The sequence below is a fragment of the Rousettus aegyptiacus genome, unplaced genomic scaffold (genome assembly GCF_014176215.1).
Source record: "Rousettus aegyptiacus isolate mRouAeg1 unplaced genomic scaffold, mRouAeg1.p scaffold_m13_p_14, whole genome shotgun sequence".
NCBI lineage: Eukaryota > Metazoa > Chordata > Mammalia > Chiroptera > Pteropodidae > Rousettus > Rousettus aegyptiacus.
In genome coordinates, this window is record NW_023416289.1 from 1,630,817 (window position 1) to 1,700,116 (window position 69,300).

The 69,300-nt window shown below is 59.3% G+C and overlaps 1 protein-coding gene and 2 long non-coding RNA genes across 3 annotated transcripts; 2 read left to right on the forward strand and 1 right to left on the reverse strand.

Annotated features, from left to right (window-relative positions):
• The first annotated feature begins 6,251 nt into the window (after positions 1–6,251).
• LOC107515880 (cytochrome b-c1 complex subunit Rieske, mitochondrial) lies at positions 6,252–11,335 on the forward strand. Its single transcript, XM_016155118.2, has 2 exons — positions 6,252–6,550; positions 10,443–11,335. The coding sequence occupies exons 1-2, from the start codon at positions 6,337–6,339 to the stop codon at positions 11,051–11,053; spliced, it is 825 nt and encodes a 274-aa protein (XP_016010604.2). The 5' UTR covers positions 6,252–6,336; the 3' UTR covers positions 11,054–11,335.
• Positions 11,336–28,348: 17,013 nt separating this feature from the next.
• Positions 28,349–31,767, forward strand: LOC118611322. Its single transcript, XR_004954177.1, has 3 exons — positions 28,349–28,416; positions 30,076–30,440; positions 31,713–31,767. It is a non-coding gene; the product is annotated as an uncharacterized LOC118611322 (long non-coding RNA).
• Positions 31,768–52,303: 20,536 nt separating this feature from the next.
• Positions 52,304–53,854, reverse strand: LOC107515825. Its single transcript, XR_001598130.2, has 3 exons — positions 53,638–53,854; positions 53,153–53,361; positions 52,304–52,753 (listed from the first exon to the last, which is right to left on the reverse strand). It is a non-coding gene; the product is annotated as an uncharacterized LOC107515825 (long non-coding RNA).
• Between the last annotated feature and the right edge of the window lie 15,446 nt (positions 53,855–69,300).

Sequence of the window (69,300 nt, forward strand, 5' to 3'; positions counted from 1 at the left end):
CATCTTTTTGCTCTCCGTCCATTTTTGTATCTGAATTTAAGGTGAGCCTGTTTAGACGGCAGACCCTGGGTCTCGCTTTTTATCTGAAAATCTCGGCCCCGGATGGGAGTGCGTTGTCGTCCTGCATTCGATGTCACTATCAGCACGCACTCGGGTCTGCCATGTCGCTATTTGTTTCCCATTTGCCTCTTTTTTCTTGTTCCTGTTGTTGTTCCTCTGTTCCTACTTTCTTGCTTTCTTTTGTGTTAATAAAATATTTTAGTGTGTATGTATATACAGTGTGCTGTGTAAAGTGGGCATTAGCGAAAGGTGTTGAACCTGAGACCCGCGTGGCAGGAAGGCCCCAGCTGTCAACGACCTGGGCAGTGGTGAGCACCAGGCACGGTGACAGCTGGAGCCGGGCCCAGGGCCGCTGGCCGCCACGCACAGTCGGCGGGGCCCGGGGGGCGGGGCGGAGGGCTTGGCTGGAACCCCGCGTAGCTTCCCGCTCTGGACCCCGGAGTCTGTCCCCGCTCTGGACCCCGGGGTCTGTCCCCGGGAGCGACTCCCGTCTTCCTCACGCGGTCACTGTAGAAGCAAGAGAGGTTCGCTTTCCACCACCTCACAAACAGAGGCGGATTTATCTACGTACATTTTAGTTGTAAAAATCATAGTATAAACTCAGTGTCAAAAAGTCAGATAATAAAGAAAAATATGAAAGAGGAAGCAAAAATATATAAAATATGATACAAAGATAATTCTGTTGTCCGATGATGTTAACTAACATTTGATGCGCATCTTACTTACATCTTTCTGTTGGCAAAAAACAGATGTGTGTAGACACACGGACACCTGTAACAAGCGCCTTTTCATGAATGCTGATCTCTAAGCTGCTTTTTGCATTTGATACATTGAGTATCACTTACCTTGTCGTTAAACATAGATCTACAATGTAACGTACCTCAATCTAACCAATGCCCGTTAAGCCTGGGGATCGTCTTCGTCTGTTACGAACAGCGCTGCAGTGACCCTCTTTGCACATTCCTCTTCACACACCTGTCTGACGGTTCGTTGGGCACACGTCCCCACAGCTGGTGGGGACGGAGCCAAGGCTTTGGGCAGTCGCAGAGCCCTGTCTCAGAGAACACAAGAGCCCCTGAGCAGGTGTCGCATGGGGACAAGAGGGCTGGCCCGCCCCCCCCCCCCCAGGTGGCGGCCCCCCAGGGCCTGATCTGCTGTCCCCAGATCCACCCACCTGGACGGAAGCCCAGACGCTTGTGGCCCCCGTTTCCTGGTGTCACTGGCAAGTCAGGCCGGGCTCCCTTGTGATCTGGAGACAGGTTAGCGTCTGGTGGGTTACCTGGCTTCACCGTGAGGCAGAGCTACAGGGGCGAGGGGTGGAGAGCCCGTCGGGGTCTGGGCGGAGAGGGCAGGTGAGGCGCGGCCTCCAGAACCTCCGGATGTCCACTTCCGGCTCCCTCCCAGGAAGAGGCCTACAGGTGGCCTCTTCCGGGGGGCCCGGAGACGCCCCTCGTGCAGGAGCCGGTGGAGGAACCGGTCTCGGGTGCAGCGGCGGCTGCCGGGGGCCGGGCGCTTACCCTCCCGGCCAGCGACGCTGACCGCGGTGCCTGGCTCCTCCCGCGTGCGCGCACGTGGGGTCTCGTGCTCCTTCCCTTCGCTGCCACCCCCAGCCCAGGCCATGCCGGGGACCCTCCGCCCCCACCCCGGGGCCAGGCTCCGCCTCCCACGGCGTAACCGCTCCTGCCCTCCGCGTGTCCCGAGCGGATGCCACGTGCGCACGCGCCGCCTTTCCCGGCCCCCGTGCGGGCCCAGGACGCGCCCTCGCGGGTAGCGTGGGAGGAATCCGGCCCCGCCGCCCCGCTGCGGACGCAGCGTCTGTGGGGCGCGACTGGCCCCCTCGTGGGGGGTTTACCCAGCGGCGACGCAGCGGGGAGTGTGGGGTGCTGCCCTGGACCCCCACGAGGCCATCGGCCGTGCACCCTGCAGGCGTTCAGCGGGGCACTGATAGCGACAACGCGTGGGCGACATGCTCCCCAGCGCCCGGCCCGCACCGCCGCGTGGGCGTCGCCGCGTCTTCCCGCCATGTGCACCCGCTTGGACCCCCGCCGGCCGCGGGGAAACCGCCCAGGGCACGCGCAGTGAGAGGCGGAAGCTGGACAGGACACTTCCGCAGGTCTGCCGAGTCCTCCTGGGCGCGGGGGGCCGTGCTGGACCTCAGCGCGGGGGGATCGGGGAAAAGGGGGCGCTGCGGCCGGGCGCCAGCGCCCCGGGAGCCGAGCAGCGCGGGCCTCGCGCAGCCCCAGCCCTGCCCCTGGCCTCAGCCTTCGTCTGCCATCGTTCCCATCCTTCCGGCTCTGCCATTAATAGGACACGTCATCGGTTATTTGGACTCAAATTTGACAAATTAAATTGAAGAAAATTAAATAAGTTGTAGATCAGTGTTATCAGAGTGATCGATTAATTATTCCTTCTAATTAAAATGACCAGTGCCTAATGCCTGTCACTTATATTTTATGGCCCAATTTCTAATTCAGAGCTTTTAGGCGATTGCATTGACCGCAGGTACATGTGCACCTTGGAACCAAATAATTTATTAATCAGCACAGCTCATTATGGAGGGTCTGATTTAATAACCATCACCCAGATGCAGGAGGTGGGTTTAATTCAGCCCGGGCTTTTCTCAAGATGCCGGAGGTTGGTCATTTCACTCTGTGTTGTGTCAAAAAGAATCGTAAGAAAAAAATAGGCATGTGTACTTGTGAAACAGGTAAACAGACTAACTCAAGTGGTTCTTCAAAATGATGTTTTACCTTTAATCTTTTCCCAGAAGGGTTTGTGACTTAATGTTTTGCCGGTATGCCTGGAAAAGTGCTTTCAAGATTCGGGGATGAAAGGGCCTTCGGACGCTTGAACAGGTGCCACCTTCGCGGTGACAGGTGCCACCTTGGCGGTGACCCCGGAATACCAACTAAATAGCAAGTACTTTCGCGAGCTGCTTCCCTGCCTCCAGCAGCTTTAAAATGCATACAAACAAAATTTCTTATTGAACCCAGGACTTTATTGTTCCACGGGCCGTGCTGGACAACTGGCCGGGGTCCGAGGAGGAAACCGGAGCTCAGAGAGGTTTCGTAACTTGCCCAAGTGACTCAGGCAGTGAGTGGAGGAGTTGGGGAGTTGGGACCAAGCCTGGGCGCTGACTCGGGAGCCCAGGCTCTTAGCAACTGTTCTATACCAATGAGTTCAATTAACTCGATGCACTCTTCAGGGGGCACCTAATACAATACAAGTGTAAAAAAAGTGGGAGGTTTTGGTGCCGCGGCTGGCAGCGTGCTTGGCAAGAGATGGATGTGTGGCTGATAGGGAAACTGATATGGTTTTCAACAAAGCTGCAAATTAATCACACTTAATGAATGTGACTAATGTGTTAAAGGAACGAGCGATTAAATTATTAGCATTCTGAACTTCTCCTGCCTGGCTAATTTCTCCTCCTCCCCTGGGTCACCATCTTTCAAAGAGGTAGGGACGCAGAATTACTGATACGGATTTTATGGAACAGAAATGCATTTTAAATGGCTTAAACTGGGGACAGTCTGTGCAGCTCTCAAGTGGCTGTCAGTCTTCACGTCTCGCTGCTCAAGCAAGGGGTGTGGGCTGAGGCAAGAGGCTGAAACTGTCACAGAGACTGGAAGTGGAAACGGGAGGCCAGGCATTTCCCGGAACAGCTTGGAAACAGGAGACAGCGTGGGGGCCCCTGCGGGGAGGTGAACTGCCTTTCTGTTTGAGCAGGAGGAGGGGGGGGAGTGGCCGAGGAGGCACGTCCCCTGCGGTGCCGCAGGGCTCTGTGCTTTACCCGGGATCACGCAGGACTGCTGCGTCGCTGATGCATTTCGAGGACGATCTTTGGAGAATCCTGGCATGGTCTCCCCAGAGCACACTCTGCTCCCTGACTCTGTACACAGCCCATTGCCGGATGGGAGCACCAGGTGTATAGGGCAGGGGTCCCCAAGCCCAGGTCCACAGACCGCTTAGGAACCAGGCTGCACAGCAGGAGGTGAGCATTGGGCCAGTGAGCGAAGCTTCCTCTGTACCTGCAGCCGCTCCCCAGCGCCGGCATCACCGCCTCAGCTCTGCCTCAGGTCATCAGGCGTTAGATGCTCACAGGAGCGCCGGGCTCTGGTGCCAGAAAGGTTGGGGACCGCTGCTTAAGGAGCGAGGAGTGTCTCAGAATACAACTCACAGCCTTGGGGCTGGGAGATGCCACCGCCGATGGCATTCCACGACTTTTGGCAACCAATCAGGTTTGTTCACGGTGTTGTGTGAACCGGGGGTCAGAGACCTCAGAGGACAGGTGAGTAAGGTAACCGAAGTGGACGAGACGGGAAGGAACCCAGACCAGGAAGCGAGTACTCACCCCAGTCTTGTTCCACGTGACGGCCCAGGACCAACGTTGTTAGATCTTCCAGTTTGAGGAAAAAGACGTGCGTGCATGAGCATTTCTTTTTGCTGCTGTAATGAATCACCATGAATTTAGTGGCTTAAAACAACACAAATTGGTTATTTTTCAGTTCTAGAGATCAGAAATCTCCAGGGGGTCTGCAGGGCTGTGTTCCTTCCGGGGGCTGCAGGGTGAATTGCTGTCCTCGCCTTCTGCAGGCTCGCGAGGCCGCCCGCCTTCCCAGGCTCCAGGCTCTGCTCCTCCAGCCTCAGTCAGCAGCGTAGCACCTTCTCTCCAATCCGATGTCCTGCTTCTCCCTGACAAGTACTCCGTGATTTCATCGGGTCCCCCGGGACAATCAAAGATAACCCCCCGGTCTCAACATCCTTGCCAATGTAGTCCTTGGGGCAATTAGTACAGCCAAGACCCAGGTCCTGAGAAGGGTCCAGGAGGAAGTAAGTGGTCAGTGTGCCGTGGACCTAGAGAGAGGAACACAGACGAGTCAGCAGGAATCAAAGGAAATCTCAGAGGAGGTGGGCGGTGCGTCAGGGGAAAACAAGCCCCTCATAGTTTGCAGGTGAGGAGACAAGGCGTGGAGGGGGAGGGAGACTTGCCCAGGGCACAGAGCCCACGCACAGCACAGAGCAAGGAACTTTGTCAGTGTATACGCCTCCCAGTATCATGGTCCTGCCAAATTTGTACGCTGCTTGTATTAATCTTTCCTTAATATTCAAATTAACTCATTCTTGATCTAAATAAATGTAAAACAAACTTTATCTCACTACAGTCATTGGAAAATCAGTATGGATAGAAAATAAACACTATAAAAATAAACGATGTTATTAAGTCCTCTCTAGATTCAACTTCCTGCTAAGGGCTTGGAATTCAAGGCGTATTCATTTAAAGAGTAGATTAGCAAATGTTACAGAGGAATTAAGATGTGTTAGCACCAAACGGTGACTTTCTCATTAGTATAATCAGAAGCATAGGAAGAAAAGTGAAAAGGGAATTCCTCACCATGTGATGGGAAGTGATTTAAAGCCGTTCCGCTGCCTCCTCTAAAATCTGACTTAGGGAGAGCGGCAGTGGTCACGGGCAGACTCAGGAGGCAGAACCCCCACTTCTGGGCGCGCTGCCCAACCTGCCCTGGGCACAGGACCTCGGTTTCCTCGTCAGTAAAACAGCTGTTACTTCCTGAGGATCTTGACTATAAACGGAAGAATGAAGGTAAAGCACAGAACCTAACACACAGTAAATGCTTAAACATAAGCCATTATCATTATCATTTTTACTGAGCTTTGCACACAAGCCCTTAGCCTTTTCAAAAACTTTTTAGATAATGACAATAATTATTAAGCACATAGCAGTTACTATGCACTGGCCTCTTCTATGTATAACATACAAATCCTATTTTACATATATTAGGATATATCTATTAAGATAGATATATGCATATTAGAATATATATGCACATATATTAAGAACTATTATCTTATTATCCCTGTTTAAACTGTGATAATTTATTCCTATCCCTAGGTCCCTATACATGTAGGTTTTGCCCCAAGGGACCGCTGAGTCGGCCCACGCGACGTTCCTGGCATCCTTTGCCAACTTTCTTCTGGGAAGGTCGCGTACACAGATCAGCGTCGCCGAGGCTGATTGACGGCGAGCCGCTCCCATGGCCCCGCCTCTCCCCCGCCCGGCCCCGCCCGGCCCCCGCCCCCGCCCGCCCCCGCCCCACCCCGAGCGTGGGCTCGTAGCCCCGCCCCTCACGCACGCCTCTGCGGGCCGGCGCTCTTCGGGCGGCGCGCTGACGTCATGGGTCCTGCGCCGCCTGGCGCCTGCACTGCTCGGGGAAGGTCGTCCCAGTGACCGGCCCGGTGTTTTGAGCAGGTGTCGCCATGTTGTCGGTCGCCGCCCGCTCGGGCCCGTTCGCGCCCGTCCTGTCGGCCACGTCCCGCGCGGTGGCCGGCGCGCTGCGGCCCCTGGTGCAGGCCGCGGTGCCCGCCACCGCGGAGCCGCCGGTGCTGGACGTGAAGCGGCCCTTCCTCTGCCGGGAGTCGCTGAGCGGCCAGGCCGCCAGCCGGGCTCTGGTCGCCGTCGTAGGCCTCAATGGTGAGCCGGGCTGACGGGAACGGCCGGGGCCTGCGGGGCTCCCCCATCTCTCGCACTCTCCGGCCCCGGACCCAGCGGGCAGCGGAAGAGGGCGGGGGTCTGCGGGAAAACGCGGCGGAGCCCCGTGCGGTATCGGGTTGCCGGGCCGGGTGCACCTTGGGCGGGCTTCTGCACCTCTTCGGGCCTCAGCGTCCCCACCTTGCGAGGACACCGCCGGCTTGGGCAGTATCAAGTGATCCCCCAGCTCTGGCGTTCCAGGCCTCTGTGCGAGTCTTGCCGTTGGCGGCCAGTCTGGGCTGGACTCCAGACACCGGCCAAAATTTGCACTTGTGTCAGTTAAGTTCAAGAACTCTGGAGTCCAGCTGCTTCCAGCAAAGTTAGAGATTTTACTGCTTACATGTCGTTTGACTTGGGGCAAATTTCTAAATGTTTTTCTCACTGGTGAAATGAGTGATTATACCAACTTCGTAGGTTATCTAGTGAGATTCAGATGGAAAGATTCTATATAAAGTCATTAGTACGTTTTGGGGCACTTTATAAATCCTCAATAATAGGAACTGCTATTGCCGTTTGGGAGATTGCCTCATTCGCCACCCGTCCCGTTTCAGACCCACCCGTCCCGTTTCAGACTCCCCTCTCCCCACCCCCCCCACCACACAGGGAGGTCCAAACACCCACAACAGTCACACAAGTCTCAGGGTCACTTACAGTGAAGAATGTGAGCAGTGTTTTCAGACACAGGCCCAAACTGTTTTCACAGCGTAGTCAGTCTCAAGAACAGGCGGAGGTTGATACTCCCATGTGACAGATGAGAAAGCGAGCTGCAAGAGGCAGGGACTCGCACGAGGACACGCGCCGTGTACGAGATAGAGCGTGGCTCTGAAAGACCAATTTGCCCGTGAGCTCCCAGCGGGACTGTCAGCAGATTCTAGTTTCTCTTCTGAGCCTTGTTTTCCGTTGTCCTTCACGGGCTGTCCTGGAGACCCTGAATTGGCAACCCCTGGGCAAATGCGCCCTTGGGCCGCCCCCTGTGCACGGTTTTAAAGAGCTGGGAAGATTTCTGGAGTCTCTTGAAGTGTTGGAAGCTGGCGATACTGGGCTGTAGTTTCCACACGGGAAAAGCAGAGTGCAGTGCCCTGGCCACCCCCTTAGGTAGAGCAAATGCTGTCGCATTTTCCACCGCCCTGCTCGATTCACTGTGTCACCTGCCTGGCCCCTTCACAGGGGAGTTGCTGGCTCCCGACCTGCGTGCCAAGTCCCCCTGCTCTATTCTGCTTTCACTCCCCATGTCCTCGACTTCCAGTAACACTCCTGCTCAGTTTTCCATGTTTATGAGACTGGCTCATCCTCTCAATCTCAATTCAGGACGAGGCCGATAACATCTTAGATCTGCCGATTCCTTTATGTTTTAGAGCCCATAACACTTTCCACTGGGTGTGTGTTTCCTCTGACCTTGAACTTGAGGGCGTAGAAACTGTCTCCTTTATTCTTCCTCTCACAACCTTGGATTTTGCATACGGTGGTGTAAAATGTTAATGAATGGTAGTTTCTATGTTTGGCGGCACCCTTGGGTTTTGGAGAAACTGTTCAAGGTAAGAACAGTACCATCCCAAGCCTGTTTGGACCTGGAGGTTGGAAACAGTAGCGGAGGAGAAAATTTCAACAGCAAAGGCTAAAAGCACTTTTGGAATTTGTCAAATTGGCTAAAGGATTTCTTCTAAAAACTGGAGGCTTACCTGTCTTTTCCAAGAACTGGTAAATAATGTAGAACTGTAAGGTAAACCTCTTCTGTAATCATGAGCATGCAGCTTAAGTTCGCGTTAAAATCAGCTGCCTAGATGTTTTGTTGAAAGGTGGTCAGTGCAGGGTGTGGGGTGGGAGGTGTTGGGTCAGGAGAAGACCCCTGGGTTGGCAAGGAAGATTCCAAGGCACAGCAGTGCTCACCTTAAAAAAATAAAAACAAAAAACCTGTCTTGTTATAATGCCTTATGTTTTCTCTGTTTAGATGATGTTTCTGTAAGTATTTTGCTTTAGTTTAGAACTATAGCTAGCATCTTTGCTATGAAAAGTCACACTTAATACAGTTCACGTAAATCATCGAGCATGTTTTGCAGTGCGCAGTGTAACTTCCCAAAGCTTCCTCCATGGTGTAGCTCAGCATCAAGTGTAGCCTGCCAGGTAGAATGGGAGTGGACGACTGGATTTCCTTTGCCCACAAGTCTGACCTGGAGGTGGAGGCCATTCTGTTGCCTGTTCTGTGCGTTTCCTGTGCATTTCCTGTATGTTTCATGTACGTTTCCTGTACACCCCTTGATGGTTAAGGGTTGTGGATGCGTTTTTAATGTGAAAGCGGGAGCCGTGGTGCCTTCATCTTGTAGGTGTGATACACACCTTTCCTGCGTAACCTCAGACCGAGCTGCGGGGAAGCCATTCATTCATGCTTGATCCCAGCCCCAGGCTACACCGACAGGTTAGGATTAGGTGGAAGTCACGCAGTCCATCACGTACTGTCTCTTGGCCATAGTCGGGAATCTCAGGCGGTTACTACCTGTGTCCCAGTTCCTGGTTCCCTCCTACAGATGTGTTTGCCAGAAAAGCACACAGAGGGGTTTTGACAGGTTCGCCACGGTTTATGCACACCACGGCTTCACAGAGTTGGTGACCTTGTGTGTGGGGGGGCAGTGTTCTTTCCTGTAATGCTCAGCTGCTCAAGGAAGCCTCTTAGGACGGGACAGCCTGGTGGACTAAGTAGAGTGGCAGCTCGTATGAAAATGTGTTTTATAAGCACATATTTCTTTTGGAAACAACGTATTTTCTAAAAGTGAGGCATTTTTAGCATCCCCTTTCTGAAAAGGAGGACATCTAGCAACTGTCCTAAAATGAATATACAAAGATATTTGCTTCCTGAAACATACTTAAAAGTGAGACCAGTAAGTTATTTTTTTTGTCAGACATTTAAAAATGGTATGGGACAGGATAAAATCTTTTTTTTTTAAACTACCCCTAAAGTATCACATAAACAGTCATTGTTGGTTTATTTATTTATTTATTTATTTAACATTCATGTGGGACAAATATGGGGCCTATTTTGTGCCAACAGAGCAGTGAAAAGAAAGACAACGCCCCTACTCTGTGGAAGCTGTCGCCCCTCGCTGGAGGGGTTGCGTGTGACAGTTGGCTCTTTGTCCATACTAAATTGAAATAATTCGTTCTTTTGGAGGTTCGATGTGCTAGCTGCTTATTCTGATAAGGGAGTTCTTTTCTGCCCATTAAGAGTTTTAGTTGAAGTTAAGGTCATCCTAATTTGTATCCCAAAGTATAAAATAGAAATCTCTAAAGTTTCTGCTAACAGTTCATAGAATGTTTATTATCTTGTAATTAGTATTTCATGAATTTTTGGTAGTTCTTTCAGAGAACAGGTAGATAGGAATATAAAGTTAGACATTTGGTTTATAAGATGATCACACACATCACTTATTGGGTGGACTAGATTAATTTTAGGGTCCCTTCCAATCAGGAGAATATGGGCAGTATTTCACGTAACATGTCTTGGCACGTTGAATTGTGGGGGACTTCACCGTATTGCTGTTCACACTGCGATGTGACTTTTCAGAATCGAGGCCCTGAACTGTCACGGATCCTGACCGGCGTGTTCGGTGGGGAGGAACCCGGCTGCACGTGGCGCCTCGCGCTTTCCTGCCGGTGTGGTGGTGGTGGTGGTTGGCTTCGTCGTGCTTTTAGAATTTAAACGCCGGCGCTGCCAGTGTGACCATTTCTGAGGCCAGCGGGTGCCATTTCTCGCAGTCGTATCACCCCCTTTCCGTCCGCTCCCCGGCGGGCGCCCCCGCAGGGCGCGGTCTCACTGTGTTGTCGCCTCCCGTCTGTCTTGCAGTCCCTGCGTCTGCCCGCTGTTCGCACACAGACGTCAAGGTGCCCGACTTCTCCGACTACCGGCGCGCCGACGTGGCCGACAGCACGAAGCCTTCCAGAGAGAGCACCGAGGCCAGGAAGGGCTTCTCCTACCTGGTCACCGCCACGACGACCGTGGCCGTCGCCTACGCCGCCAAGAACGTCGTCTCCCAGTTCGTCTCCAGCATGAGTGCTTCGGCCGACGTGTTGGCCATGTCAAAAATCGAGATCAAGCTATCCGACATTCCGGAAGGCAAGAACATGGCTTTCAAGTGGAGGGGCAAACCCCTGTTCGTGCGCCACAGAACCAAGAAGGAGATCGACCAGGAGGCCGCCGTGGAGGTGTCGCAGCTCAGGGACCCGCAGCACGACCTGGAGCGCGTCAAGAAGCCCGAGTGGGTGATCCTGATCGGCGTCTGCACCCACCTGGGCTGCGTGCCCATCGCCAATGCAGGCGACTTCGGCGGCTACTACTGCCCGTGCCACGGCTCGCACTATGACGCGTCCGGCAGGATCAGGAAGGGGCCTGCCCCTCTCAACCTGGAAGTCCCCACGTACGAGTTCACCGGCGACGACCTGGTGATTGTCGGCTAGACCCCCGGCCCCGAGGAGTCTTCATGCCCCTGGAAGACTGATTCGCGAGCTCCCTTCTGCACCTCAGTGCCAAGTCGGTCGATTGAAAAGGTTTAAACATGGCTGACAGTGTACTTGCGAACGTCACTGCGAAGTGGGGTCTGACGCGGGGTGCTGTCAGGCAGTCACCTGATGAAGGCACCGTTCACAGCGGGCTCAGCGACTGGGGAGCTGCAGTGTCTTTGATGGTTAATTGTAATTAAAATCACAGGCTGGCGTACAAGAGTCTTGTGACGTCTGTAATCGACTCGTTCTCTTCTTTGTGTTGGGGACACATTCTGCAGAGCTCATGGCCAGGGTGAGGTTGACGTAGGCGCCATCTCCCAGTGCGGCAGGGCCAGGGGGCTCCCCCCACACACACATGCACTAACCCCGTGGCGATGCTGAGTGTGGTCGGTGCGGGACAGCCCTGGGACCCGTGTCAGGGCTCTGAGGGTTAGCCCGGCCCCAACCCCCGGCTTCCTGCCTGTGTGACAGGCCCGGAGGTTTTATTTGTCACCTACAGGAGTAAGTAAGTAGAATTCTTCACTTTCAAGGGGTCGCGATGGGATGTTGTCTGAGAGAAGCGATCCAGATGGGAGTCCGCCCTGCCGCGTCCTGCCTCCAGCGTGGGCAGCCCCTTTGCGGTTCTGCCGTGAACACGCCGGGACCGATCGCCGGGACCGGGGGCGGGCATGCTCCGTGCTGACTGCCTCAGCTGCTTCGATGCGGCCATCGGCTCAGCGTGCGCTTCACTGGGTCCATCTGTGACCTCAGGTGCATTTATTATGCACCGAGCTAGGGCGAGTGACTTGGGGCGGGGGTAGGGCGCAGCAGCAGCAGGAGACGGGGTGTGGCTGTCCCCTGCAGAGTGAGCAGGACCGTGCCCAGGAGGTGACTGCTTTGGGGGAGGAAGGGGAAGAGGCGAGGGGTGTGGGCGGGAAGGTGAGAACTCCCAGCAGGAGGTGCTGTGGGCGCAGGTCGGCCACCAACCTCTGGGGGCGTCCTTGCGGCCACCGAATTCAGGAGGGGGATCGGGATCCATGTTTGTTTGACTGACTTGAGGGTGGGACAGAGGGAGGTCCTTAGGAGCTGAGAGTTTTCTTTTGTTGATAAACACTTGATGGGGAAGCAGACAGTTAAGATATAGATAAGGTAAGGTGTAAACTGTTCTTACTACTTGAGAAGTTAAAGACAGCATTTCACTTAACTGCAAGCTTTTCTAATACAAAATAAAAGCTTGAGAGCACAGACAAGCCTGGCGCGGACATACAAAATCACCAAATCTCACTCAGAGACAAAGCCTCTTAATAAATGCGGGTATATTATTTGAGCGCCTTTTCATACAAATGAGTCTGTGCTTTTCCCAATATGAATTATGTCTCCTGTACAACGTAACTCACGTGAGAATGTTCTTGACCTACTGCGGGGGAGAGCTGCCTACAAAGCAGCCTGCACCGTCCACCCCGGGCAGAGCTCAGCCGGTCGGCCGGTGGCATCTCCCAGGCGTCTGATGTCGGAGGGGAGACTTCAATGTGACCAGCAGAGAACAGCCAGGCTTGGTCCTGGAAAACCCTGCGGGTAGATTCTGAGTCCACAAGTTCCAGCGCTTGCCATTGGCCAGGCCTCCGGGTGTGGAATGAGAAGGGGTGGCCGAAGGCCGCTCTGCATCCCGTCCCCACGACCCCGGGGTCTGGTCCCGACACCACCCTGCCCTGTGTACCGCTGTTTTTAAGCCGGCCGTCAAGTTAGCTTAAGGGCAGGACTCCGAGCGACAGTCGTGTGACTCGATGGACGCTCGGAAGGCGTCACTGGCATACGTGAACCAGCAGCAGGCGTCACGGGCGCGCGCCTCTGCTCTGTGCCTACGAGCCGCTCAGCACGGTTTCGTCCCGGGACGACCGCCTGGCGGCGTTACAACCTCACCCCGCTGCCCGTCCGTTGCTGTCGGGCGGCCCCGTCGCTCCGGAAGTCTCCATTTTGGTCACACTTCTCAGAACTGTGACTGCATTACTGACAGTCTTGCCGAAGGTTTCTGTCTTATTTCTGATCTCAAAACAAAGGACGCCACCAGGCGATGTCACCTGCCCCAGCCCTCCGTCTTCAGCTGCCCCTCAGACCCGCCCAGGGCAGCTGCAGCCGTTGACTTTGGAGTCAGGTGCTGCTGAGACGCTGCCTCGCCGGCGACAGGTGCAGCAGGTGTGCGTGCAGGCTCCCTCTTGGCTGGAGGTCACAAACCCGGGCACCGCGAAATGTGGGTGACTGGTCAAGCTCAGCTTTCTGGTCGCCTGATGGGAGCTACTTAGTGGAGGCCTCACTGAAGTCAGCCATTGGGCCGGAGCTCTGAGCTGCTCCTCTGGGTGTGAGCGTGCCATGGGCGTGACCATGCCGTGGGCGTGAGTGTGCCCCGGGTGTGAGCGCCCCGGGTGTGAATGTGCCCCGGGTGTGAGCGTGCCCTGGGTGTGAGGGTGCCCCGGGTGTGAGTGTGCCCCGGGTGTGCGCACCCCGGGTGTGAGCGTTCCCCATGTGTGATCACCCTGGGTGTGAGCGTTCCCCAGGTGTGAGTACCCTGGGTGTGAGCCCCCTGGGCGTGAGCGTGCCCCGGGTGTGAGCGTGACCTGGTGTGACCGGGCTGGCTGGCAGCCACCGCCGAGGGCCTCGTGTCAGCGGCTCGAGCGCGAGGGGCAGGCCCAGCCGCGGTGGCCCTCCTGACTCCCGGCTCAGAAGGTGGCCGCCCCGCAGCCAAGTTGGTCGTGAAAGCACTCGGGACGCTCACATCGGGCGTCACACCCGCTGCACGCTTCCTCTTGCGAGAGAAAGGACAACCACGCCACTTGCGCGAACACGCGACGTCTGGTTTACGACATGGCCGAGTCCAGCGATGGGCAGGTCCGCCGGACGCAGTGGCTCTGGGTCGTCCTGACCTGCTTCCCCCGCGGGTCCTCGGCTGCCGCTCCTCAGCCCGGGTCCAGGCGGCTTCTCCCCACCAGGTGTGCAGATGGCGGCAGCTCAGCTCTCCGCTTCACACCTGGAGAAGAGTGAGAGTTCGTGTGCCAGCGTGCCCCGCGAGAGGGGCTGCTGGGGAAACAAAACCCTCCCGTCACCCCCCCCCCCCGCCCCGCCCATGGAGCGGAGGGAGCCACCTCGCCCCCGGCGACAGGTCCGGCCGCCTTTCCCTGTCTCGGGAGGCGCCGTCAGGGCAGGAGGGCAGCTGCTGCCTCTCGTCAAACAGAATGGCATCTATGTGCCTGCGAGCGCCGGCACACGACGCGGGTCCTGGTGGGCGGCGAGCCCACGGCTGGACGAACGTCCGCGGCCAGGGAAAGGCCGTGCTGATCGGATCGGGCCCGGTTTACGGGGGGGGGGGGGGTTTCCGGGAGCACAAGTGGGGAGCAACGGAAGGACAACGATGCTCTGAGAACCCCGGCCCCTCGGGGGCCTGGGGCGGGCGGCCGGGCGCCGCCGGCCCACCTCGCAGGTGACTTCGTTCGGCTGGCGGGAGCTGGCGTATCACTGTGCTGCCAATTTTCAAACCCTTTTTATAACCACAGGACTTGAGTAGAGAGAAGAATGAACAACTGCAGGCTTTTCGAGAGTAATTGCCACGGATTTGAGAGCCCACAGCGGGAGAGCCAGAGCCCAGGCTGAGAGCCAGCTCTGAGCTGCGGCTGTCATCTTGCTGCAGGACGTCTGGGGAGGGAGGTTCGGAGTCTGCGGCTGCCCCGAGCCGGTCCAGGTGGGACGTGCGACTCCGAGCCGATGACCGACTACCAAATCAGTGGCCAGAGGCGACTGGTTTAGGGGTTGCCCGCGGCGTCTCCCCGCGCGGCTCGTTTCTGGAGTAAGGGGAGCGAGACCAACAGCGAGTGCCGAGTACCGGTGCGTTTGGACGCCCCCCGTCCCCCCCGTCCCCCCCGTCCCTGCCCGTCCCCCCCCCGTCCCCCCCGTCCCCGCCCGTCCCTGACCGTCCCTGGACATTTCTGTGCGTCCGGCCTTCTCCCTCGGCGCGGAGCTTCTGGGGCCCGCCCCCGTCGATGGCACGCGCCCGCAGCGTTTCTGACGGCCCACGAACGGCCATGGTTCTCCTCGCGACGGGCTGTTTCCGGTCTGCGGTCATCGTGAATGCGGTTCCTGCGAACACCTGTTTACGGGCTTTTTGGGTATGCGTATCTTTACTTCTCTTGGATAGACACCTTGGTGTGGACGTCCTGCATCACCAGATGTATCTTTAACGTTCCTAAGAGGTGACGAACCGCTCGAACTGTTTCTGAAGTAATCACGCCGCTTACCCTCCACGAGCGGCCCGCGGGAGCCCCACCTCCTCCAGGCGGGGCTGTTCGCCGTGGCCTGGGCCCTTCCGCTGGGTGTGGTGGTGTCTCGTTGTTCCAAGTTAAAGTGGGTTCCACTTTCGTTTCTCCGATGACAAGTAGTGTCGAGCGTTGGCCATTTGTACATCGTCATCTGCGACATATCTATTCTCGGTTTTGCTTTATTTTAAAACATTTGTTCTTTTATGGTTGAGCTGTAGAGTGTATATATATTCAGATAGATGTGTTACGAGTGTTTTTCCCAGCCTATGTCTTGTCTGTTTATGTTCTTAATGGTGTTTTCCGATGAGAGGATGGCTTTTATTTTGATGAAATCCAATTTTTTAGGAGCCAGGGCTTTTTGTGCACTAACGGTCTCTGCCTACACCGGGATCGTGGAGATGTTCTTCTGTGTCTTGTCCTAAAAGCGTTGTAGTTTAAGTCTGAGATTCATTTTGAATTAATCTGCGTGTGGCATAGCGTGGCACCCACGGGTTTTTCTCACTCTTCAGATAGATCTCCATTTGGCTTAGAAAAGTTATTGGAGAAATTTCCTTTTTTTGTTGTTGAATTGGTTTGGCATCCTCGTCGAAATCATTTGCTTTTGTCTGTATGGATCTATGTTTGGACCTTCAGCTATATTCCATCAATTTATCTATTCTGTCACCAAAAACACATTTCTTTAACAATGGTATCCTTATAAGTCTCAAAGTCAAGTTGAGTTCTCTGTTTGTTCTTTTTTTTTTTTTTTCCCAAGATTGCTTTGGTTATTCTTGATCCTTTGCATTTCCAAATAAAATTTAAAATCAGCTACCCTCCCCGCCTTCAAAGCAGCCTGCTGGAAGTTCATTTGGGATTACACCGAATCTATCGATCAAGTTTGGGAGAACTGACGTTTTAACAATCTCGAGTTTTACAGTCCATGAAGAAAGTATCTCTCTCCACTTATTTAGGAGTGTGTTCATTTCTGTCAGCAATGTTTTAGTTTTCAGTGTAGAAGTCTCGCCCCTATTCGTTAAATTTGTTCCAAGTGTTTTATGTTTTTAACATAATTCGGAATGGAATTTTTAAATAGGATCTTCAAACCTGGAACATTTTGAAATCATAAGATTGCTCTGAACGTTTAGTTTGGACCTGAGCACGTACAGTGAGTGTTCTGGGTCTCCGTCACTATTTACGTAGTTATGTTTACGTGATGATTCCATGCCTACCTCTGCCCTTCCCTCTTCCCTGTGTTTGACAAAACACTGTCGTTCCATCACGCCTGTCCTCCTGTAGGGAGACACTCGGAAGGCTAGGCCTCGCAGGCCCCCACCACTGAGCTGGAGAGTAAACCAGGCGCGGCCTGTCCTCAGGAATTTAAGAGCCGGGGGGGAGGCACACGTGTGGACAAACGCCCTGTGGAAACCAGACGGCGTCATCTGAGGGCGGGTGGTAAGAGGAAAGGCAGACTTGGCTGGGGCGAGAGGCGAGGTCAGGGAGGTCGCCTGGCAGGCATGGGGGCTGTGCCGTCTCGGGGGCCTGTGGCACATGAGGGGCTGTTAAGCACTGTGGGAGGCTGAAGTCCCGGGACGGGCTGCATGCCGGACGGGGGGCCACACCGCGTATTTGCTGGCGTCCAAGGCGGCAGCACCTGCCACACTTTAACGCGCCCGACAGTCACTGCGGACGCGCTGCTCACGGGCCGTGAGCCCAGCCCCGCCCACACGGGTTTGGCTTCGGCGGGCCGCGCAAGGGCTCAGGGCCGTGTCCCTAGCGAGTGCCCCTGGTGACACCCGCAGAGGGTCTGCCGAGGAACCGTCGCTGGTGGCGGCGTCTTCTTAGGAAAACACCCTTGGAGAGGGTCGTACACCGGCCGATGAGTAGATCTGACTGGCTTTATGGTGATGCAAGAGAGACAAGAAACAGTAAGAATCTTGCGCCAGCTTTTGAAACCACGCCAGAACTGCTTGCGGCAAGCATCCCTGACGGAGCCTCTGTTCCCTGTTTGACTCTCTTTTTTTTTTTCTCTCTCTCTTTTTTTTCTTTCTCTCCTGTCACTGTTTACTGTGAAATGATCTTACAGATTCCGCTTCTGCGAAATACTGTCCCTCTTGGACATTGCCCCCCCCCCCAGCCCCCTGCGCCTGTCCCTGTCGAGTGCTACAAACACCAGCTTTCATGCCCCTGGCCACCCCAGACGGGGGCTGCCTCTGCCCTAGCTGCTCCCCGCATCGTTCACCTAGGAGGAAATCCATCTTCACAGCGGGAGAAAACACCTTACCTGCGTTTCTCCTGACGGTCCCCAGCTGTCGCCCTGACTGGGGGAAGCCACACCTCAGACTTCCCGGGTGCCCTATAACTCAAGCGGACCAGTTGTTATGACAACCGTATTTTGTTTCATACCAGGCTTTCTCCTGGAAGTCTTTACAAAGACTAATTTTGCACTGTGCTCTACACTCTAAAATATAGTATATAGCATGCTGTAGTTCCCCAAGACACCTCAGATCAAGGGTCTTGAATTTCAATGATAATGGCTTCTTCAGAGCCAAGCGAATTGCAGTTCAACTATATAGCTGCCGTTTAATCTCCCAAACGAGACAGGAAGAGGCCAGGGAGGACATTTGTCATAAGCGAGAGGGTTTTAAACCTTGAATGTAGACTTTAAAAACTTGCATATATTTCAGGTAACTGGTACTTGGCTGCTTTATAGTGAGAGGGCTTCTCCATAAATATCCCGGCAGCAGCTCACACTCATCTTAGGGGGGGAGGGGACATGCCACTCAACCCCGAGGAGTTCGTTCTGGCCAAGCGACGGGTCAGCGCAGGCTCGGCCACCGGAACTGGCCTGCTTGTGTGTGCTGGGCTGTGTCATACTCTTCATGTTCAGTCTAGCAGGGTGTTTCCCAGGGCACCCGAGGGAATGGATTGTGACTACGTAAACAAGGTGGCCGAGCAGTGATGCACAGATGCCCTGGCCGCCAGACCCATCCACGCACACACCTCTCCTGTGACCCCTGCCACTGATGTATAACTCCGAGCTGCGGCTGGAGGAGGCTGGACAGAGACAAGCCTGGGAACGCCATCGTGAGGTGCCCGTCGGCGAGAATCGTCGACAGGTGGCTGGTCTAAATCAGGCCTAAAACGTTATCTCCCCTGGCCAGAGGCTGTTGACCCACTGAGCTTTTACCTCCGTGTGTGTGTGTGTGTGTGTGTGTGTGTGTGTGTGTGACTTTGTGAGCCTGCTTTTTTGTTTTGTTTTGTTTTGTTTTTTAATTGAGATCGTAATGCGTATGAGCCTAGGAGTCAACCGGCCTGAGGGTCCGATGCTTGTTCTGCCACTTAACCGTTGTGGCACTTCCAGCGAATTACTCTGGAGTCTCCGAACCTCGGTTTTCTCATCAGTGAAATGGGAAGCGTAACACTTTCCTTCAGCTTCTGCGGTGGGACTGTTGGAGGAATCGCGTGAGCTGTTCGCATAGCGTCCACCGAGGACCTGCTGACCGTGAACGCTCATCGAATGTCTCTTAGTGTCGTTACTGTATTCACTTGTCCGTTGAGCAGAACTGCGCCCGGCACGATGATGCGGGTGCAGAGCTGAGAGGTCCTTGTGCGGAGGGAACGCGCAGCCCACCGGCAAGGGACACAGGAGGCCAACGTGCTGTGCACCGCAGACCGAGGCGGTAGATGTGGCGGGGGAGGCGGGATCTCGAGGGGCCGTCCAGGGCGGAACTGCCCCCCCTCACGCATCCTGCCCTGGGCCTGGGCCTGTCTGTCGGCACCACCGGCCGGCAGGGGCCCGAAGGACAGGGCCGGTCTTTTTCTCATTCGATTTTCCCCGGTCCTTGGCAAATGGTGATGAAATGAACTTACAGCTACTTACTGAGTTCAGAACACAGCTGGGCTTTTCCTCATCTCCCCGTGTCTCCGCCAGGGCCCACCTGGCTTTTCTTCCTCGAGCCGCAGGTAGCACCAGGTACGTTCTGAGAGAGACACCTGCAGTGAGGATGGGGTCTTCACGTTCTGGGCGGTCCTGAGCACGAGGCCGTGCTGGGTGGCGTGGAGGTCCCCGGCGGGTGCTGTGCCGAGTCAGAGTTGACTCACTGCCACCTCTGCCAAGGTCAGCACAGTGGGCAAGTGCTTTCTGGGCGGGGAGTTCTCCAGAGGGGCAGGGGCGGGGCGCGGAGCCCTCGCCCTTGTTACTTGGGGTCCACCAAGCATCGCCTGGGCAATTAGCTTCTACAGGACAGCAGTTCTCCCGGCGAGGCTGTGACATTGGACGCACCTGTGTTATTTGGTCCTTACAAGAAACGATTAACTGAAATTCACACTCCGCAAAATAACGATCCAGGAACAGCGACTCTACATTATACAGTCATTTTGGGGAAAAGGTCTCTTAGATTGCAACCTGAAACTTTGAATAATTTTTGGAGACTAGCTTTGGCGTTTAGAGAGATTATAATAAAAGCAAATTATTGTATAGTTTAATAACTGGCTTCTTTGAAAAAGAGGTCAGATGCGAGGCTGATGGCCGTGATGTATCTCATAAAAGCTAATTGACAATCTAGCTCTTTAAATACCACAAGGATCCATCATAGTTAACATTACTACGATGAGTTCCACAGGAATTAAAGATGATTTACCAGCCACTGGGACATTTCGCTAATATTATACATACCGGAGGAAGCAGTAAAGGAGATGAACACTTCGAGCCACCTCCAACTGCCTGATTTGTAAACAGCTGCCGTCCTCGACCCCGGCAGTTCAAGGGCGCGTGCCTGGCCGGGCCGGACGCGGCATCCGTCACGCGGACGGCGTATCCCGTCTCTGCCGTCCTCTCTGGATTCTACGGCCCCACTGGGATGCGGCGATTTTGTTCCTTCGCTCGGCACATTCTCTCTTTCCTGCGCCTCTCCTAAGACACTCCGCCACACCGGGCGTGCCGCGGTCCACGGGCCCCGCCTGCAAACACTTCGAGAGGCCGTCCACGCTTCCTGACTTCACGGACTGCCCAGCGGGACGGTGCGAGGAGAGACGGGACCTGTCAGTCAAAGCGTGCCCCTCCGAAGGGCACTAGAGAGGGGCCCCTGGCCGAGGCGGCTCAGGCCGCAACCTGGTCGGCCCAGGGCGCCGCATCTGTCCTCAAAGGGTCAGGGGGCGCTCCGAGTCGGCGTTTTGAAAGCTGGGTTTTCTTCCGCCACACTGGCGCTCACTTCGGGGACCCCTGCACCGCCCCCAGGGCATCTTCCTACATCTCTGTCATGCAGACGGTCTCTCCCTCAGTGATGGCGTTTCGTCTCCTGGCTTCAAATGTACTCTGTGCTGTGACAGATTCCCAGCCGTCACCCCCGCCGCAGAGCTGCAGAGTCGTGTCTCCAGGTTCACGCAGGTGTCTGACAGCACCTCACCATGTCCAAAGGGCGCCCCGCCTGCTCCCTCCACGGCCTCCCCGCAGCCCCGGCTGGCAGCTTTCTGCCTTCATTCCTCAGGCCGAGCGCCCCGATTCCGCTTCGGCCGCTCCCTTTGTGGGTACCCCAGTACCCCAGGCTTTTCGGCAGATCCTGTCCCTTCACCTTTAAAACAGACCGGAAGTCTCCTACCCCTGTTCGCCTCCCGCCGAGGTTGCTGCACACGGCTCCTGACTGGGGTCCTGTTTCTGCCCCTTCTCCCTGAGGTCTGCCCGGCTGATGATTTTTCGGGGGAAGTCACGTGGTGCCCTCCTGTGTGCAAGATGCCCAGTGCTCCCCGTCCATTGGGGGGACAAGCGGAAGTGCTTACGGTAGCTCGGTGCCCACCCGCGCCCCTCCTCTCTGCCGTCTCTGCCCTCCTGCCCGGCGGCGCCTGCCCCGGGGCCTTCGCACTGACCGCCCACGGGGCCTGGAGTGTTCTTCCTTCAAACACCCGAGGCCCGCTCTCTGGCCTTCCTCGCATTCTCTTTTCAAATCCTTCCTGCAACCTCGTGACCACTCACGACCACGCCTTCACTGGGGTCGCGTCTTTCCCTCCTCCCCTGGCTTGTCGTTCCCCAAACCCTCCTCTGACCCCCCCCCCCCCCCCCGTGTACCCCACGCTGCTGCTCTGCTTCCTGTCCGTGGGCACTGGCTGGACCGCAAGGCCCCCGGGGCCAGGGATCGGGTGCGTGTTTCACACAGCTTGCGGCACCTGGGCGCGCCCAGCTCCTCGCGTTGGGGCGGGAGCCGCCCTCGCGGGGTGCCAGGTGCGCGCGACGCCCGCTCCCGCTCGCTGCGCGCAGGCCCGAGGCTCCGGCGTCGCTCGGTGTCGCGCTGCGCGGTGGCGCTGCAGGTAGGACGCGGCCCCGACGCCCCCGCCCGCCTGCCCTCCGCCCCGGGGCGTCCCTGCTGCCCCCGGGGGTGCCGGCCCCCCATTCTCCGCTCCGGTCTCGTGCGGTTTGTCGTCCTCCGTGCTCGGTGCTCGGCGGGCCCCCCGGGTCCCTGCGGCTTTGAATGTGCTCGCGGGCGGGGCTGGTCCGCGTCCTCCTGTGCCATGGCCATCGCGGATGTGTCTCTATTTAGTGCGGTTGTTAAAAGGCACTTTTGGAAATGAGTTTCTGGATGTCTTCTGGAGCTAAGGATTTCAAGCTCAAAACTTCACTGCGAGTGGGAAACCCATGCCGGGTAATAGAGGCCCTGGGACTCGGGTCAGCTGCTTAAGAAGAGCTGAACGTGGGGGGATGGGGACCACGACCAAGGCGGGGGCGGGTGGGGTGCAGGTGGGGCCGCAGGTGGGGGGCGGGGCGGGGCGTGCTGCCGGCTCATAGGGCTCGCTTTGGGTTCCCCCGACTATCAGAGCTCGTGGGGCTCTAGCTGTTGCGGGTCAGATGGCACAATGATCTGATAATTATCTACACGTCGTGTTAGTTGGCTTCAAATGAAAGACTTTTTTTTTTTTTTAGTTTTCTCGTATTTGAGAGTGCATAACGGCCCCCAGATCGTTCCTTCACGATTTGTGGGCGTGTGTATGTGTGTGAATTTACGATTATGGTAAAATGTCTTCGAACTACTGCTTGAATGCAATTACTTCACATTGTTTTGCATGCTAAAATGGAATTTTAGATATCTCCTTCAAAGGCTTAATTTATTCTTCAGACTCCATTAAATCCCTGTTTTCATGTTAAGTTAATCTTAACTGACTTTCGAACACCGCGGAAGAGCGCCAGCCCGGAGCCGGCGATAAACTCGCTCTGCGCTGCCCGTTGCCTCGGAAGCTCCTCTCGGTTCCGGCGCTTCCGCTGCCAGGAAACTGCGAGCGTGGATTTTCCCTCGCGGGCGGACCCTCCGCTCGGTCTCCGTCTCCTCGGCCTGGTGGCGTCTGGCTGTAAAGGGGCAGGTTCCCGGGGGTCCAGGCGGGGAGAAAGCATCCCGCGGGTCGGGACACGCGGAAGAGCCCGGCTGCTGCCCCCAGCCCCAGGTCGGGGAGGCTGGCCGGGGGATCGTTTGTGCTGCTTGGTCCCCATCTCAGGCTCGGCGTGCGGTCACCTGAGCCCCAGGAGAGAGTGCCCGAGGTCGGGGTTCCCGGCCATGCGGCCTTGTGGCCTGGAGGTGTCTTAGCTTCCAGTCTGGTCAGGAAGTCCAGCCCAAGCATCCCAAGGCTCTCTGTCCAGGCCCTGACCAGGCCCTGACCGGTGCTGGTCCGGTCCGTGGCCTGTCAGGAACCGGGCCGCACAGCAGGAGGTGAGCGGCGGGCGAGCGAAGCTCCATCTGCACCTGCAGCCGCCCCCAGCGCCGGCATCACCGCCTCAGCTCCGCCTCAGGTCGTCGGGCGTTAGGTTCTTGTATAAGCACCGGTCCCTGGTGCCATGAAGGTTGGGGACCGCTGAATTAAGGGACCCCAGCGGCTCTGGCTCCTGAGTGAGCCTGGGAACAACAGCTCTCTCACGGGGCCAAGACACGTTTCTCTCCCAGGAGCAAAGCCTGCCAGATGACCTTCTTCCTCAGCTCAGAGCTGCCTTGTACCCCCGGAAGGTGACAGACACTTCGGTTACTCTGGAGACACCGAGGGTGTGTCATCATCCTGTGCCCAAAAAACCCAGTCGTTCCAATCACCCCGGGCACCGTGCATTAGGGAGTCTAGCCTAACAGCCAGTCTGCAGCAAACCGATTCAGGAGTCATTTCATTTGCATAACGTTTGCATTCACATTTAAATTCTCCACTATTTGAAGAAGAAATAGTCATTAGCCGCAGATGGGAGTCTCCTTGCTTCCCCAGCGGGCCACCTCTTTCTTCCCCTCACGCCCAGGGCTGAGCCTCAGAGGCCGTGGTGGTGAATGGGACTGTCCTGGCGACAGCTCGAGGGCGCGGTTGTCTTGGGCGGTCAGTGTGTCTGTCCCCTCCATGCCTGACTGCTCGGTGACAGGCGGGAAGGCTGTGTTTTCAGAAGCCTGTCCTCTGAAACGTCCAGAGTCACTAAGACGCCCGTGGAAAGCAGCAGGGAGACAAAGCGTCTTTTCTCTCCTGTCGCCCGTCGGGGGTGGCGGCGCTGCGGGCGGGCTGGGGGCGGTGCTTCCCAGGGCCGGACAGGCCCGTGTAGGACCGGAGCAGGCCGGACGGCAGGGGAAGGCTGGGGACGCGCTTTGTCTAGGAGAGGCAGAGGGCGCCGAAGGGCCAGGTGTCACGTCCTCTGAATTTTTTCAAGAGACCCGGCATCTTGATTTTCTGTGGGATCTCTACGTTTTGAAAATGTGGGTTAACACTCAACTTCGGAACGCACTCTGGGGCCGTTGCGGGCTGGATTAGGACATGCGCCGGCGTGTGTGGCTGGGACCAGCTCACCGCAGAGGCCGTCCTGGGCACCGTCTGCAGTGGCGCCCAGTGGGACCCGTGGCAGGGGTCCCCGGGGGTGAGCTGCGTGAGGGACCCTGAGGGCAAACAGGAATGTCACTGCGTCCTGCGAAACACCGTCCACTGAGGTGTCGGACAGACACATGGTGCGGGCGGTGGTGGTGGCCGGTGTCGCTGGGTCCGCAGGGCCTCGGGCTTGGAAGTGCTGGAGTCTCCCGTCAAGACGCTGTGACTGTCAAACCCCGGATACCCCGAGCCATTTCTGAGCTATGATTCAATGACCTTGGAGTCCAGAAAAGGCCCTGGATTTTCCTCACAGGCAAACCAGCCCAAAGGACCAGGCCTGGCCCGCTCCGGAGGGTCACCCCAAAGAGGCATCGCTTCCCGGTCCGTTTCTGGGGACCCAGAGCTTAGGAGCGCTCCGCGGTCCCGCCCTCCTGTCTCGATCATGAATCGCCGTGTTGGGGACGGCATGGCGGGGCAGTGGGGACGTTCCTGGCAGGGGCCCAGCGAGGGGCGGGCACCGGGCTGCTGGCAGGGGCCCGGTGGCAGCTCCAATGCCCAGTAGGGTGCGGCTGGTTCTCCTCGAGCGTCAGGCCCTGGAGCCAGACCTCTGGTCCCCTGGCCGTGGACCAGGCCCCATCGGGCCCGTGGGCTCCGGGCCGTGAAGTTCTCGCCGGCAGGGCAGGTTCTGACCGGAGGGCGGCCGCGCGAGCTGGCATGTAGAGGGGACGTGGCGCAGAGCTGCCCGCGTCCCAGGCTCCCGTCCCCGTTTTAGCCGCTGCTCCCTGAGGGAAATGTGTTCTGCGCTCGTGAGTCCTTAAGTGTCGGGGAGGTCGCGGGGCCGACGACATGCCAGCCCGGGGCACGTGCCGGACGGGCGACAGCCTCCCGGACGCGGGGCCTCGGCGTCGCTCTAATTGTTTCTGAGTCTCACCGCGGACACAGATGCGTCTCGGCCACGAGGCAAGCGATGGGAGCCGTGGGCACTGCCGCCCCCCGCGTGCGGGCAGAGAGGGCGTCTGCCGATTTCGCGGGGTTCGAGGGGCTCTCGGTTCTTGGGCGACGTGAGAGGACGAGGCTGCGGGCCCACAGACGCCGCGGGGCGGGCGCCCGGAGCCGGGTGGTCTGCCCGGAGCCCGGGCCACTGCGGTTCCTCGTCCCCGTGTGTGACCTTGGCAGGTCTCCTCCTCCCTGAGCCTCGGTTTTCCTCGTGTGCAGAATGGGGTCCGGTGTGGAGCAGAGGGCGTTTGATGTGGTCGGCACATCAAGTCCGTTAATGAAATGTCGGTTGCCACACACTCGGCGCCTGCGTGAGCGCACGCCGGGCTCCCGCAAGGTCGCAAGTTCAGAGCCACACGGTTGACCTTGCAGTGAAGTGAACTTAAACCGGGCAGCGCAGGGCGCCATCCTGCTGCGTGCAGGGCCCTGGAGAGCCCGCTCCGCGTTGCGACGTTCAAGGTCAGGCTCAGCCCTCCGAGGCACCTGCACCCCGCCCCCCCTGCCTCGCCGACGTGTCCCCCAGGAAGCTTTGCATGTTCGTCAGATTTTTCTTTCTACTTCGCTTGCAAACTGAATGTGAAGGCAATGTTTGTGGAAATGTCACGTCTGGGTTCAGCAGGACTTCAACGTCGACACCCGTGACTGCTGCCGCCCGGCGGGGCCCAGGCAGGCCGAGGGGTGCGGGAGATGGGGCGCTCGGCAGAACCCGAGCCCCCACCCTGCTCTCTCGCTCCTGGGCTGCGGCGGGCGCTCAGCTTTCTGAAGTGCCGGCCGGGCTGGGGATGAAGGAAGAGCTGGGAACACACGCCCTTCTGAACGACCGTGGCGGAGGGGAGGCCGGGCTGCAGGCGGCTGCGGGGGGCCACGTCGCCAGGGCGGAGGGGGCCGGACACTTGGCCCAGAGCACCAGGCCGATGCAGACCGCCGAGCCCGCCTCCGCGTCTGGCCGGTCAGGACCCTGAGCCGCAGGAAAGGGGAAGAGACTCCTCATCCAAGGTCACGGGTACGCCGTGGGGTCAACCCGGCAGCTTCCGGCTCTGTGGTTTGATTTTTGCAACTTGCTGTGAAAAGTCATTGTACCGCCAATGGGAAACTTTCTCGCGGGCCCTCAGCAGCGAAGCCGCCTTCGGGAGAGTCCCCACCCCCGACGTCGCGCCCAGGGCCCCTCGCTCTGCTGCTCTGCTCGTTGGCGTGAATCCCACCTGGCCTCGCGTTGGGAGCTGAGCCCGAGTTCTCCGCCCCCCGCCGTTGTCTCGACGCCCGTCACAGTCACGGTCTGCGCAGCTTTTCCCCTCGCACCTCCCTCCCCACGAGGCTCACGTGAGATCACTCCCGCCTGCGGCTCCTTCCAGGCCGCACTTTAAGGGGACGGGACGTAGCACGGAAGCCAAGCGGCAGCCTTGCTCCCTGGTGGCGCTGGCTGGGGGGGGACGCGGCTGCAGGCCCCCCGGGAAGCCGTGGCAAGGCCATCGCAGGTGGGAGCCATTGGTGGCGAAGTCCACAAAGAAGGGGCAGGGCACAGACAGCCAGAAAAGGGGGTTCGAGGGGACCCACGGTTTCCGATGCCGTTGCCCTCACAGGGCAGGGGCACCGGGCTGCGGAGAACTCTGAGAAGCAGGGATCTGGAGTTGGTACCGGCCACAGGGGACTCTCACGAGCAGCCAGCAGGCGGGTGCTTATCAAGTCGTTGCAACTTATGTGACAAGAAGTAGCGAATCCAGTACTTCTAATCCTTGTGGTTCCCCCTTCCCGGTGTTTATATACATGCGCATTAGTTTAAACTTTCTGACCTCATTTGCATTCCAAAATTACAGCACCGTAATTTCCTTTTCCCAGACGCATTCGCTCTTAATTAATCTTAACCACTCTTGAGCTTTTCTGATTTCTATTATCACTATTTAAAGTTGAGAAGACTTTTAATGGATCTAAATCACATATTCAAATTAGCTTCTTTTTCTAAAGTTATAATGACTTGAAATTTGATTTGGGCCCCAAGTATTACCTGAAAAGTAATTTGATTGTTTTACAATTTAAATCAGCTGTGTGGAATAAAATTCGTTAATCTTATTTACATGTGTGTAAGAATTATGACACTAACCAATTAACGTTTTTCAGAAGTGCACGGTGTTTGCCGCGTGAAGTTCTTCCTGCAGGCCCGTCACCGGCAGGCCCGTCACCCGCAGGCCCGTCACCCGCAGGCCGGTCACCCGCAGGCCCGTCACCCGCGTCTCTGAACCCGTCGAGGGCCGGACGCCCGGGGCAGGTGTGGATTTTCAGCTCTGGCTGGAACGCGAGTGATTGAGTTGTCACCCCAGACAGTGTTTATGTGGGAACCGCGAGCTCGCGTCCGGGGACTGAGGGAGCGCTGGCTCACCCAGGCCCACTCGTCTGGGACGGTGGGGGGCGGGGGAGCCCCCCCACCCCGGGCCGGGTATGGAGGCCATGGCTGGGGCGTGAGTCCTGCCTCCTCTTCCCGAGCCTCTCTCTGGACAGACGCACACTTGCCAACGGACAGGGCGGGTCGTGGAGGGGCTGAGACGTGACCCCTGCCCAGCTCGGCCTTGGGTTCGAGCCCCGCCTTTGCCACTTGCTTGGCCCGGCAGGATGGCATCTCCCTGCTGGAGCCGCTGCACGGGCCCCTTGTAAACACGTGCTGTCCAGAGCTCCCGGGCGTCAGCGGAGGTGGGTCAGGCACCGCGGCCCGGGCTCCCCGCAGCTGCCGGCGTGTGTCCTCGGCCGGGCGGGGCTCCCCGCGCCAGGCGGACTCGCCCACCCTCACCTCGCCGCACGCACGGCTCGCTTCCAGGTGCAGATTTAATTTAGATTAACGTTAAAAAAAAGCCGCGGATGGCTTTTCTGCAGTCCGCATGAGTGCTGCTTGGTTTCAGGAGAGATAAGGGGTCAGGTCATCTCTCTGCGGTCCGAGGAAGCACAGGGGCTGCCAGCATCCTGGGCTCGGCCCCACGCCCCTGCCGGACTGACCAGTGCAGGCCGGGACCCCACAGCCATGGGCAGGGGGGAGGCTCCGCTCTTCGCAAGGCCCAGTGGGTCAGGGAGGCCTCGCCGTGGACAGGGTGGGGCTTCTCCAAGCCGCCGGCCTCCGCCAGCGGCCCTGCCTCCACGGCCGGGCTGTCCGCTGGGTCCTGCGGGCATGGGGGCGGGCACGACACTGGCCCCTCCTGGCTGGAGGCGCGGGTGGCAGCGTGTGGACCTGCTCTCCGGGAGAAGTCCCTGGACCCTGAGGAGCCCGTCCGCCAGGTGGGAGGGGGCACCAGGCATGCGGTGAGGGGCCGGCGGCCAGAGCCGCGGTTTCTCGTGGGACGAAGTTGTCCCTGCCCTCCCCTCCGCCAGGGGGTGAACGAGCGTGGAGCGTGGAGCGAGGCTGGGCGGGAGCACCCCCCTCCCCGGAGCCGGGACACTTGATCCGACCCGGGTCGCTTTTCTCCAGCTGGGTTTTCCCGCCCAGACTTAATTTAGACGGAGATGAGCAGAGGCCGGGGTGCTGGCCCTGGCTCCACCCTGGTGCTGGGGGCCGCTGGCCCTCGCTGTCACCCCTGCGGCCCCCGCGCCTGTCAGCCCTCCAGCCTGGGAGCTGGGGGGGGGGCCGGGGGAAGAGGGGCGGACGCCCAGAAGCAAGGCGCCCCGCCCCTCCTGGTTGCCCGGGGGTGGCTCCCGGCCTCCCGCCCAGCAGCCGCGTGGCCTCAGGGCAGCCGCGTGGCCTCAGGGCAGCCGCGTGGCCTCAGGGCAGCTGCGTGGCCTCAGGGCAGCCACCGTCCTGTCCCACCGGCCAAGCCAGACGCGCCCCCTGGCGCCCTTCGGGGGCGGAGCTCCTTGCCCTCCTGTGGGCGAAACCGGAGAAGTTTGTTCCCACCCAGTTCTGGGGATCAGAAGCCCGAGTCCGGGTGCGGGGTGGGCCACGCTCCCCCTCACTCTCCCTGCCCCCCGCCTGCCCCCACCGGCTCCAGGAGTCCCCGGGCGTCCCCTTGGGTGGTGGCTGCACCCACTCCAGCACCGGCTGCGTCCGCACCGGGCCTTCCCCCCACCGCTCTGCGTCCTCCCACGAGGACGCCGGTCACCTGGGCTGGGGCCGCCCCCGGTGCCCTCACAGGCCCCCTGCCCCTGCGATGCCCCGGCTGCCGCACAGTCGCATTCCGAGGTGCTGGGGTTAGAGCGTCCGCTTCGGTTCTGGACTCACAGCTCAGCCCGCGACGCCTTCTCGCGGGTGTCGTGTTGGCCGCGGTGTGGCCGTCCGCGGGGCGCCTCTGGTGGGGGGAGGGGCGCCCGTGTCCCGGCACAGTCCCGGGGCCTCCGCGGGCTGCTGCTCCGGGCGGCGCGTGGGGCCATTGCTTTCCGGGGACTGTGTGTAGATGTGACCGCATCCTCGCTGCTCAGGAATTTACGTTCAGAGAATAATTGCTATCGGATTAACTGCGTTGACAATCTTTTAATTCTACTATCAACGCTGTTTGCGTTTAAGCTGAAAGTCCTCCTTGCCAATCTGACGTGTCTGTTACAAGAAGCATTTCGACTCAATTAGCGTCTCAGTAACAATCAAATTATCTTTAATATGATGTAATTACTTTTTTTTTATTAGGCTAAACTGTGGATCCTGAGCTGTGAATGTCTAGCAGTGTAGCTTTGAGACGTGATTAAAACAAACCCAGAGGCCTTTCTAAAATGGGACATATTTTCCAAAAGTTTGATTTAAAACCCTAATTGTCCATTTAGAACCCCCAAACAGATGACCCGTGCCGAAGCCACGTCCTGCGGGGCGGCTTCCGGGCGCGGTCACCTGCCCGCGCCTGCCGGCCCTCCTGCAGGGGCCGCTTCGCTGTCAGGCTGAGCCACGAGGCTTGTCACTCTGAGGAGGGTCAGTGTTTGCTGGTCCCGTCCCATGCAAAGCACTATTTATTACAGCTCGAATGGTGACCCCGCAGCCTGCAAGCCGCACGCCGAAGCCCCGAGCCCTCGCCGTGGAGGAGAAGGAAGCGAGCCCTCCGCTCAGCCCTCAGACGCTGGCCGAGCCCCTTCCTGCGCCCGCGTGGCCTGGGCCCCGGGGAGCTGCGGGGGTCGAGGCAGGGCTGTGCCCGGGGGTGGGGGGGTTCCCTCCCCAGTGGGGGAACAGGGCTGGGCGCCAGCACAAAGCCCTGGGGACAGCGGGTCGATGTGGCCTGGATGGGGAACCACAGGCCGCTGGCGAGGAAACTTCCAGGGGGACGGAGCGTGCGCGGCGGCTCGCGCTGCACCTGTAGAGCCAGGTGGAGACGACGGATTCCTCGAGGGTAGGACGACGAACGGCCCTGGGGGCGGGAAGGGGACGCCGTGCGGGGCGGGCGACCAACCCTGTGCGTGTGCGAGTGAGGGGTACAGACTTGCGCGCGCGCGTGTGTGAGTGTGAGCAAGTTAGGGGTACGCCTATGCATGCATGTACGCGTGTGTGCTTGTGTGAGTAGAGGGCGTAGGGGTGTGTGCGTGTGCACCTGGGTGCGTGCGTGTGTTAGGGAGTATGTGGCTGTGTGTGTGCGTGTGTGCGTGTGCGTGTGTGCATGTGCGTGTTAGGCAGTATGTGGCTGTACGCTTGTGTGTGCATGTTAGGCAGTGTGTGATGTATGTGTGTGTGCGCGCGTGTGTGTGCACGTGTGCATGTGTTTGTTGGGCAGTGTGTGGGTGTCTGCGTGTGTGCGCGTGTGCGCGCGTGTGTGTGCATGTGTGTGTTAGCCAGGGTGTGGATGTATGCGTGCATTTGTGCGTGTGTGCCTGTGTGCGCGCGTGTGTGCGTGCATGTGCACGTGCACGGGCGCACACAGGCGGGGAGGGGAACAGGAGCATGAGGGTGCCCAGGAACACGGCAGACGTGCCCCGCGGGAGCCCCGTTGGCCGTCGCTCACCCAAGTCCGTCCTCGGGCGCGCGCGGGGTTTCCGGGGAGACCCGCGGCCGTCGCGCCCCGCGTCGCGAGCCCTTCGGGCCAAGGGCAGAGGCATCGTCCTCTCCCCGTCCTCCCAGCAGCCCTGCCCGGCGGGCGTCGTCTCGTCGTTGTTGCTGGGTTTTTCTTTTTGGTGACAAAGAACCTGGTTCCGAGAGTGAACCCCGCAGTCTGAGGCTTCGTGCCTGGGGAGCGGCGAGGCCGGGTGTTGGGCGCCGGGCTCCTGACCGACCCTCAGCTGCTCCTCAGGGCCCAGGAACCAGGCGGAGCCCGCGCCCTCCACGCTGCCCGCTCCCCGCCCGTCGGGGTCCTCGGTGCTTCTCAACTACTGGCCGTTTCGTTCTCCGCCTCTCGTGGGCAAGGGCGTGAGCTCCCGGCAAGCCTCTGCGGCCGGACAGCTGCCTCCTGGGGCCGGGTCCCTTCTCCCTTGGGTGTCGCTGGTCTTCGATCCACAGACCGCCTGACTGGAAGCGAATCTGAGTCTCCAGTTCGTCAGGTGGGGAGTTCTGAGGCCCAGAGCTGGAAAATGCTTCTCCGAGGACCCAGGACAAGTCGCCAGCAGAGAGAGGACGGACAGGTCGAGCCTGGTTCTCTCAGCCAAATCCACATCTGTTTTTCCCTGTTTGACAGTTTCGACTGGAGGTTCCGACTAAAAATAGTGACCCAGTTACAAGCAGGAAGGGCGACCTCGGATGCTGGCGGCTGCGCCTGCACCGTCGGGGTGAGTGACAGCGAGGGGAGGCGGCCCTGGGCCGCATGTCACCGGCGCGCCCAGCCTGGCGCTCGTGCAGGCCGCGGGCGGCTCCGGCCGCGAGCGAATGTCCTGGCAGGTGCCGCCGTGCGTGGGGCCGGGCAAGACGGGACTGCGGGAGAGAGGACCGGGCGCAGGGGGGGAGGCAGCCTGGCCGAGGCTCGCAGCGCGTTGGACGTCTGGCCAGCTTAGTAAAGGCCACCGGCCACACCGGGCTACGCTTGAGCTGTTCATTCAAGACCAAAGCGTCTCATTAAGGGCCCGGGCACCCCAAATAGTGGGTATTTCTCTAGAAACAGCTCCCGGGGCTCCCTGCCTCGGGCACGCCTGTGCAAGTCCTCCTGGCTGCAGGCACGCAGCCAGGTCCTTCCTGAGGCCCGGGGCCCCGTCGTGGCAAAGGTGACCGGGTGCGCAGCCCCCTCTCCTCCCGAGGCCAGCACGGGGCCCGGGTCTACACCACGTGCCTCGGTTTGCTACAGCTGACTTCTCTATCTCAGAGGAGGGGCTGCTGCCCGCGCCCCCATCACACCCTTGGGCACCCTCCTGAGGCCACCCTCGGGCCTGGGTCAAGAAAGGTGAGCCACGGATGCTCAGGAGACCCGCCTGCTCTCGCGGTCGGCCCGGGGCTTCCCCCCAGCCCTTGGGGTAAGTGGAGCATATGGTGAGCTGATATCATCCTCGTTTAGCCAACATTTGCTCCAGAAAAGTGTGTTTCCTGTGGAGACTTTCATTCCTAGGGTTGGTCACCTGGAAAAAACCTCCCCTGCCTTTTTCACTAGTTAAGCAGAAACAAGGTGCATTTCTGCTGAGAACAAAGAATTCCGACGCTCATTTGCATGTCTGAGGCTTGGCATTCTCCTCCTAGCAGGGGGGAGACAGGAGGTGGTGGGGGGGGCGGGGGTTCTGACCCTGTTCCCAGCACTGTCTTCTGGGAAACCAGACGGGGTTGGTTACTGAGTCCGTCACCCCAAAATGCTTCCTGCTGGAAATAAGCCTCCCCGTTGTGGGAGTCCGTGTGAGCTGGAGGGCAGACTGAGGCCGGACAGTGGCCGGGCCCGGTGCCGCCGCGTGCCGGCCGCCATCCCGAGCACGTTTCTCCGCTGGAGCGTCTCCTCGTCTGCAGGATGGGCACGCTTGTTCTCTGGATGGGACGAGACATTGGCGGGCCGCCACGTTTTCACCTTTTTGACGCTGGCCGCTCCTCTGTGGGATGAGAGCTGGGGGCGGGGGTGGGGGTCGGGGGTGGGGGCCGCGGCTGCTTCCGCCTCCCCACTCTGTCGTCCTTCCCCAAGGCAGCTGCTCAGGATTCCCCAGGGGGGTCATGGTCACATCACGTCCCACGCTTACGGGCTCTGGCCTGGGCACACTCCGGACACCTGGACATATCCGGGGCTCCACGAGGTCACCCCTGCTGGCGTGTGGGGTGTGAGACCCCGAATGCTCCCGGAAATGCTCAGGTGCCGAGGAACCACGCCCTGTGTGTGGCCGTAGGTCCAGAGGCAGGTTCCAGTGTGGCTTCCTCCAGACCTGCCTCTAAGTGCCCCCACCCCCGCCCCCAGCTGCCAACGTCTGAGTCCGGCCCCAGGTCCCACTGCAGACACCGGTCAAAAAGGTGTTCGTATGGGGCGGACGGAAAAAATAATGGCAAAATGACGATACTTGTTGAACGTGAGGGCTTACCATTCTAACTGGGAGCGTTTGAAAATTTCCCTAATAAAAGAATTAAATAAATGATGAAAACCAGAAAGAGAGACGTGCGGCGGCCCCCCAACCTCATCCCTTAGCGACCGCGTGGGTCACACCTCAGTCAGGCCGAGCACCAAGGGGCAGGAGTGAGCCTCAAAGGGAAGGGCCATCCAAGCTTCCCCCGTGGGCTCCCCCGCCCAGCTCTGCACCGGCCCACAGGGGCTGGGGCGCCTTCTGCAGGGCTCCCGGGCGCCTGCTGAGCTGTCGGGGGCCGCTCTCTCACTCAGAGTCTGGTCTACTTCGGGGTCCTCCCAGGGGCCTGGAACGTGGCTGGCACCCGGCCTGGGGGCAGAGGCCCTGGACCCACATGGCAGGAACCACCCTGTGCCCGTAGGAAGGCTGCCCCCCATCTTTGAGCTCTGTGTCTTGCCGACCAGGGCGGGATGGGACAAGGGACACGGTGGCGTCCAGAGGACCTACGTGCCCCTCGCCAGCACAGGGGACCAGCCCTGGGGACACAGGAAATGAGGCCGCCGGCCACAGGCTTCCTCCAGAGAGAGAGGAGGCTGCTGGGACAAGCCGCCTTCCCGCCCAGCGGGTTCTGCTCCAATAACCACCGTGGGGACGGGCTCAGGACAAGAGCCTCATGCATATTCATGAACCCCACATTTGCACAAACCACAGCCCCAGCCTGCTTTTCTGTGTTTCGTCAAAACGGCAGGCTCAGCTCTTCAGGACTTTCCAAAGCCAGAGCTGACTGGCTTGGCCTCCGGAGACGGCGATGTTCGGGCTGGCACGGCGTCCGGGGACGGCCCCGTTCGGGCGTCTGCACAGCGCACCTCCCGGCTGGCGGCTCCTGCAGCGATGTGAGCTCAGAGGCCGCGGTGGGACCCGTTGTTGACACCGTGCTGTTGGGCTGCGACCTCCCGGCCCTGCAGCGTCCGGGCAGCTTTGGGAACATCCTCAACCTTTGTAGGTTCTTCCTGTTCCTGGCGGGCGCCCCCTGCTACCGTTTTAATGCATTTCTTTCTTTTTAAAGCCCTTGCTGGACAGACAACGTCACAAAATCGAGATCACGGAAATACACAATTTCGCATCTGATTTTTTTTGCTTTGTGCAACAGTGATAATTTTCCTACTCTTCGAACTCTTCTTGGAAACATGATTCTCGCGGCTTTGTGGTGAGATCCATATTTTTAAAAATATTGCATTATTTTTGGATGATAAGGTCGTTTTTGGTTTTCGGTCCCGTAGCGTTAATTCAGCCGGTGTTTGCTGCCTGGTCCCTGTCAGCGAAGGCCAGCAGCAAGGACGCTGTGGTCCGACATCACCCCGTCCTCGGGGAGGCTGTCACCCCATCCTCGGGGAGGCTGTCACCCCGTCCTCGGGGAGGCTGTCACCCCGTCCTCGGGGAGGCTGTCACCCTGTCTTCGGGGAGGCTGTCACCCCATCCTCGGGGAGGCTGTCACCCGTCCTTGGAGAGGCCGACACAGAGACAGAGGCCGTGTGTGAAATACACGATTCCAGGCTGTGGTCACTGTTACGCAGGGAGGCAGAGCAGGACGAGGGCCCCGAGGGTGACGGAACGGGGGGAAAGGAGAGAAGCGACCTGGACCGAGGCCAGGGGTGTCCTCGGGGTGCGGGGGGGGGGCGGGGGGCCGTGAAGTGCATCTCGCTGGATCCAGGACGAGGTCGTTCTGAGCGGGCGCGAGGCCCCGGCGCGGGGACCGTGTGGACCGCCGTGCGGCGGGTGAAGAGCCCTGGCGGCAGCCTGGTGGGGGGTGGGGCTGGTGACGTGAGCCGAGACCCCGTGACGAAGGGCTCGTGGGGCGGGTGGGCACACAGCCGGCTGGACGGGCCCGAGAGCGGAGGAACCGCTGCGGCCAGACACACGGATTCGGAAGTCATCGGGGCGTGGGCGGCTTTTACACTACGGGGCACTAAGAGATGCTTTTGGGGGGGGGGACGAAACGTGGCCCCAGGCTCTGGACCCGGGTCCCTTGGCTGTGGAGGAAGATGGGTCGGCAGGAGGAAGGGGGGGCCGTGGGGGGCGGGGGCACCCACAGCTGTGCGAGGGCAGGACCAGCGTCTTCTGCTCATTTTCGCTCGTTGCTTTAGAGTCGAGCCCCAGCAGCGGGCACACCGGGCCGCGGGGGGTGTGACCGCGTTCACGCCTCGCCCCGTGCCGTCACGTCCTCCTCCAAACACGCGGCACCAGTTCGCACTTCCATCCTCGGTGCGCGGTTTTGCCCGTGACACAGGACGGTCATCCCTCTGCCAGTGTAACAGGCAAAAATGACGAGACCCGACTTTAACTTGCGACTCTGCTCCTCCTCGTGGGCTCGAGCCTTTCCGTTGCGTGTGCTCGTTTGCTGGGTTTCTTGCGCCAGGTCAGCTCTGGGCGTCCTTGGCTGTGACGTTCTATTCTTGGAATCGTCGGGGGAGTCTTCGAGCGCGTTAAAGGTGAGTACCTGGCTGTAGGCCTCACCCAGGCTTTGGCTTTGCTGTTTCCCACAGTGTTCACTGCGGCGGTTTCTGATGGCGGGTTTCGCGGTTTTAAGCGCACTCGTCTCCATCTTCACGATTTCCTGCTTTGCCATTGCGTTGAGAAAAGCCTCCCGCCGCTGCGTTTTGGCGAGCGGCAGCGGATCCATCTTCTGCGATATTTTTGTGGAATCCGGTTCATACGTCGTCACAGCATTCATCGAGCAGCCTTTTGTTTTCTTCTCTGTTCTGCTGCGGATTCCACAGTGTGGAAATCATCTGCTCCCTGAAGCCAGGACACATCGACCGGCGAGGCCGCACGGCCGCCTCGGACTTTCCGGGGCGCCGTGTTGACAGCACCTCGTTTCCGCTGCGGTCACGGGCTGTTCCGGGAGCTTCCTTTCTCTTGAGCTGTTTTCCCTGATGCATTATTTTCAGTAATTATTACATTTTTACATGCTGATGAGATTTATTAGCATATAACTGTGCATAATATTATCTCATAATTATAATTACTTTTATCAGCATGTTATGACTCTTTTCTTATTTCCAATTTTCTTTATTTCTGTTTTTTTTTTTCTTGGATTCATTAACGCTGTATACTTTATTGGGTTCTTTAAAGGATCAACTCTCAAACTTACTAAATAACGTTAATGTCCCCCTTCCAAATTTGTTAGTTTCTTTTTGAATCTTCGGTATTGCTTCTGATTTCCACAGGCTTGTCTTAATTTTCCTCACTCCTCAAACTGCGTTTCTCTTCTGCACAGACAGAACTGCCAGTGTGTGCTCCCTCCCTCCCCCTCCCTCCCTCTCTCCCTCCCCCGCCCTCCCTCTCTCCCTCCCCCTCCCTCCCTTTCTCCCTCTCTCTCCCCCACCCCGTCCCCTCTCAATTTTTAGAAGACAGAACTCTAGGACTCCAGTGCCTCCTAGCATTACAGCTGCAGAGAAGTCAGAAGCCAGAAATACTCTCATTCCTTTAGAACTATTTTTGTTTCCTGTCTAAATACTTATGGACTGAATGTCTGTGTCCCCCTAAATTCATACATTAAAGTCCTAACCCCAAAGCGGCTGTACTCGGAGATGGAGCCTCTACGGAACTAATTAAGGTAAAATGCAATCAGAGGAGCAGGGCCCTGGGCAGGCCCATGGCTTGAACCGCGAGGCCCCAGAGGACACAGAACAACAGCCCAAACGGGCTGCTCGCGCTTCCTGCAGAGCCCGGAGGAAGTGACCCTGCCTGGCCCGCGCTGAGGACATCTCAGAATCCTGTGTCTCCGGAGCTTGGACCGGCCCTGGTGCAGAATGTGGGGGCCGAGTGTCTGGCCACCGTCCCCTGCTGCTGGGGTCCCCTCCTCGGATGTCCAGGTTTGCTTCGGCTCAGCCTGCAAGGACAGCATGACTCTGGCCCGAAGCAGTGCTTGGCCCCTGTCCCGGCAGTCACGCCTGTCCTCGTAAGCCCGCCTGGGCCTCCCTGTGGAAAGGGCCCTCCGATTTTATCCGGCTGGCCCTGGAACACGATTCATCGCGCCTGGCGGTGAGCACCCACCCCACACCCCGACCCCGGACGCCTGCTGTTCCAGGAGCTTCCGTCGCCGAGCCGCAGTCCGGACTGAATCCGAAGCTGTCTGTAAATTCTTCAGCACCGTGTCTGGCCCTCGGGTCGGCAGGGCCCCGCCCACCAGACCTCTTGCCTTTGCCTTCAACCGCGGGTCTTACTGCCCAGATCCTGGTGACATGTCACATCGCCCCGCCTTCCGATGCCACGTGCCGCCCGCTCCTCCCGGGCCCGCGGGACCCACGGCGCCCGGAGCCCGCGACCGCCCCGCGCTGCTCTGCGCCTGCGCGTGGCCCCGGGCGGCGGGGCGGGGCGGGGCCCCTCGTGGGCCCTGTGGCGGGAGGGGGGGCCCGGGGTGCAGGGACAGACGCCGGCCGATGCGGCGACGCGCCCGCGAGGGGCGCGCGTGGGTCCGGGGCTGAGCTGGTCCAACGTCGGAGCGGCACCCCCACCCCCGCTCCGCCCCACCCCGGTGCCCCAGAGCGGACCCCGCCAGGCCCCCCGTGCGCCTCTGCCCCCCGCCGCCCGGCCGGAGCCGCCCCCCACCCCCACCCTTCCCGGCTGCTGTCGCAGAGGGTGCTGCCGAAGGGCTGACGTCCCTCGTAGGGAGTCGCACGACTGAAAAACAGGCTTCGATGCATAAATATCACATTGACGAGAGTGAATGAGGAGAACGGGGGATTCATGGTCTTTGAACCAGGCACAGGGATTCTGTGGTGGCGCAGCTTTTTCCCCCTTTTCCTTCTGAAATCTGCAGAAGCTGTTACACTAATGGCTGTGATTTGCATAATTTCTGAAATGCAGCAGGAGGAGAAGGCAGGCTTCGGGCAGACAGAGGCCCTGCGCTGCGGGCGGGCCTCATGCTCTGAGGGGGAGCACCCCCCCCCCATGAGAATGCCGGTCCGGGACCCCTGGGAGGGGGAGGCAGGCAGTGTGGGGGAGCAGGTGCTGTGAGCGGGAGCTGGCTTCCCGGCCACTGCCCACCGACGCTGTGTCTCAGCCGAGGACCAGTGGGGAAGGGGGCAGCCCTCACCTGCTCCTAGGGACTCCAGGCCCAGGCCGGTGCCCCTGGTAGCTGGTGCACAGACGCTGGCTGTCCCCGGAGGGCGGGGCCTCTCTGCGGCGGGGTTCACCTGCGGGAGCGCTTGGAGAAGCACATTATTGCCAGGTGTGTGCTTGGTGCTGGACTCACCAAGTGATATAAGTCGCAGGCTTAAGTGGGCCAAACATTTACTCTCGCATGGCCTCACCCGCATGGCTCAGAGGGAAGTAAACGGCCCAGGCGGAGGACCCGAGTCCCCAGTCCCGGCTGAGTGACTCTGCTTACAAACAAACGCAGCGCGGCTCTGTGGGCCTCCCGTGACGTGCGAGGTTGTGACGGACTCGACCGGGCCCAGCGTGTGCCCAAACGCGGGTCCTTCGCCAGATTCGGCAGGCGGAGTCTGCGGCGAGGGGTTTGGGGGCGTCAGCTGCTGGGCGGGCACCCCCATTGCAGGCGTTTCTGACACTACCCCCAAGCGCGTGAGCGCCCCGCGGGGAGGTCTCCCCGTGTGCACCGCCTCGGCCTCCGCCTCGCTCCCTGTTTGCAGAGTTAACCCATTTCCTGTTTAGGAAAACAAATGGGCAGCTCGCCGCCGTGTTGCTGATTTTACAGAAACACGTTCTCTGAGGCTGAAGCAAATCCGACAGGTTTTCAGTGTGAAGATAAGATATGAAAACTGTTCTCGGAGTTGTCTCTAAACAGAACTTGTCTCTAGTCCTGACATAGCAGAAACGTGTCCATAACTCGGAGTCACCAGGCGAGTCTTTGGCTAACGGCTGTGCGAGAACAGGGTTCACGTCACGCGTAGGAATCCCGCGTTTTCTAGGATCTGACCTGTTCGGCGATCGAGAATGACTGTGTTATAAATGGAAATACCGCTGCTAAAAACGGAATGCCATAGCTAGAATGATGTCATTTGTTTCCAAAAGCCATCGATCGACTAGAGCAGTGGGAACATGACAAAACAAGGTATTTCGTGGCAGACTTGGGGGTGAGGTCAGGACTGTGACCCGCAAGCATTCTCGGGGCCCACGGGACACGGGTGCAGGCCTCTGGTGGGAGGCGGGCTGAACGCAGCGAGCTCCTCTGCGGTGGCTCTCGAGGCCACAGCCACAGGGGCCTGTGGGAGGAAGCAGGGACCCCGTGAGCACGGGGTCTGGAGTCCTCGCGCGCCGTACCCAGGGCAGCGGGAGGAGCCGCGCGCGGGCTGGTGTCGAGGGGGGTGCTCCCCGTGCCCCTCCCTCTGCCGGCTCGCCTCCTGTTCCTCCCCAGGCGAAAGCTGTTATTAACGCTCAGATTTTGGAGATAATGGTTTTAATTAAACTACTTTGCTGTTTACTACTGTTTCGGGAATTTGCTAATTAATCTTTATGTAATTGTCCCGCGACGGTTGCACAGCAAAGGCCCTTAAATTATGAGTGGAAGCTCCCGCAGACGGTCTAACTGCTAGGCACAGCCCCGTGCGCCGGGCCGCAGAGAGCCGACCGTCGGGAGTCCCTCCCGGCACTGAGGTCGCAGTGGGGGGGGGGCAGGTGCCGGCTGAAACGTGCCTATCGAGAGAAATGTTTCCTCCTCGGCTCTGCGGTCGCACCGAAAAACCATGCACGCAGAATAGACAGACCGGAGAGGCGTCTCTGCGCCCTGGACGGACGGTCGCCAGGACACAGCTAAGAGATTGAATGGCAGAGCCCCGGCTCAGCCCCTGGCCGCCGACTTAGACGCGAGCGTGAGCGAGTTCACCTCGCATCTGAGACCTTCCTCATGCACGATGCTTCCTGCTCATTCTCCCTGAAAACCGGTTCCTTAAACCCGGCTCCTTTTCCTCCCCCGTCCGGATGGCGAGCCAGGCGGGACCGCCGACTTTGTCCTTTTCCATGTCTCTCTCGTTTCCCGAGTGCCACTTTTTACTAACTCCATCTTGACCCACTCACTTGGGATATCGTTGTTATCATATATACTAAGTTTCCGTTAATCGTCGGCTCCATTTCTGAAGTTCCGTGGGTCCGGAGCAGAGTGTCTCTGCCCGGCACACTCGCTGTGCGCGTGAGCTCCACATCTCTCCGCCTTTGATGGGACGGTTTCTCCCACCCGATGACCGGCTCTGTGCCCAAAGGGGAGTGACAGGTTCGCAGTGACACGCCAGGGCCGCGGGGTCAGGTGTGGACACAGGATCGAAGAGGCTGAGACGGAGAAGCGGCCGCGGGGTCTGCCCGCTGGCGGCCGTCCTTAGATGCCAGTCCGGCGCTGCATGGTGCCGGCTTGGACGGCGGCCGGGGGGCCCAGGCCCTGCCCGTCTCTGTGGGACTCTGACGGGTGAGGGCTGCCCTCGGCTGGGGCTCCTGGACATGGGGTCTGGCCCCAGACGTCCCTTGGCTTGTGGTGTCTTCACACGGCCTTCGCCTCTTCTCTGTGTGTGTCTTGTGGAGGACGCTCGTCCTCGGGTGTGGGCTGACCGGTTAATCCAGGACGACCGCTGACCCTAAGGGCCCTAACGTGCTCACACCCGCAAGGCCTTTCCTTTAACCGAGGCCACATGTGCAGGCTCCGAGGATCAACATGCGCGTCTTTTTAGGGGTCGCTGTCCGACCCCCCACAGGTCTGCACCCAGACACCGCTAAGCGGTCCCTTCTGCAGCAGGCACCCGGGCAGTCCCACAAGACGCCCCAGCGTGCGAAAGTGTTTTCAGATTGTCATCTCTGCACAAGCCGAGAGGAGGAGACTTCCTGACACCGGCGGAACACATCGTGAACCCCGATTCCGCCCTGTGCCCGGGCCCTGGGCCCACGCTGGCCGGAGTGCAACGGCCGGCCTGGGGCGGTTTGTGTCCAGGCCCAGAGCAGAAGCCGAGGCCACCTCTCCCATCGGAGGGATGGAGACAAGGCAGGCCAAGGACCACGCGCCGAAGCCCCGAAGGCCTGGCGGCCTCTCCCGCACACACGGCGCTCGGCGGCTGCTCATTGGCCACCAGGCTTGACGACGCAAGGCCCGGTTAGCGGGCGCCCCTGTCGGCAGCCCACAGAGGCTGCCTGGTGCCTTCCTCAGCGGCACCCTGGTTCAGAGGAATTAAATTAAACATGAAATCTCTCTGCCACGGAACAGTTCGTCGAAACCCTCCTAATAAAAATTCACTTGAATGTGCCACTCAGCGGAATTCTGTGTAATTCTAGACAAGGAAAATTATTTCGGAAATGTGTTCCTGTATTCAGCTGTGTAATGAATACAATTATTCTTATCAGCCAGCGCTGAGCTTGCCAGTTACTGCACAGTAAAGACTGTATTTGTCGAGGGGTGGGCGAGATACCCCGCCGTTCATGTGCGCCTGGCCTTATCTCCTTTCTGCTGCCAAGATTATGGGAGGAGAAAATAATGAGCTTTCTTTAAAGGTAAATAGAAACTTCAACCCCAAAGAAATGTCTCCACTCATGCAACTTCAGAAAGCATTTTGCTCAAAGAAAACGCTCCCACCATGTCGCCGAAGCTTTTGCGGAGGAGGGACGTGGGCGAGAAGCCTCTCATCTACACGTGGAGCCGGGTGTGCATCGGGGCCCACTCGAGGCCGCGACGTCCTCGCGAATGCCGGGGCCTTGTCGCCGGGCTGCCTGCGAGCCGAGGAGGCCACCGGACGGCGGAGGTTCTGACGAGACGCTGTGGAAGGACACGGCTCCGTGTTGGGAGCGTGCAGAGCCCAGCACGCCGGCAGCGAGAGCCGGACCGGGAGCCCCGGGCCGAGCCCACGTCGGTGGACTCGAGAGGGACGGCAACTTGCGGCACTGATTTTTTGCACTATGTGTGAAAACCGTAGATCGTTTTATGTGGGTTAAGGTTTTTCTCCTCTGCCTGGAGTGCACGCCAGCCCGGCCGAGGCTGGCTTGCTAGTGACGGACAGGACTCTTCGCGTGGAGGCGTGAGTCTCCGGGCTCCCTGTGTCCCACCGGTCCGAGGCACAGGAGGTGGCCCACCCCCATGACTCCCAAACGCACGGTGAAGGTAAACCGAGCTCCTTAAACTACTTTTTTTCAACCGGATGCTCCAACGTGTTTTCCCAATGCATCGGTAGCTACAGCGATGCCTATAATCGGAGCTGTCAATAAATTTCCTTCCCTTCCATCTTTCCATCACCGCCAGTCCCGAAAGAGTTTCTTGAAGTGTCATTGAAATTTTAAGCCATCTTAGGTCCAGGGAAGTAGCTCAAAGTGGACGTAGCCCGGTCAGGTGAGGGGGCGGGGGGCGGAGGACGTGCGGAGCCCCGCCTGGAGGCGGTGCACGCTCTGCGGCCCCGGCCGGGTCCGAATGCCGGGCTGCCTCCGCGCTGAGCCGGGCGGTGCCATGCGGGCCTCGCTTCTGCCGGGCGGAGCTCCGCGGAAAGATGCTCATCACAGGACGACGCCGATGACCATCGGAACCTACGCCGTGGAGCAGCCGAGATGCCAGAAGAGGCAGAGTCAGCAAGGGGGTTCCCCGCTCTCCTCTAAAGCATTCAGCAAATACGCAGCTCCTCGTCCTCCACGCCTGCCTCCCTCTGTCTCCCTGATCGTGAGACGGACCCCACTTCCTCCCCTTCCTGCCTGCTCATGTACACATGGCGTAAAGGTCGACGGCACACGACCCTGCGAGAACTGGGTTCCCCCTCGAATCCTGGCAACACCGGGATCCCCACTCGCCCGGGAAGGGGGCTATACCACCTTCTGCCTGAACGCAAGGCGGGATGCACTGTGAGAGATGTGGGGGTGATTCCTCCGGGATGGGCGATTTCTCAAAGGAGCCTCATCTCAAGTCAGAGTCAAACCAAAACCATAAAAAAGGTATCGGCCCTGGCTCTTGGCTTTCTCAACGATTAGATGATCCGTCTACAGCTGTAATTTGCAGGTTTGATCTTTGAGACTCAAACGGAATGAGACATTGATGGCAGGAAAGAAACACGGTGAGCTCCCCGCCCTGGGACGCAATCTCAGTCAGCGGGCGGCCCCGAAGGGGGCCAGAACTGGGGGGGATAAACACCCCATAGAAGCTGAGTGATGGAGCCCACGGCAAGGAAGACCAGTAGACCAGGCGGCTTTCCCACACTGACGTCCCAGCAGGGATCGTGGAGTACCCCGAGCCTCAGAAAGCTGCCGCCTCTCAGACGAGAGGCTCAGGATCGATGGCGAAGCCAGGCCCACAGAGAAGTTGTCTCAGTGATGTGCGGAGGGCACTGCAGGCAGCGTGAAGAAACCGCGGAGTCCAGACAGCGTTTCAGGACACTGTGAAAAATATGTAAGCAACGTGTCCAATTACATAGAAATCTCCTTTGGAAAGAGCAGGGCCAACAAAGGAAAGAATTTGCTGGCCTTGGTGAGTGTGGCAGGGATCACGTAGCGTGTTTCCTCGGGTCAGCATTTCCAAAAAAAAAAAAACCCAGAAGGTAGTGGATTATCTACCTCATTATCTAGCACACGTGTCACCTAGTTCCCTTCCTTAGCACACACGCACACACCTGGGATTTAGGATTCCACATACATCTTCCAAAGAACTTTAATATCTATTATCTCGGCTGGTCTTTACAGCAATCTTATTAAACCAATACGGATACGTTTATTATTTTCCGTTGACAGATAAGACCGCTCAGAGTCAAAGGACATTAAGTGACCTTCCTGAAAGACATTACGCTCTGAGCTCTTCCTACAAACTTATTAGGACACTTCAGGCTGCAGATAACATGACCTCAGCTCGGACTGGCTGAAGCAATGGGGGGAGGGGGACAGTTGGCTTGTGTCCCTAACGTCAAGCAGTGACCTTATTGACCAGAGGCTTCACGGAGTCCAGGGCTGGAAGGAACGGCAGCCGGGGCCGTCTCCGTCTCTTGGCTCTGATTTCTTCATGTTCTCTCATTTTAGGCAGCTCCCCCCGGGCAGAAAGGGGCCGGGTGCCTCAAAATTAGCTTTTCGAGTTATTCATGTGTTATTAATAGCAGCAGTGATGACGACAGGAAGGCAGGAATCATGACACCGGGACACGGGGCCATCCCGAGGGCAAGGGACGGGCCCGGCCACCATGAGCCTGGCCAAATCAACCGGCGCGGAGTCATGCCTTCACCCTCCTCTGCTCCGTGGGCAGGGTCAAGGGCAGGACACACTCGGCCCCACCCTGGGAGAGTCCCCCGGGCCAGCTCCAGCTCTGTAGCTTCCCGGGAGCCTGCCCTCCCTGCCCACACGGCACTGCGGTTACGCGTAGCCAGGAACGGCTCCGCTCCAATCTGAGATCCCCCACTGAGAAGCAGGGTGACCTTGGGCAAAGGTCTTAACCTAGCTAAACCTTCCCGACGTTCTAGGCAGAAATACATGCCCAGGGAGGCGGCGGGGGTCACGGGAGAGGAGGTCCCCAGCCCCACGCCTGGGGTACAGTCAGACCCCATACACGCTGGCTGCGAGCTGGCCGCGTGCCGCCGGAGCCCGCTCCGTGCCCGTCTCCCCACTAACGTGGTCCTCCTAGCTCCAGTCGGATCGCTCTGCTGGTTTTGAGGAGGCAGGTCTTGCCTTCACCAAGGGTGAGGGCCCAGAAGTGACGTCTGAGGAGACAGGCATTTTGTGTTGGTGGGTGAGAGGCGGGCTCCTCACCAGCCAAGGCCTCTGCCCTCTGCCTCAACCTGCCGGGAAAGGAAGAGCCGCCTCAGGGGAACTTGCCAGCGCGTCGGCCCGCCCAAGCGTGGCCACTGCCCCCTCCCAGGGGCGGGCCTCGCCAGGGGCAGCGCCTCTCCTGTGGGATGCTCTGTGTCCTGTGACGGATTTCTCAGTGCTTAGATCCCAGTCTCCTCCTCACGTGTCAAAGGGAGGTGTCCAATAATCCATTCTTCACAGGGTTGCAGCAGGAATAAATGAGAACATTTAACTCAATAACATTCGGGCTTCCTTCTCATCTGGAACCACCAACGGAATTTAAATCCTGGATCAGCAATGTGATGTGACTCTTTAAGCCACATCCGATTTTTTTTTTCCAAAATCGTATATACATGTTTATATAAAATATATTTTTAAAATATATATTTATATATTTTAATGTGCATTAAAATATTTTTTTAAGTACAGTTGGCCTATGATATATTAGTTTCAGGTGTATAACAGCAATTAGACATTTATATAACTTACGAACGATCGTATTTTAATGAATCTAGTACCCATCTGACACTACGCATAGTTATTAAAATATTATTGACTGTGTTCCTTACTCTGCACCTACATCCCCATAACTATTTTGTAACTAACTACCAATTTGTACTTTCTAATTTTTCCTTCTTCTTCACTCACCCTCTCAACCCCCATCCCATCTGGCAAACATCGGAACGTTCTCCGTATCTATGAGTTCATATTTCGTTTGTTCATTTTTCCTGTTCTTTACATTCCACATGTAAGTGAGGTCAGGTGTCACTTGTCCTTCTCTGCCTGACTTACCTCAGTCACCACAACGCCGTCTAGGTGCATTCCTTCTGTTGCAGATGACCAGACTTCATTCTTTTTACGGCCGAGGGCTATTCCATGGCATGGATGCACCACCTCGACTTCATCCATCATCCCCTGCTGGGCACTCAGCTGCCTCCGCATCTTGGCTGTTGCAAATAACGCCGCACGGATACATGTGTCCTCTGAAGTAGGGTTTTGGGTTTCTTTGGGTGAATACCCAGACATGGGCTTACTGGGTCCTTTGTCTCTTGTTGCAGCCTTTGTGCTAAAGTTTTTTTGTCTGGTGTAAGTATTGCTACCCCAGCTTGTTGTTTGTTTCCATTTTTGTGAAACATCTTTTCCATCCCTTCAGCTTCCGTCTGTGTGTGTCTTTTTTCTTGTTGCTGTTCTGATCGGGTGTTTTCTCTTACTCTATTTCCTAGATCACCAGTTCGACCCTCTGCTTCTAATCTACGATTGATTAAGGGATTCTTCATTCCAGTTATTGTATTCTTTATTGCCGACTGGTTCTTTTTTATGTTTTCTATCTCCATTTTTATGTTTTCTCTTTCTTTCTTAAAATTCTCACTGTGTTCATCTACTCTTTGCCTAAGTTCCTTGAGCAGCCTTGTAACCAGGGTTTTGAACTCTGAATCTGATAGGTTGCTTGTCTCCATTTGTTTAGTTATTTTTCTGGAGCTTTGTTCTGTTCCTTCATTTAAAACATGTTTCTTTGTCTCCTCATTCTGGCTGTCTCGATGTGTGTTTCTTTGCATTAGGTAGAGCTGCTAGGTCTCCTGTTCTTGGCAGAGTGGCCTTATGTAATAGGTGTCTCGTGGGACCCAGTGGTGCAGTCTCCCTGGTCACCTGAACCGGGTGCTCCAAGTTTGTCCCTCGTATGGATCGTGTGTGCCCTCCTGTTGTGGTTGAGCCTTGGTTGCTGTTTGCTCATCAGTGAGAGGGGTTGACCCTCGGGCTGACTGGTTGTGAGTACCGGCCATGATGACAGCGAAGGAGCTGCCATTCAGGGGCTGACCCCACAGAGCATGATTCACTTTAGCAGGGCTCTGGGGGCTGCCAGTCTGCCCTTTCTGTGTGTCATCCTTGGATGTGGCCCCGGGTGATTCTCTGGCTCAGACTGAAGCTGGCCACCAGCTGTGCAGGCCGAATCCTCCTGGAGGAGCCCCGCTGAAGGCCAAGTTCAGACACAGCCTTTGCCCAGGGCCACCTGACACAAGGCACCAAGCAACCCACAGATGGTCATCACACATGCTGGGCTTGGATGTGCCTCGAGAGGCCAACCCGGGAACTGAGGCCAGCTGCTACTAGTGCCAGGCTCGAGTTGGCTCAGCAAGAGGTATGGGGCATGCCGAGGGCAAATGCTGCTTGTCTGGGTTTTGCAAACCTTTGAGAGATTTTGTAAAAGTCCACGGCATGAGCCAACATAGGCCATTCGTATAGAAGATCCACTGGAAGCAGCTGGGGTGGGCTTGCACGTGGGGAGGGGCAGGGTCTCAGGGAATCACCCGGGCAGGGTGAATGGTGTCAGCCAGGTGGATGGAGACTCAGATATGGCTCCCACCTGCGTCTGCACGCTGGGCAAGGGGTGGGCCCAACCAAGAACCAATGGCCTCTGCCAGCACTTATGTCTGGGAGGAAGCTGCCCCTCCAGCCCTCGCCCTTAAGCCAGACAACTCAGTTCCTCCCTGTGTGTCTCTGGTGCCTTTTGAGCAGCTGCCCCAGCGCTGGAGCTCAGAGCAAGGGAGTCCATCAGCGGTAAGTCCACGTGCGGGCCCTTTAAGAGGATGCCTGGGACTCTAGAGGTTTTATGTCTTGCTTGGCCACAATCTCTGCTGGTTTTCACGGCCAGAGGTGTGGAGACTTCTCGACACTGGAATCCTGGGCTGGGGAGCCTGGTGTTTGGATAGGTTCCATCACTCCTTTAAGGGGACCTCTGCAGCTGAGATATCCCTCCTGAATTTTAACCTCCACATGTAGTGTGAAACTAGCCTGTTTTATGTCTCTTCCCCTCCTATTAGTCTCAAGATGTCTTTTTCTGTGCGTCCCTAATTGTAGGACTTGTGTTAAGCTAGACCTCAGGCTGTTTTTCGTGATAGTTATTCAGCAGTTTAGTTGTGATTTTGATGTGGTTGTGAGAGAAAGCAAGCACAGCGTCTACCTGCTCCGCCATCTTGACCAGAGCCTCCCTCTACACCTCATTTTTGGAGGTAGAGAAATAGCACGTATTTCCAGATACTCTAGAAGACCGTTAGCAGGATCCTGTGAAGGATGGGGCTCAGGAGCCCAGACCAGTGTGTGGTTCGCAGCACTGCACCCCCCAACTCCTTCGCGCTCTCTCTGCAGTTTGTTTTCTCACCCAGCCAGCCTGCCAGGTGTCGGGTGGCCCTTCTCATGTGCCGGGGTCCTTCAGCAATGACTCACACGAATCGGTTCCTAGACTCATCTCTTCTGTGTTTGGGAGACTCCTGTGGTCACACGGACTAAGCCACCTTAAGAAGGGGGTGGGAGTGTAATCAAGAGCGCAGACAGGCCAGAGGAGCACCCAGGAGGTCCCCACCTGCACTCGCTGTAGGCGCCAGCTGCTCCCTCTTCTTAAAGCGTCCGTGTTCTTCTTGTGTTCCGACCGGCCAAGCCCCTCTGCGTGCTCAGGTCCAGGTCCCAAAGCAGTCATTGCTGGGCTCAGTTAGATACCACCCCCACTTGGGGTGGCTCTTTCCAGGACCCCGGCCGGCCTCCCCACAGCCCCGCTGGCTGCCGGTGTCTTTACTGATCCAGGGATCACCTCCCCCCTGTGATGAGTACACCTGTGCCGCCGCCATCGCGTGAGGACAGTCAGCGGGGAAACAGGTGTGACCAGCCTGCTCGCTCCTTGCAGCAAGGTCAGCCTGTTCCTATCGCTGCCATGACCTTAGATCTTGCCTGGAAGTGAAGGAGAAACAAGACAAATCATCCCCACGAGGGCCCCAAGGACAAGGAAGGGTGGTTTCCAGGCTTGGGGTTGATTAGTGATGTCTGCCGATTGGGATTGACTAGTGATGTCTGCCATTTGGGGTTGACTAGTGATGTCTGCCATTTGGGGTTGACTAGTGATGTCTGCCATTTGGGGTTGACTAGTGATGTCTGCCATTTGGGGTTGACTAGTGATGTCTGCCATTTGGGGTTGACTAGTGATGTCTGCCATTTGGGGTTGACTAGTGATGTCTGCCATTTGGGGTTGACTAGTGATGTCTGCCATTTGGGGTTGACTAGTGATGTCTGCCATTTGGGGTTGACTAGTGATGTCTGCCATTTGGGGTTGACTAGTGATGTCTGCCATTTGGGGTTGACTGACTAGTGATGTCTGCCATTTGGGGTTGATTAGTGATGTCTGCCCTGGGGAGGACGCCGCCGGGTGGCAGAGGCCTGATCCAGCTTCCCGGCCTGGGGAGCCCCCGCCCCTCTCCCTCCTGGGCGAGGGTGGGCTCTCGGTAGCGCACTGAAGCCCCGGTGTAGACGAGGCTCTGGCTTAAGCGTCCTCGCAGAGCGCTTCAGTTTTCAGTCTGGGTGGCCGAGCATTTGGCCCAGAGACAATGTGTTTCCGCGTCACCAGGGCGGGGGGAGATTCGTGAACTGCCCCCCACCGCCGTCCCAGCAGCGGGGAGCGGCCCTGCGGACAACGGTGTGGCCCTGGTCACCTCCACAGGCGCTGTCAGGGCTTCGGGAGAAGGCGGAGCCCTTCCTGGGAGGAGCAAAGCCACGCGCCACAGGGTCAGGTCGCCGCGCTGCGCGGGCGGGACGGCTCCGCGCATGCGCAGTGGTAGCCCGCCGGAGCCCGGCCTCAGTGTCACTCCACAGTGTCACTCCACGCTGCTCCTCGGCCTGTCCCGTCGGCGTCAGGCAGGGCAGCCTGCGTTTGTCCCCTCGGCCTGGCAGGAGTCGCCTCCGCCGAAGCCAGGTTCCCTGTGAGACAGCGGTGCTGGTGGTGGAGGCGACAGCTCAGAGTTTATCGCCCCCCCCAGCCCCATCAGGCTCAGGAGCAGTGGGGACCACAACGACGGGGGGGCTGTGGGCGCCCTGTCCTGCCCCTGTGACGGCAGAAGCCACGGGCGGACACCCCCGGGACTGCCGGTCTGAGGGTCTCCGCTGATGAGGGGGATGAACACCCCGCGCGCCTTCGGCTGTGACCCCGCGCGTGTCCCGCGCTGACCCTCCAGGGGCTCCGGGGGGCCGGGCGGTGACCCCGCGCGTGTCCCGCGCTGACCCTCCACATGCTCCGGGGGGCCGGGCGGTGACCCCGCATGTGTCCCGCGCTGACCCTCCACGGGCTCCGGGGGGCCGGGCGGTGACCCCGCGCGTGTCCCGCGCTGACCCCCCACGTGCTCCGGGGGGCCGGCCGCGTCCTGGCGGAGAGCACAGCCTTCCTCGGCTTCCTCCCGCCGCTGCCCCGTTCCTCACCGCGCCCAGCGGCATCTGCTGGCGGCACCTCCTAAATAGCCCCCTGGTGCTCATGTGCCACACCGTCTGCTCCTGGGGGCACCAGGTCTGAGACTGCGACCCCCACGTTTGGCTTCAGGCTCACGCGCGCGGATCAGAGTTTGTCACGTCTCTGCACCGCCTCCCCAGAGGGCCGCGTGGTTCTAAATAACACGTCCCCTCGGTCTCTGTGCGTCTATTAAACCCCTTCCTTTCTGCCCTCGGTAACTCGCTGCTTCCTCTGCCAATGTCTGTGGAGCAGGAAGCGACGAGCTGAGATTGTCCCTGTGATGACGAGGCTATGGCAAAAGGAAGCAGGGCCTGGACCGTGGCCCTGTCCGTGGGAGGAGGGGCGCAGAGCCCGCCGGCGCAGGCTTGGGACCCTGGGCACCCGGGGTCTCTCCCGGGCGGGAAGAGGCGGGGCTCCACGCTGCGCCTCAGAGAGGGGCACGGTGTCCCCAGGGCGGTGTCCTGGAGTCAGAGGGAAAGGCCCAGGCAGCGTGTGGCCAAGGGCAGCGTGTCCAGCTGGCGATATAGGAGGTGGCCTCAGCCTGTGGGCCGCTTGTCGCCGCGTTCCCTAGGAAACGGGGGACGTGCAGACACTTCCAGGCGGAGCTGGTCCCCGGGAAGCAGGTAGAGGGAGCCCCGCCGCCCCCACCTGCCCTTCTGAGGGCATTACCCAGCTGAACACGCCCGGCCGCAGGCTGACGGTTCCGTCCCAAAGAATGCCTTCAGGGAGGCTGCAGGGGACCGCGGTGCCCCTGGCCTGGCATAGGGGGATCGGGGATGAGGGCAGGAGGGGGCAGGATTTAGCCATGGCTCCCTGTGTCCTGCTGGTCTGAGTGTCACCCCATGGGACTTCCCTGTGGGACTGCTGGGCGAGCGTCTGGGTATCTGCTTCAGCAGCAGCCGGGGACCCACGGGGCAGGGCCCGGAGCTGACAGGGCCAGGGCGGCAGGCTGTGCCTCGGCCGCTGGGAGCAGCGCGAGGCCCGGTGCCTGGGGAGGCACCGGGTGGCTGTGAGGCCAGCGGCTGCCCCACTGTTCGGGCGGTGTCAGCCACTGTGCGGGTCTGGCACGCAGACCGACATTGTGTGGCTGTGTGTTTATCGTCACGTGCCTCAGCCTTGAGCTGGTCCAGTGACGTCTGTGAACTTCAGCTGTCCCACCCGTAGAGTTAGCGCCGCCTCGCAGGGCTGTCGGAGGGTCGTGGAGGTCGTGTTCTGGCCACCACATTGTGCCAGGACTGAATGGTGCAGGTTGTGGGTTTTGCTGGACACACAGCCTTTGTCCCCTCTGCTCAGCTTTCATTGCAACGTGACAACAGCCGTAGACGACAGTAAATGGGGGTGGCCGTGTTCCAATAAAACTTTATTTACAAAATCAAGCAGCAGGCCAGACTCGGGCCCCTGGCTGCAGTTACCGAGCCGGGCCGAGACTGAGGGCTTCACTCCCACGAGGCCGGACGCTGGGCGTGTGTTTGCTCAGTGGGCACAGTCCCCTCCCGCCACACGGTCTGGAGCACGATGAGCACCCACTAAGTGCAAGCTCCCTTCACCCCAGAGAGGGCGGCCGCAGGGCTGAGGGTGCTGCGCACCCCGCGGTCACCCAGGAGCTGCGGGTAGGGAGGGTCTTTTCCAAAACTCTGCTTTCCCTCTTGTCCTGCCCGGTCGGCGGGGGCGGAGCGAAGCCGGGGAGCGTGGCGTTGGAAAAACGCAGTCGAGGAGGAGACAGTGGGGGACAGGAAAGGAAGTGTCAGCTCCTTCGTGACCTGGACCGGAACGTAGCCCGTGCCCCAGCCGCACCGTGTAAGCGGGGGCTGCACTGGATGCTGCTGCTCGCACTGTGGCCTCAGGGGGTTCGGCAGCCCCAAGACGAGCGTGCGTGCATGAGTGCGTGTGCGTGCATGCTGCGGCCTGCGTGAGCAGGCACAGAAGCAGATTCCCGATCGGTCCAAAAACGAAAATTGGCTTTTAAAATGTCTCTTTGCCCCCGCTGGGCCCAGTTCGTCCCTTCCACCTGGAGGCCCAGGGACAGATGAAGTCGGAGGTCAGCCCGGAAGGACACACCGCCTCCGGCACAGATGACGTGTCGTTAGGCAGGCGGTCGGGTGCGTGCAGGATCCGTTCTACAGAACTGGGTTGTTTTGAGCCCAGAAAAGGGGCTCTGCCCTTCGGTCGATGAGAAGTCACCCCGCTGCTCTTCGCCTGAGGCGGCCAAGGTCCCTGACTTGCAGGCGTGCGGCACAGAGGAAAGGGGGTACACCCGGGCTGGCGGGAGAGAAAAGCTGGTGAGAAGACGGGACTGGGAGCGAGGAGGGGCGAGGCGAGACCCCCCCCCCCCCCCGCACTCTCCGTGCGGCCCTGGGCGTGGACAGGAACCTCTCTGAGGCTCAGCCTCCTCGTCTGACCAATGGGGAAGGGACGCCCATCTCCCTGGGCTGGTGTGAGGACTCGCGGGACAGATATTCGTAACCGATCGGGAATCTCCTTCTGTGCCTGCTCACGCAGGCTGCAGCATGCACGCACACTCACTCATGCACACACGCTCGTCTTGGGGCTGCCGAACCCCCTGAGGCCACAGTGCGAGCAGCAGCATCCAGTGCAGCCCCCGCTTACACGGTGCAGCTGGGGAGACCGGCACGGGGTACATTCCGGTCCAGAACTCACCCCACCAGCCTTTTCTTCAGGGAAAAGACCACGTCTGTTTGGGAAGAAACATTCTCCAAGCAGCCACTTGAGAGCCTAGGGTTCAAGGCCAAGTGATTGGCTTGGGAGGTGGTTCCGAGAAGCTGGGGACCAAGCATCAGGGCGAAACGCAAAAGAGCTTGATTGTTGGGAGCAGTCCGAAGAACAAGACACTGAGCATTTGGAAGCTTCTGGCGATAAGGGAATGATTAAATACTGTAAGAAAAATTATGCAATCTTCAAACATGGTTGCATAAATAGCATCTGAGGACACATTAAACACAAATAATATATTGAGTACATAAATAAGAACCATACAAGTATACGCATAGAAAATGATGAGAGGAACACCACACTCTTCAAAGTATTAGCTAGCGTCTGGGCGGTGCAGTTATGGATGGATTTAATGGGATTTTATATAACAATCTATATTTCCAAGTGCTCTAGGCAAGGTATGTGAAACTTACTGCTGTATTAGATTGAAAATCTGGAAGCAAATAAACATACATTATAACAACAACAAAAGACAATCAAACGCGATCCGTGATGCCGACTGTCTTCTAACCTGGAAGAGTTAATACACACAGTTCTTGAATTTAAAGTCTTATTTCTTGAATTTAAAGTTCTTGAAACTTGGCCGGAAGTGGGGGACAGTGGATGTATGGTTCAAGGCTGCCCCCTGGTCTAGCTGACCAGTGTGGGGGACGTGGGGGGGGGAGGGGGTGCTGCCTCACGCTGAGCCACTCGGAGCTTCTCTCCTGTGAGTTTGAGATGGGAGCCACGAGGACCTGATGTCGCTGAGCGCCCCACCTGCCCCCGCCTGCTTGGCCCCGCCTGCTCGAACCCCTTCCCCAGCCGTCCTTCTCCTCCAATCAGGTTTCCCCACCCCCACCCCGCAAGAGTCTGGGGGCGGAGCTTAGTTTTCTGTCGCTTGCCCTCAAGAAACGGTTAGGACGCGTTTGTGGGGGTTCGGGTTCAGCACCCTGGATACCGTGAGCGCAGCGGTTGGGCTCCTGGGCCTGTCTGACTCGGTGGCACCGACAAACTGCATCTCCACCCAGAGGTCACGTGCCAAGCAGACTGAACTCCGTCCACAGCAAACGCCGGCCAAGTGCAGGACATTCAATACTGCAAAACGCATGTACAGGTCCTCACGGGGCTGCAAGCAAACACACAGTTCACAGAGTTAGATTTTAATGGGAGCAAAGCAGTGAATTCCATACTCTCTGGCATGATGGAAATCTGTTTACCTTTTGGGGGAAAAAAATGAGAGTTTAAACTGTGAGTTAAGTAACGCCGTGGACGGCAGGCACCCATCCCTCAGTATATTAAACGTTTCTTCCATCATCCACACTGTTCATTACAGGAAAGTAAATTTGCTCAGCCGCTAAATACCGAACATTCGCTTAGAAAACATTAGGAATGTGATCAAGAGATTTTCTTTCTCATGAAATAATTGCTTCAAAGCTGTATAAATGCAGAGTGCACCCTTCCTGAGGGCTGGGGCCGGGGGCCGCGGCAGCCGGAGGGTTTGCCTGCTGTTGGACATCGCTCTTGCCCCCTTAGCCGGCCCTCTCCGCGCTGCCCCTCGCCCCTGCCCTCGCGATCTTAATTATACCCCTGCCGGGGGTGGGGGGTGGGACGCACATCGGGAGCCATAAAGCTCTAACCTGACGCCGGCCTCGTCGTGGGCACCGCCCTTTCCTGGAGCGGATGGAGTCCTCGTCCGGCCAGTGACCAGCGGGGGTGGGGTCCGTGGAGCCCAGGAGTGGGACCGAGAGGGAGCGGTGGCACCCTCGGCCCTGCTCCAGGGGGCGTCCTGGGGGCAGGCCCAGCTGAGAGAGGCTTCCGCCGCAGATGCCCATTCATTCTGTTGGTCCGAAAGGTGACCTCTCGGTCGCCCGCACTGGTGATTGCGCCGAGGGCCCCTGCTGTGCCGTGGGCCCCGTCACACCTCTTCCCCTGACCCGTGAGTCCCCGAGGACAGAGGCCGCGCCCGCACCCTCCCCGGGGTAGACTCCTGCGGGCAGGGACACTCACTGATTCAGTGACGAGAGGATGTCTGAACAAGACGCACGAGAGCCCTTTTGGCTGCAAGAGTTAAAAGCCAAGGTGAGGAGACTAGCCGGGGGACCCCCGGGGGCTGAGGCGGTGGCCTCGGTCCAGGGCCTCGGAGGCCGTCCCTCCCACCTCTGCCGCTCCGTGTGGCCGCCCCTCGGCCGATCGCTCACACGGCTCCACCCAGCGGCTCTGGGCTTCGTTTACCAGTCAGCAAGCTCAGATGAGAGCATGTTTTCCAGTGGTTTCCGCTTGTCCAAAGACAAATCGGCCACGACGTCTGGGGGTCAGGCATGGGCTCCAGGCGGGAGCTGGCCACACCCCGCCGGGCCCTCCGGGAGCTGGAGCGAGGGAGGTGCCACCCACCAACCAGCGTCGGGAAACTTTCCCCGGGGGAGGATGGCACCCCCAGGCAAAACGCCACGGACCCCACAGAGGGAGACGGCCTGGCAAACGGTCAAACCCCAGAGCGGGCTCAGGGGCTCACTCGAGGCGGGAAGACGATTCGGCTGCGTGGGCGTCTGGACCGCGCCCTGCGGAGCAAGGTTTGCCGGGTGTCCGCCACACCTCGTCGCCGAGCTCGGCCCAGCGGGGTTGGTGGCACCAGAGGGAGAAGGGGGAACTGTGTATTCGACGGCCCGCCGAGTGCTGGCTTCTTTAACCTGCCCGCTGCGTCCGGGGAGGAATGTCCTTTTCGCAAGGTGTTTGTGAGGCTCGAGGCGGGAGTGAGCCCCAAGCTCGCAGGGGGTGCCCGCGGTGGGCGAACAGGGGGTGCCCCTGGAGAGAGCCGCCCGTCCCGGGGGCGGGCCCGCCTCACCCGTGCTGGCTGCAGCTGCGTTCACGCCCCTGGCGGCCACATTGGCACACGCTTTGCAGGAGGGTTTCTCGTCGTGTTAGCAGAGGTGGCGTGTTTGTCCCCCGATGGCCCGTGTTGTGACAGAGCAGCCTCACTCTCCATTAGCGGGCCAGGAGAGCAGAGTCAGGAATCGCTTTTGAAAGCAAACGGGGCAGCAGGAAGGAATCTGGGAAGGAACCCACTGCCCCTCCCGGTGTCTCCCCCTCGCTCCACGAATTTCGGTTCTTCTCGAAGGGACGACTCGGCGGCTCAGTGGACACACGGGGGGCCCCCCACAGGCAGCTGCTGCTGCCGTCAGCAGGGACACTGCTGGGCTGGCTCGCCCGCCCCTCCGGGCCACGTAACGCCCTCCAAGGCCGAGCCCCAGCCCCGCTGCCTCCCCGGCTCCCGGCTCCGGGGAGCTGAGCCTTCGATCTCGCAGACAAGGCGTCTGGACGCGGCACCCCTTGCCCTGCCCCTACCCAGCGGAAGCTGGCTGCTCACCCAGGGAGGAGCAAACTCGGCTCGGTCACTGAGCCTGCCGGGCAGTGGTGACACACAGCGGGGGCCACACGGCCGAGGCTCCGCCCGCGGGAAGCAGCCGCTTAGCTAGAGACACACGAAACAGTCATCAGTGACGGCTGCAAAATCACAAAGTGCTCGTCGGGGAGCAGAGGGGGTGGGTGGGCGGGACGGCCCGGCCCAGGGACGGGAGGGGCGTGAGGGTCACCGGAGGACGCCCCCATGAAGGCGGCGGGAGGCCGCGCGGTGGCCCTGGCGCCCGGACGCTGCTGGCCACTCACTCTGCGTGGCGCTGGGTGACGTCCCGTAGTGCTACGTTAACCTAACACTCAAAGGCCTCTCAAAGCGAGAGACCACAAGCATTTATCGGGGTTCGTTAAGAATGGCTGTCCGGGGAGCGTTGATTTAGGCGGGACGAAGGCGAGGGAGGGGGAGGGGACCGGTTCCATCGGCGGAAGGCGTGGCCGTTGGCGCAGACAACGTCACACATGAGGCCCATGCTAAACGACTTGCCGTTTTCGGTCCAGGAGCCATCGGGCTGGCGCCGGTCCGCGGTCTCACTGTGCGACTGGTTCTCTGGGACCCGGGGCTGCTCAGGCCCCGTCCAGACGCCGTCGCGTCCCGTTTCCGCACCGCAGCTGCGAGGCGGGAGACGTGCCAGGCGGCCCCTCGGGGCGGCTCGCACCTCCGTGGGCGGGGCGGGGCGGGCGGACGTTCCCTGTTCCGTGCCCTGCGGCGGGGCCAGCGCCCGACTTGGTGTGCGAGCGATGTGACCATTTATAACTGGTCCGTCCTCCGTCACGGTTATTTTTAGAAGCTCCTAGGAGCCTATTTTAGGAAAAAATAAAAAGTATTTTAAAAATTTATAGGAGAGGATGTTCATCAATATGTTTTTAAATGAATCGATGTAACACTGGTTAATAACGTCATATAAATTCCAGGTGTGCAACGTTGCAATCTGACCTCCGTCTGCTCCCCCGGGCGCCCCCCACCCGAAGCCTAGCCCCGCCCCGTCACCTTGAACTCGACCCCTCTCGCTCTCTGCACCCGCTGCCCACCCCTGGCCCCTCTGGTCACCACCTTTCTGTTCTCTGGATCTATGAGTTTGTTTCCTTTCTCCCTTCCCGCATCTGAGTGAAACCATATGACTCTCGTCCTTTTCCGTCCGACCTGTTTGAAAACGTTTGTTTGTAGCGATGCACGTTCCTCTGTGTTACCTGCAGCGTTATTCACAGTGGCCGAGATGCGGGAACAACCTGTGTCCCCTGATGACGTGGTGAAGACGACGCGGTACGTACGGCCCACGGACAGCGACTCAGCCGCAAAGAAATGCTGCCATTCGTGACAACACGGCAGATCTGGAGAGGATTATCACGCATTTTTATAACAGCGAAAAACAAGGAGGACAATGTGTCCACAAGTAGAATGTTTAAATCCGTCCGAAAAAGTTATAATTTTTATGTGTTTCCCCCCTAAAGATGAGAGACAGGAAAATGCACCTAATCTAACGCTAAACAAATAAAGCGGAGCACAGACACATACGCTACGATCCCGATGAGGTAAACGCTGGGATTTGCGTCATGAGAAACGAGCGGATGAAGGTTTAAAAAACGCTAACGCTGCTCCACACAGACGGTGACGGTGTCATCCGGCACTTTCGCTTTTCTTGTCCTCCTTCTCCTCTGTTTTGCGAATTCCCCACAGGAAAACCAAAAGTCGGCACGGCGTGTTTGAGCCGCTAAGCTGATCCCCAGGGTGCTGTGGGGCGTCCCAGCCAAGCCGGTTCGGAGCTGGGCCCGCTCGCTGCCGTCTGTCTGTCCACCCCTGACCATGACCAGTCGATGCAGACGGTACCCATGCCTGCCGTTGAGCCCGCGGTCCTATCGGAAAGACACCGCGGGCCGTTAGTGATACTGCTGGCCTTGCTGACGAGGACGCGGTTTCATTTCGTTCGATTCTTCTCTAGACCTGGGCCGGCGTCCGCCTGACCCGCTATCCAGGACTTTGGGAGATGGCGGAGAGATGCTCCGTGACCGACGGCGAGGGTCCCCCTGGCGGCCCGTGCATTCCTGCACCGTGGTTCTCTGGGGGCTGCACGACTCAGACGCCCACAGCTGGTTTGTGACGTGGGAAGGACAGTTCGGCCCTGAGTGGCCTGAGGCACTCGGGCCCGACCGAGTCCCCGTGGTCCAGGGGCTGGACACAGCCCCCAGGGCCAGCTCGCTTCCGAGCTCCTCCTGGTGGGAAAGGCACTGTCCCTATGGGCCGGCAACTGCTGGGCAGACGCTCTCTGTCCTCGGCACTCAGCTCGCCCGTCCGCACGTCCCTGTGCACACACCAGCAGCCACCACCGCCCGGCAAGAAGACCCTCAGCCATCCAGAAACTGCCTCCGCCCCCAGGGAAGCCTCTCGGCCCCACCCTTTGTCACTGAGGTCCCTTGCTGCGCAGTGATGGCAGATGCCTGCGTGAGGTCATGCGTGTGTGGCTGTCGGAGATGCTCAGGCCCGCCAGGGGGGCCGCCTCGTGGGAAAGAGAAGACCAAACCCGAACTCGCAAACAGAGCCGTCCGCTGATGCCATTCTCTCCTGCTGCTGTGACCAAATATTTAGTCACGGGGGAAATGGCTGAGCACCGCCAGCCAGGTCACGAGGAGCTCGGCAGACGAGCGCTGAGGCGGCCTCCGGCCGGCGCCCCCTCACCCCGGATCCTCGCGGGCCCCGTCAGAGCGCGGTCTGCCTGTGACCACAAAGCAAGCGTTTGCCTTCAGCACGCGGACGGCCACCTGGCCCCGAAGTCTGCTGCTTGCACAGACAACACTCATTCGTTTAGACAAAAATGAGATAAATTCTGATCCGACTCACAGGTCAATAAGATTTGGGGAAGCTGCAGAGTTCCGAGATTGCATTACTTTAAAGACTGCAGAGTTAAACACAGCGGGGTCCAAACGGGGATAATTTGGCTGTCACACCGAGGCCCCCCTCCCCTGCACCGAGCCACGGCGCCCGCCCGCTCTGAGTCCTCCTGGCCTCTAAATCCTCAGCTGCCCGGTGTCTGGAGTCTGGGGTCCTGGCTGCACCTCTTCCTCTCGGTCCCCGGGCCCGGCACACGTATGGGGCGACGTGAAACCCAGGGGGGGAGAGAGAGGGGAGGCAGGGGGCCACCGTCTGAGAGGGCGGCGGTGGGGGGAGGACTCTCCTCCCTGCCACTCATCCTTCCAAAAGGAAGAGCAGCTGCCCCGGCCGCCCCGGCCCAGGGCTCCGTGCCCACCGCCCGTCCCTCCCAGGGCCCGCCTCGGAGGACACCCCTCCTGGTCCCTCCCCTGCAACGCCTCTCCAGACCCTGCCACACCCGCCTCTGTGCGTCTGCGCCTCCCGTGGGGACAGGCGCAGGGGGCAGCGTGGCCCCCATCGACAGCCGTGGGGCTGGGCTGAGCTGCCCTTTGGTCCGAAGCTAGTGCAAGACGGGACGGGTGCCGGGCCCCAAGTTCAACTGCGAACAGAACAGCCGGTTTGCATACCGCGGGCCGTTTTCGGGGTGGGGGTGATCGGAACGTTGCTGAGGGCGTGGCCACTTTGAAGCGAGGCACGTGACGTGTCAGAGCAATTAGTAACTGTCCCCAGGGACGAGCTGGGGGGCGGAGGCGGGAGCAGAGGCGGGGAGCTGACATGTCCCTCCGCGTGGGAGTCGGGATGGCCACCTCTAGCCCAGCACGAGCCGCCGGTCCGTTAGGTCGAACATTGATCACGGGCAGCGCTCGTGTCTCCTTCCCTGCTGGACACGCGCTGCCTCTGCTGCCAAGGCAAACGGGCTCCAGCGCTGCCCCCCGCCCCGGGCGGAGACCGCCCCGTGGTGCAGGGACGGTCATCGGAGTCCTGCTCAGGCTGGGCGGGTCTCGATGTGGCCGGAAGACGAGGCGTCTCCCGTGACAATGCCCGGGGCCCCCCTGCCTACAGGACCCACAAAACGCCACCGGAAGCCCACGGGCGATGCCCGCCCCCCCCCGTCCCAAGCTCACGTCCAGCCCCGAGGCTCCCCTTCCACTGTCCGCTTCATCCACAGAGCTCGCCATGACCCTCCTGGCCTGCGAGCGTTACCGCCTGGTCCCCGCCTCTGGCCCCGGTCCCCCTCCCCCGACACTGCCGTCCCTTGAGTGTGGGAACCATGTCGTCTGTTACTCACCTTGGTACCCACATCGCCCACCCAAAGGTGCCATGCCTAACGTTGCTTGGTAAGTGTCTGCTGAAGGAGCGAATGAATCAACAAAAGAGAAAAAGCGAACGAATCTGAAAGCCATTCCCAGAGGGGACGAAGGGAGGGCCGGGCCCCGCCGCCAGCTCGCCTGAGACCCGGCGGCAGCTGGGGCAGGAGGCAGGCGGAGGAGGGTCCGCAGGGCCAGCCCTCCGTCCACCCGGCCTCCCACGATTCGCCCGAGTCACCTCTCCTTCGGGCATGGCAGGGGGTCAGCGAGGGGCCGGCCTCCCCCCTCCTGTCCCTCGGGGACCCCTGTGAGTGCCTCTGGTGTCCCAGGCCCTGTGGCGGGTGTGGGCATCCGGTGACGGGGTTACAGCAGGCACCCCGTGCTCGGACGCCGCACCCCACACTCGGAGCTGCACCTTGCGCTCAGACACCGCACCTCACGCTCGGACGCCGCAGCCCATGCTCGGATACTGCACCCCGTGCTTGGACGCTGCGCCCCACACTGCGCCCCACACTCGGACGCCGCACCCCGCGCTGCGCCCCGGGTCCACGTTCTGTTCAGAGCCTGACCCAGGAGCAGGGACGCGAGGAAGGGGACCGAGGCTGAGGGCCACGGCGCTGGGCACAGGCTGTGAGGGGGGTGGGCTGGACAGGACGGCTACCCCACAGCCTGGGGGTGCTGGGGCCGCGTCACCACAGGGGGCACCCGGCCACCCCCATCCTTCCTGGAGATGAGAAAGAATGGGGGCCAAGTGTCCACCAGGTGGCGATACAGGACAGCGAACTGTGCGGCGCCGAGCCAGGGACCAGGAGCCTCCGCCTCGGGGCCCGGGCCGGGGGTGGGGGGTGGGGTGAGGACGCCCCCTGCCCGGGAGGCTGGCTGCCCGTCCCAGGCGGAGGCTGCCGATGCCAGTGCCTCTCACGGCCCCTGGGCCCTGAACAGGGGAAGAGAGGGCAGGATGAAACTCCTACGTCCGGCTGCGTGGCCCCGCCCTTGCTGTGGTGGGCCCCCGGGGGGCAGAGACGAGGGACCCCGATCTCCGTCTGCGGGTGCCGTCTGCCCCCAGGGAGAGCCGCAGGGTGCTGGGCTCGGGCCCCAGGAAGGGTCTGGAGCGCCTGACATCCTCCCCTCTTCCCCGCTGCCCTCCGGCCCTGCCTCTCCTCGCCTTCCCCCTCCCTGTGGGACCCGCGGGGAAGTGACCCCGGGGGGTCGGCACGTCCATCGTGACCGCAGCAGGGGAAGGAGCCCGAACCCCGTCCGGGGCCACAGCCTTCCTCAGGAAGGGGCCGGCCCCGGGGTGCTGCCCTGGGAGCCCCCAGGAGTCCGCCCCGCGTGGACGCCCCTGCCCAGCCTCGCCGCTGCCTGAGCCAGCGCTCCGGGTGGATGGGGAGCCCCGTCTGGAAAGGGGTGCGTGCAGGCAAGAAGCTGTGCTCTCTGCAGGGAGCCCCTCTCGTGTCCCCCAGCATGTGGCCGCCGCACTGACAAATGTCCTTGGGACGACAGGCTCTTGAATCTCATTTGCAAGTCAGAATTAATTCTTGTTAGGAGTGTACAGAGCCAGTGTCAAAAGGACATTTGACACAAGTGCTTGTCCCCAGTGTGGGGCGTGACCGTGGTACAGCGTGGTCATCGGAGCCGAAAGGCCTTGGCCAAGACGGTCGTGGGGGGGCCTCTGCCCGGCTCCCAGGGCGCAGACTCGTCTGCCCATCCTCGGAGGCGGCCTCGGTTCCCGCAAGGGCTGGTGGCTGGGGGGGGGGGGGACAAGGGAAGCTGAGGGAGCGTGCTGGTCACGCGCCTTCTCTCTTCTAGTCTGGCACGTTTACCCCCTTGCACGACCCTCCATGCCACCTCTCTGCTCCCTTCACCCCAAATCTGAGCCAGCCGGGAGCCAGGCATCCCCAACAGTCAGGACTCACTTTCGGGAGCTGAGGTGGCAGCCACCAGCCTCCCGCGACCCGAAAGCACGAAGATACCTCGGCTCAGGGACAGCCACGGGGAGCGAGCGCCCCCCACGCAGGCGGGGCTCCCCATCCGCCCGGCGCCCTCCCTGCCCCCAGAGCCCCTCTGCCTCTCTGCCCCCTCTTGGCTCCCACACGTAATGGCAGGCCGGACTCGTCTGGACCCGCCGCGCCTCCCCGGCCGTCCCCCGAGTGCCCGGTGGGAAACCCCGTCCCGGGCGTGAGGCCACGTTGGCCCGGCCCCTTCCGTGCCGCTGCCGGCCCTGACCTCTCGCCTCTGATGCATTCGTGTCGTTTGGGTTTGGTTTTAATTCCACCTCCCAGGGCTGCGTCCCCAGCAGGTCCGATCAGAGCGGATGAGACCGATCAGAAAGTTCAGTGATGACGCAGACGACCGACCGCCACAGAGCTCAGGGAGACACAGGCCCGGCCCCCGGAGGACAATTCCTCGAGCGCCATGTGCAACTACTTCTGAAACACATCCTGCTAGTCGCCATCAATTAACTGCCAACTGCATGCCAGACAGTGACGAGTCCTGCAGGGACATTACCTGTGACCCTCCCAAGATCTCCAGGGGTAAAGAGTAAGACCTGGGACCCCGACGAGCATTACGAAACGGCATGTGACCACCTGTCGGTCGCCACCGGGTGCTGAGGTCGTGGGCCAAAGACAGGGAGACAGACCCAGCTCCTGCCTCCCGGAAAAAAGCCTGGAGAGACCGGCATGAACAATGAATACGGGGACAGTCGAGACGGCGCACGCGGAGGTCCCCGAGCGCCCGGAACGCCTGGCCCTTCGGCAGGTGACGTCAGGGCTGTCCTTGCAAACGGCATCACGAAGCTGAAACAGCTCATGAAAATGCCCGTTCTCTCTCCAGTGTGGCGATTACAGCAGGAAGAGAAGGAAAACACGGGCTCCGACTTCTCCACAGAAGCCTCGGCCCGGGGCCCGTCCCCGCGGCCCCGCTCGGCCACGTGGCCTCTTCCTCAACGACCTCGCCCCATCTGCTCCTGCCGCTCAGCTCTAGGTCAGCAACTTTTTCACATATATGTTTAGAAAAGGTAATAAAACAGTTTTCCCCACAGGCTTTGCCAACTGAATGCTGTTATTTCGAATTTAAAAAAAAAAAAAGCAGAAAACAAAACAAAAAAGGAGACTGAATTACCCACCTGTGGAAAGGAAACCACACCAGTGACCCCCAGAGGCCCTTCCGGGCTGCCTGCCCCCCACCCCAGCCCAGGCCAAGTCTCGGACTTGTCGCAGGTCCCTGCAATCCCGAGGCGGCCAAGGTGTGAGGGGCAGGTCCCCAGCCCCTGCAGCTAAGTGCGAGGTCCCAGAACCGCAAGGACCCGCTTCTAAATCCTGATCCGACACCCGGCTGCCCCGTGACGGGGCGAGCCACCTAGCCTCTCCCTGCCTCTCACTTACTGGTCAAGTGAAGACGGACAGCGATTCCGGCCGGGTGCTGGGACGGAGTGAGGCGGCGACGGGTGTGCGGAGCGTGTGTGGCACCGGGCGCGCCGACGTCACCGCTGGCGGTCCCGCTGCTGGCGGATCGGTTTCCCGCCTGAACACCGAGGCCGGAGTGATGAGCGTGCCCGATCGAAGGCCTCCCTCGCCAAAGGCAGAGGGACAGACGGGCTCCCGGGGAACGCAGCCGGCGGAGAAACGTCTTTGGGGGTTTGTGACAGGGAAGAGCTCTGGACCCTTGGCGAGGCCGCCAGGCAGGAAGCGCTATTTGCGCGCTCTTCGAGCTCCTCCCAAGACTGATACAACGTGGGAGCCATCGGAGACGACTGGAGACCGCTTCGGAGAACTGTCTCCGTGAGGCTGCGAGGCGGGGCGCGGCGGGCAGGCTGGGGCTCGTTTCTATACCGAACAGCTGGAAACGGCCTCAGTGCCCGCCCTTCATGGCCGGGTAACCCCCACCTGGGCCCCCCGCCCCCCGCATCCCACCACGTGCCTCTCTCCTGCGACGCCCCGAAACCCGCCCTCCCTGTGAGACTAGCCCAGCACCACCTCTTACTCAACCGGGGTGTGTGTTTCTCGCGTGTCGCCTAGGGTTTTCCTGCACCATTATTATTTAAAATTTGTGTTTATGTCCAGCAAGCCAGCATGCTCTGTTCGTCTTGGTATCTCGAGAGCACAGGACAGGTTCTGGACCACTGTGGCACACTCACTAACGTGGAGGGAGTGTGTGTGTGTGTGTGTGTGTCTGAGTATGAAAGTTGTGCACCAAAAAAGTATGCGGTAGTCATCTCTGTGCCCTAAGGTTACATGGGTTATTTACTTACTCACGTTTTTCTAATGGTGCTCCAATAAACATGTATTATATGCTCCTTACAAAAGGACTCAAAATATGTCAAAGGGAAAAGGAAAGACTGGCGTTCAGAGAGGGGACCATACCGTGTGCTGAGCGCACCAGAGCGAGACATGGTTCCTTACGACCCACACACTCTGTCCTCGGCAGAGACCCCGAGACGGAGCCACTGATGTGGCCACACAGCTCGTTAGAGGCAGAGCTACGATGCCAGCCAGGCTCTTGGGTCCTGAGCCACTGTGCCCCTTCCAATCAGATGCCTGGCAGGCTTTCTCGCTCCTGTCACAAAGCCCTGGATCCCAAAAAATGGTGGCGAGTCCTATTTGGGGGTACCAGAGAGAGGGAGGCACGATCCTGAGAGCGCTGACTCAGAGCTGGAATCCGGGGCCCAGGGACCAGGTCTGGGCCTGCATGTCACAGCCCCGGACTCAGCGGGGGCCCGTGCTTGCCATTCTCTCCCCCACGTGCTCTGGGCTGACCCCCAACAGCCAGGATCTGTGCTCTTTTGCCTGATGACCTACTCTGGCCCCCAGGACCCTACCAGGTTCAAAGTGCTAGGCAGTTGTCTAGAAGCAGCTCCGAAAGGACTGTGGGGTTGGTGGGTGAAAACTCAGCTCCCTCGCCCCCAGGCCAGGGGGCCCCAAGTGTGTGTCCTGCACCGTCTCCCACCCCTGGAGGCTCATGGCGGTCCTTGGCTCCATAACACACAGCTCTAATGGGCTGCCTTCCCTGCCCTGCCTAATTTTCTACCTGCACTCAAACCCTCATCTCAGGCTCCATTTGGGGGAAATCTAAACCAAGACCATGTAAGGCCCACGCAGAGGATGGAGGCCCCTAAATGTGTCTCTGTTCTCTCCTGGTTTCTGTTCAAATCACGAGGAAATCTCGAGTTACTCCCACAGACATGTACTGAGCCTCTGGCATCTGTCGGTTATTTTATCAAATGCAGAAAGAGGCAAAAAGGACAAAATGAGACATGGATGCCACTCTCAGGAAAACACAGTTAAGCTGGCATCATGTGACGTCTGCCCCTCAAAGGAGAAGCCGCTGCCCGGCACAGGAACGACCACCAGGCATCCCTTACGTCAGTAGCTGCTTACTGATTAGCTATCACACACGCATTCATCGAGTATCAAACTGGGCACCAGAGGCTCAAAAATGAATGACAAGACCCCGGATCTCACAGGGGTCCCAGAGGACATGAGAATTATGCACATTTAGCCAGTTTCAGACATGAAGGGATTGAGGCAAGGTAAATTCAAGCCATGCCCGTGGGAGCCCAGAGATGCCAGATGGGTCTCTGGTGGTACTTGGCCAGGAGACCGGGGCAGCGGTGCATTTTTCCTCTGTATTACTCCTTTGCTGCATGATTGAGGCTAGATCCTCACAATATCTCTGCCCGGGCCTCCACGGTCCTGGGAGCGTAGCCTGGCGTGGCTGCGCAGCTTCCTGGAACACTCGCACGCACACCAGCTCAATTTTACATTACTAACAATGAGGATTAGTGAGATGATAGGCGTGGGATGCAAGTTGCACGAGTCGTGTAAATTCGAGGAGTAATTATCGCTGTCACGTGTGACGCATCCACTCACGTGTTCCTAATTGCTCAACTCTGCGGCGTTACCAGAGCTCGTGCTGTTTTCTGAGTTCACGCCCCCTTCCCCATCACGGTCTGAAACGAGCAGACTCACTTTGCAGCCCAGTCTCGATAGAACACCTGGCCTCTCTCCTCGGCACCCACGCAGGCCCCAGTGGGGAACTTTACCCAAAGCTCATGGCTTGAATAACCTGTGCCACATCCCAAGAACTGAGCCATCTTGGAACCAGCCAGGGCAGAAGGTCCCCCACTGCCTGCTGGTCTCCCTGCCCTGCTCTTTGGGGCCATCGCCACCTCCAGAATGCCTTGGCGGTCCCCACTTTTCTGGCCACTGTGAACAAAAAGCCCCTTAAGAGGCTAGTGCCCATTTCACAGCAAGAGAACATGTATAGGAGGCTTCCAGTCAAGATGGCGAAACAGGTAGACACTGTGCTCACCACCTCTCACAACCACGTCAAAACTACAACTACAGAAGAGCCATAATTGGGACTCGCCTGAAGTCTAGCTGAACAGAAGTCCTACAGCTGCAAACGCACAACTCGAGACTGGTAGGAGGAATGGAGACGCTGAACTGGTTAGTCCCACACTGGGAGTGGCAGTCAAGAATTGGGAGGGACCTCTTGGCTGCAGGGGTCCCCCCACCCCGAGGAGAAAAGGGTCCCGGCCCCACACTGGGCTCCTCAGCAAAGGTACTCAGTGCAGAGAAGAGAAGTTCCCACATCTCTGGCTGTAAAAACCAGTGGAGATTGTGGCCAAGTAAGACATAAAACCTCTAGAGTCCCAGGTGTCCTCTTAAAGGGCCCACACATGGACTTACCACTGACAGACTCGCTCTGAGCTCCAGCGCTGGGGCAGCTGCTCAAAAGGCACCAGAGACACATGGGGAGGAACTGAGTTGTCTGGCTTAAGGGCAAGGGCTGGAGAGGAAGCTTCCTCCCAGACATAAGTACTGGCAGAGGCCATTGGTCCTTGGTTGGGCCCTCCCCCTGCCCGGCGTGCAGACGCAGGTGGGAGCCATATCTGAGTCTCCAACCACCTGGCTGACACCGTTCACCCTGCCCGGGTGATTCCCTGAGACCCTGCCCCTCCCCACGTGCGGGCCCACCCAAGCCGCTTCCAGTGGATCTTCTATACAAATGGCCTATGTTGGCTCATGCCGTGGACTTTTACAAACTCTCTCAAAGGTTTGCAAAACCCAGACAAGCAGCATTTGCCCTCGGCATGCCCCATACCTCTTGCTGAGCCAACTCGAGCCTGGCACTAGTAGCAGCTGGCCTCAATTCCCGGGTTGGCCTCTCGAGGCACATCTAAGCCCAGCATGTGTGATGACCACCTGTGGGTGGCTTGGTGCCTCGTGTCTGCGAAGCTGTCCGTGGGGGGTGTCGGCTCTGAGGAGGTTAGGACAGGAAAGCCGCCGGATGGACCTGGCCTCGTGGGGGGTGTCGGCTCTGAGGTTAGGACAGGGAAGCCGCGTCATGGACCTGGCCTCTTCCACCCTCCGCCTCCCTGATTTTACCTGTCAGGCGCCCACCTCCTCTGGGAGCTGTCCAGGGACAAGGGTGGTGCCACTGTGGTCCTCAGACTCCATTTCTAGCACAGGCACAGGCCCCGCGCTGAGAAGATGCTGGCTGAATAGACACGGGAAGGTGAACTCAGGGTGTGCAGAGTAAAGTGGGTCCCGCCCAGCAGCTGGGGGCTGGTGGCAATGGTCCCGGACATGCCCAGACCCTCCCCCTGCACTCCCTGCCGCCCCAGCCTGTTAAGCGAAGCAGCGAGGTCAAGCCCTCCCCCACCCCGCCCCCGAGAATCCTCCGAGGGAGGAAGCACGTCCTATATAATCCTTTCCTTTCAAAATCAGCTCTATTCAAGTCGGCATTGTGTGTCAACCATAAGAAATTGGGCAGAAATGCTTATCACTCAGAGCTATTTTTTCAGACTGAAGTCCACATCCAAAAAGCATTCATTGTCAAAGGCACCATCCCCGCCTGGTGCTTCCGGGCCCGCGCGGCGCGGGGCCGAGGTCAGCTGGAAGGCCTGCGAGGGCCCTTTGTGCCCCGCTGTTTGCTAGGCACCCGCCAAGCGGCCCACGCTGTCCTCGCAAGCTTCAGAGGGTCCTACACCCTCCTCGAGGTCCAGAGGCAGACGCCCACGCGCTCCTGGCTGGAGCGAACCCCCAGCGGTCACTGAGCTCGCGGCGGGGTCCCTGACTGCACCACCTCTGCTAGGGCCGGACGCGGTCGCTGCGGGGGACAGGGGGTGGCGCTCAATACCTACAAATGAGGAAGTGTTTCAGAGAGGTGACTCAGCTCCCCTGAGAACACCTGGGGGTGTCCAAGGTCATGCTGCTGGCGCCTGATGGGGCCGACGACCCCAGGGCGCTGCCGCAGGCCGCCCTGTTGCACCTGCGCAGACGTCCACCTGAGCCCAGGAGGCCTGGCCGTCCGCAGTGCGCCTGCTCTCCCGATGGCGTCTCCCGGCTAGGCCTCAGGGAGCGGGCGCTGGTCCAGACAGCTCCCCACGCGGTGTGACGGGCGCAAACAGGTGACGCGCAGAGGCGCAGCGCTGCCCCCGGGGCCCCGTGGGGCGCTCCGGGGGAGCTGTTGGCGCCTGCGGTGGACGGCTTTGCTTCAGCGCCGCGAAC

What these genes read in the sequence shown, in the direction of transcription:
- LOC107515880 (XM_016155118.2), top strand. Translation starts at nt 6,337, where the DNA reads ATGTTGTCGGTCGCCGCCCGCTCGGGCCCGTTCGCGCCCGTCCTGTCG. An exon ending in CGCCGTCGTAGGCCTCAATG is followed by an intron (nt 6,551 to 10,442) that starts GTGAGCCGGGCT and finishes TCTGTCTTGCAG; the next exon opens with TCCCTGCGTCTGCCCGCTGT.